This window comes from Thamnophis elegans, chromosome Z (assembly GCF_009769535.1).
Source record: "Thamnophis elegans isolate rThaEle1 chromosome Z, rThaEle1.pri, whole genome shotgun sequence".
Classification (NCBI taxonomy): Eukaryota; Metazoa; Chordata; class Lepidosauria; order Squamata; family Colubridae; genus Thamnophis; species Thamnophis elegans.
The window spans coordinates 136,228,419-136,300,507 of record NC_045558.1 but is presented as its reverse complement, the minus strand read 5'-3'; the positions used below and the strand labels follow the sequence as shown (position 1 = coordinate 136,300,507).

Genomic DNA, 72,089 nt, shown 5'->3' with positions numbered 1-72,089 from the left:
CCTAATATTAATTTCATATATTTTGAACGCCCTTGGATTGTTGGTGAATAATAGTTGCTACTAGATGTGTAGTAGAAAACAAGCCATTCCAGTCCTTGGCCAGGTTTCTGTCTGATCCACCCCATCCATTAGCTGTTAACATTGAATCCTGTGACAGCACAAGTCAGTTTATGGGATTCTCCTGGTTTCTTCAGTGCTGCATCTGACTGGGTCAGGACAATCTGGGAGAGGCCACCTAATGAGAAAAGACAAAGGACAATTGGATGATGGTTAGAAAGTAAGAGCCATAGTAAAGATGTAAAATTCCCTTCAGTGCTAGGAAAAAAGAAACTTAATATGGTCCAAATTACAAACCTCTAGAGAAGGAGGCCAGCATGATGAGAATTATGGAATGGGGTGTCATTGTGTAAAAGGAATGAGATTTGCACCTTGAGTTGAACCTGAAGAAGGAGAAGGAGAGATTAAATAGGAAGTGAAAGTCTGGTTGGCTTTGCATAAAACCTCCGGGGAGCTGTATAAATATGAGATGAAGTCCAGAAGTGTACTGAAATTTAGTTGAGAATAGATGATGATATCGAGTGTCTGGATGCAAGCAGTCCTCAACTTATGCTCTGGAATTTTGGTTGTTAGATTGTGCTGCCATAAGTAGAGGAACCCACATGACTGGACACAAATCTTCAACCATTCTTTTCAGTGATTGTAAGAGAATCTTTGGGTTTTTGAGCAAATCTATTGCTCCAAATGGGGGCACTTTTTTTTTTACTGATACTTTGCCCTCCCTCTCTATCTCCATCTGTTCGGCACTACACTTTGTAAAAACAATGTTCTCTTTTTTTACAGAGGCCAAATACATACTGTCAAAATCACCCCAATTCTAAATTCAGTTACTTTTAGATTGTTCTGTGAGTGATCTTTTTCCAGAAAATCTATATCTCTCCTTCTCTGCTTCAGTCTCTCTGTCTCTGTCTCTCTGTCTTGGTCTATCTCTATCTCTCTTTCTCTCTCTCTCTTTTCCTCTCTCCCTCTGCCTCTGCCTCTTTATCTCCCTCCCTCTCTCTCTCCCTCCCTCCCTCTCTCCCTCCCTCCCTTTCTTTCTCTCTCTCTGCCCTGTCTCTTTGTCTCCCCCTCTCTCTCTTCATCCCCCTCTTTCTCCCTCCCCCCCTCTCTCCCCTCTCTCTGTTTCCACCTGTTTGGCACTACGCTTTGTAAAAAACAATGTCCTCTTTTTTTACAGAGGCCAAATAGATGCTGTCACACTGTGTGCTCTCGGACACAGAAATACACAGATGAATCTGAAGCTGTGGCTGAATTCAGTTGGAGGGAGAACTCATTCCTGGGCTTATCTGCAGAAATGGTGGCACGGCCTTTTAAAGAATCGGCATACACTTTGCCTCCACTGTTGACATTTATGGCTGAGAGCCATTTGAGACCTTTCCCGCAGGGTTGCCTGACCCAATGCCAAGCAAGAGATGAAGAAGTAGCAAAGGAGAAACCTGTGACTTTACAAACTAGGTTGAGTTGACTTCCAGGTCTTGCCACTGCCGGCCCAGATTCTGTGAGCTGAATGACTGAGAAGACCCCTTGGGGAAAAGAAAAAAAGGAAAGGAAAGGATTGCAATCAGTAAACAAGATCTCTGGCCAAATAAAGATGTATTAGTCCCATTAAAAATTATTACATCTTGGCAGAGCCATAAAACAAAATGCAAAGAACCACAATGCCATGATGGCCACCTAGGATGTCCCGGTGAGATCTCTGAACTTCAAAGGAAGTGATGATCTCTGAGTGGAGGGGCTTAGTTTGAAGCAAAGCAGCAGCACTGCGTGTCATAAAATTTGCATGAGCTCCTCCTCTATTGAGTGGTGAAAAATAAATGAACGCCTAAAACCTGAGTCTGTTATAAGATTGGCCCAAGGACCTCTTTGTCTTCCTTTTGATAAGGTGAGGTGGAGAGAAATTGAAATTTCAGGTCTGTATGAAGCATGAAATATTATTTTCAGATACTTCAGCATGAATCAGTGTTATATTTTTGCCTAACTTGGGGGAGAGAAAAAGTAAAAATATACAGTATTTTTCAGAGTGTAAGATGCACCTTTTTCCCTCAAAAAAGACGGTGAAAATCTGGGTGCATCTTATACACTGAATACAGCATTTTTTCTTCCCGAAGCCCCACCCCTTCACCAAAATGGCTGTGCATTCCCTTATGGAGCCCTTCAGAGGGCTCCTGGGGGCTGGGGAGGGCAGAAATGAGCAAAAAAGGGCCACCCTCCCAGCCCCCAGCAGCACTCTATAAGCTTCCATGAGGCTATGGATGCAATATTTTAACAAAAAACAGGGCTGTTTTCACAAAAAATGCTCGTTTTTGCCTTCCCCCATTCTCCCAGGAGCACTCTGCAAGGCCCTCCCTCACAAGACTATTCATGCCCTTTTTGGAAAAAAAATGGGCCAATTTTTGTGAAAAACAGGCTGTTTTGGGGAGGTTTGCAGAGTGCAAAAACTTTTTTTTTCCTTTTGGAAAGCTCTTTAACTGATTGATGAGAATTACATTGATCAAGTGCTGGGCCAGCAGAAACACCTACCTATCAACTGTATTTCTCTTTATCTCTATTTCTGTCTCTCTATCCCTCTACCTACCTACCTACCTACCTACTTACCTACCTACACATCCTCTCTCTCCCTACCTACCTACTGTATTTCTCTATCTCTCTCTATTTCTCTCTCTATCCCTTTATCTACCTACCTACCTGTTGTGACTCAGCAGAAGTTTGCTGTGAGTTGAGTCAGGATGCAAGATTAACAATGCAGCTGGGACTCGTTAGTGGTGTCTTTTGGTGATAAAAGAACGGATGGTGCCATGCCCTGGTTGCAGGAGTCAACGTTCATTCATTCATTCATCATTCATCGGTCATGGTTTGTTTGTGAGAGACACTTGGAGAAGTGATTTGCTTTCTGTAACCCTGATTCAAGAGACACTTGGAGAAGTGAATTGTTTTGTAAGAGTTTTGTTTTGTATTCTATTATCTTCTTGTCAGAGACTTGATTTATGTTTATTTTTGGGCTCACAGCCAGTCTGAGCTGAGAACTGATAAAGTTCTTTCCTTTTAAGTTTATCTGCCTGTCGTCTGTTAACGAGCGGAGAAGGGGGGACAGAACACTACCTATCTATTCTCTGTATCTCCCTACCTACCTACTCTCTCTCTCCCTACCTATCTACTCTCTCTGTCTCTATTTCTCCCTCTCTATCCCTCTACCAACCTACCTACCTACACACTTTCTTTCTCTCTTTCTCTATCCCTTTCTCTACCAATCTACCTAGCTTCTCTCTCTTTCTCCCTACCTACCTACTGTATTTCTCTCTCTTTCTCTCCCCGTCTATCCCTCTATCTACCTACCTACTTTTTTTTAATTTGCCTCTTCAAAACCTTAGTGTGTCTTATACTCCGGTGCGCCTTAGACTCCGAAAAATACAGTCATCGAGAAAAAATGCCAAGTCCCAATACTTTTGGGGCTTAATTTCAGGGGAGATCATAATAAATAACAAATAAGTGAAGTTATGACTGGAAAAACTCGGTATCTCCAATATTTGTGATATCATCCCTAGATGGATCAAATATATTGTGGACCCAAAATTATCCTTCCCACATAAAAAAAATAGTAAAGTTCCACTTATAAAAGATTTGATCATTTCTTGTATGTGTTGGTCCTATCATGTATGCGTCAGGGTTCCAAGTAATACATCCATAGCAAGCAACACTCAGAGGCAGGTGAATTCCTCAAATAACAGTTTTATTGGGTATATCATATTGGCACTCTTCTGGCAAAATCTGACTCTGAAGGTTCCTATGGTTTTCACCTAATTGAAAGTAAAACTTTTCCTTCCTTCCCCAAATAATTAATCACATGGTCCAATCAATGTGCCATCGGGTTGCCTGGTAACATCACTCCTCCTCTCTCTGACCAGGTGTGAGAATGTCCTTGGTTCCCAAGAGAAAGCATTTTGTTTTGGCTACAAAACCCCAGCTACCCCTATTCCCCCACTCCCTATCCCTAAGCTCCAGTGTGGCAATGCATAAGCTTCAAAATGGCTTTGGTCAGGTCAGCTTCAGGATTGACAGGATCCCTAGGTAGATCCCATCTATTGTAGTGCCAAAATTACCCGCTCCATGTGAAAATAAATGAAGATCCCACCTATCAAAGATTTGATCATTTCTTGTATGCATTGGTCCCATCATGTACAGGTCCCATTCTGAAGCAGGCCTGCCTTTCCAGATCTGTCAGGAATTAAGAAACAGTCGGGAACAATGCAGTAAAACAAGTAAACTGATCCTGTGCCAGGTTGGGGTTAGTATAGCTGATAACCAGTGGGAGTCTGTGCAACTCAGGAGAATCAGGAGTTTTATAATGTCCAAAGTGTCCATTCCTTTACATTCTGGACCAATATAGACTAGCAATACACTTTAAGAGCTGTCCCAGGAAGAGTAAATTCCAGTAACTTAACTGCTGAGGGCCAAGGAAATGGCCTGGAAGGGGAGTAGGAAAGGCCACTAACAGAATAATAGTCAGAAAAAAGGAGTATATAGAAATCTAGTAGAGTATACATATGTTTTACAAAGAAGATCGAATGTACTTGAATGCAGACAGTCTTCAACTTATGATCATGATTTTGACCGTAATTTTGGTAGCAAGTCATTGTTTGTTTTAGACCTTTTTTTAAATTTTAATTAAACAAAAACACACACACAAAAGGAATCATCCTTCATTACATCTTGTAGAAAGCGTGTTGGTTGGTTGCAGATAATTTTCTTGCATTTCTTCCACAATCATTACTTATAGTTCATTTTAGACTTTAAGTCAAAGATCTTTGTATATCTTACTATCAATGTATCACAATTCTCATTTGACTACAATTGTTTGAACATTCTTTAAACTCAAATCATTCATACTTAAAGACACAACCACATAATGGCATCCATTAGCTATTTCAAAAAATCCTCCAATAACATTATACCGTTATAGCATCTTTTAAGTAAAAGTCGATTAATAAAGTTTCTAAACCTTTCCCCCCTTTTTTTCCAACTCACTGATAAAAAATTATATCCAAGTTACTTTTGCCAATACCATAGCATGTATATATTGTTAAACAATGACCATTAACATTTCCTTGTTATTATTATAATTGGCTAAAAATAATTTACTATTATGTCCCATCTCCTCTCATCAACCCCCCCCCCCCCGAAAAAGAAAAACCTTATACCTTTATAACAAGATCTAAATATAAATTTGTTAATAAAATTTTCTAGGTCTTTTTCCCATGTCATAATTTGCAATTTATATCCAAATTTCTTACATCTTGGCAGAGCCATAAAACAAAATGCAAAGAACCACAATGCCATGATGGCCACCTAGGATGTCTCAGTGAGATCTCTGAACTTCAAAGGAAGTGATGATCTCTGAGTGGAGGGGCTTATTTTGAAGCAAGGCATCAGCACTCCATATCATAAAATTTGCATGAGCTCCTCCTCTATTGAGTGGTGAAAAATAAATGAAGACACAAAACCTGAGTTTGTTATAAGATTGGCTCAAGGACCTCTTTTGATAAGGTGAGGTGGAGAGAAATTGAAATCTCAGGTCCGTATGAAGCACCAAATATTATTTTCCGACACTTCAGCATGGAGTGCCTAACTTGGGGTAGAGAAAAAGTAAAAATATACAGTATTGTTCAGAGTATTTTTCCCTCAAAAAGACGGTGAAAATCTGGGTACATCTTATACACTGAATACAGCCTTTTTTCTTCCCGAAGCACCACCCCTTCACCAAAATGGCTGTGCATTCCCTTATGGAGCCTTTCAGAGGGCTCCTGGGGGCTGGGGAGGGCAGAAATGAGCAAAAAAAGGGCCATCCCCCACAGACCCCAGCAGCACTCTATAAGCTTCCATAAGCCTATGCATGCAATTTTTTATAACAAGATCTAAATATAAATTTGTTAATAAAATTTTCTAGGTCTTTTTCCCATGTCATAATTTGCAATTTATATCCAAATTTCTTTTGCTAGATTACCATACATGTATATATCATTAAGCTGTATCCATTATTGTTTCCTTATTGTTATTATAGTTAATTAATTGTTAGTGAATAAACATTTGATAATCTAAAACAATCCAAGATTTACAAAATTCCTACTTATTAATCACCAAAATCAACTATTTTTTTTTATTATCAACATTCATTGTCAACCTGTATCTTTCCAATAACAAAACAGTCTTATCTCTCTTGCCAATTGTGGTGTCAGTCTTCTTTTTATCTCCTTTATAAGGTTTTTATAGACTTCTCTCTGCAGTTTGTTGCTTGAAGGGTCTCTCAGATAATCTCATTGCCCACCAGTTGTTACTAAAATTTTCTTGTTTTTGGTTGTCAAACTTGCTAAAATTTCTCTTCTTATTTCTATCATCTTTAGTAGTTTTTTTTTTCCTTCTGTGTCATGGAATCTGCGGTAGAGTTCCAATTCATCAAATTCCCTTTTCCATATTCCCTTCTTTCCACTTTCACCCACATTTGCTCCATTAATAAATTCATCTATTGTCTTATCTTTATCTTCTATATCTTCATTCTCCCCGTTAATTTTTTGGGCCCCAACCCCTTCATCTTTGGCTGTGAGGAAGACTAGTCTTTCCAACTTCTTCTCAATTCTCCCATATCCTTCCAATAGATGTTGAATTCCAGACAAGATATTTTGGAATTTTAAGGTTTCCTCATCTAAGTATTGATCCACGTCTCCAAAACAGAAGAAAGAAAAAAAAAAAAAAAAAAAGAACTAATAGCGACTCTAACCTTCCAGGCCTCTTTTATTTTTTATTTTAAATTGACTTGAACACAAGTTCTTTTATGCTCTTCAAAGGAGAAGGGTTCTTTTTTCCCCTGTTTCTTTCTTTCCCCTGCCAAAATAATTCTCAGAGGCACCTGTGAAAACAATTTGTGTCCTTGATTCTTTATCAGTTTCTGTAAACAAGTTGCAAACCCTTCAGCTACAAAGTTAGTGAAGTCAAATAAGGAAGGAAAAGAGATTCATTGTTTCAAAAACCCCAGCGTCTGACCTCCGAGTGGCAATGTTAATTTTCACCTTCTAATATTTAACTCTGGCTTAAAGGGAACAAAGTTCTTTAGATTTCTTTTAGTGTGGTTTGATAACAAGTAGTAGGAAGAATTGTTAAAATAAGAAGTAAAAAAAAAATAAAGCAACAAAAAGCAGAAGAAAAAAAATCAGTCCGTTCACTTTAAGAGGAGAGATAAAAAAACATTGCGAACACTTCAATCCACAAAAAATAGTTACAAAGAGAAAAAAACTTTCCACAGCGATCCAATTAGGGTTATTTTCGCCGCTCAGTTCTTTTGCGTAAGGATATAATTTGGCTTTAAAGAAACATTTCTTTGGGCAGTCTTTAGCAAAATAGAAAAAATATCTCACCAGATGGACTCACTTTCTCTTTTCACTTCCAGAGCATCCCGATTTCATCAGCCCTGGGACTGCCTATTTACCTCCAGCTTGAAGCACTTCCCTTGGGTCTATCAGGGATTTCGCGATATCCCTGAGACCAGCAAGGCTTTGTCTTCCTGATCACCATCTCTACGGGATGCTTTAGATCTCAATGCACCGTCCAGCGGCAAAAGTGTGAACGGCGGTCTAAGAGTATCAAGACTGCACGTTGTGACATCGCGAGGTGGCTCCTCCTTCTCCCAGTAGCAAATCATGGTTGTCACATGTAGAAGCAGCCACTTCACTGGAAACAACTCAAAGAGCATTTGGTCAGTTAACCAGCATGTTGAAGTGGGGGTCAATGCAACTCAGAGATCAAAAGCTTTATACTGCCCAAAGTGTCCATTCCTTTACATTCTGGAGTGATGCAGATTAGAAATATACTTCAAGGGCTGTCCTGTGCAGGGTACTTTACAGTAATCCAACTGCAGAGGGTCAAGGAAATGATCTTGAGGTACAAGAAGAAGAACCACTACCAGGGGAAGAGTCAGAGGAAATAAACATGAGTGGGGGTCAGAGCTATTATCTGAAGATGTGACAATAAATAGATGCTGATGGAGTCACTTGATCCAGAAATAAGTTCACTTCGCAAAGAAGAAGCAACGAAATTGTCAACTCAAAAGTGACTTTCACAGAACTCCACAAAAAAATGTCACAACAGAAAAGGGAGCTGAAGCTTATTCTAAGGAGGAGAATTGCTCCTCATATGTTAGGAAACAATTGAGACAAATGTCCCCCTAATCTATTGGGCTATAAGAAGGATAGGAAGCACAGTAGAATCTGACTTCCAAGATTTTCCTATTTTAGCCGACTTTTGGTTTTTATATTTCTATTTTTTTTTTACCTTAAAATCTAACACATACTATTGCTCCCCTCCTCCCCCCTAACACCCCACCTCCCTTCGCCCCCCGACTTCCCAGAGCCCATAAAGGGTATAGATTTTTAACAAACACAGTCTACAATATATTAAGACAAAGGAAATAAAAAAAGAAGTTAATAACATCTCTGCATTGAACTCAGCTTCTTCCTGTTGCACTAGCTATGAACAGTTTAGATTATTCCTAATCTTAAGCATAGGCTATTTGTAATTTCTTAGTCCCATATTTGTTTTGTATATAGTCAATCCATTTTTTTCCAGTCTCGTTTATATTTCTCATTTGAATGGTCTTTATGATATGCCAATATTTTTGCCATCTCGGCTAGGTTTGTAACTTTCAATGTCCATTCTTGAGTTGTAGGCAAGTCTTCCTTCTTCCAGTATTGCGCCACCAACAGTCTTGCTGCCGTTATTAGGTGCAGAACCAAATTAGTCTCTAAAGTCCGTACATATAACTACTAAAAATAAGTGGGGAGTAAACTTTATCCTTCTTTTAAAGATATTTTGCATCTCCAACATTTAGGCTGTACATTCAGGTACATAGAAGCCAGCTTTCTAGGATCTAAGTGCCATCTATAAAACATCTTATAAAAATTTTCTCTCAGGTTTTCTGCTTGTGTAAATTTTACATTTCTTACCCATATTCTTTCCCATATGTCCAACATTATTGGTTCTTCAATATTTTGAGCCCACTTTATCATACAATCTTTAACTAATTCTGTTTCCGAATCCATCTGTATTAGTACATTATATATCCTCTTTATATGCATTAAACTTTGATCTCTTATTTGTTTAAACAAATTATCCTCAACTTGGATAAAACCAGTTTTTTGGTCTATTTTCCACCTGGCCTGTAATTGGCCATACTGGAACCATGTTTGAACTACCTTCTCCTCTTTCAATACATCTAAAGATTTTAGTTGTAGAACCCCCCTTTCGGAAGTGAGAAGTTGTCTGTAGGTGGTTCTATCCTGTTTTTGTGTTATATTCATATTTTCAATTGCATGTCTAGGAATTGCCCACATGGGTAACTTGTCATTTAGTTTATATTGATATTTTTTCCAAACCTGCAGTAAAGCATTTCTTAAGATATGACTTTTAAAATTCTTATCCAATTTTTTGTTGAATAACAGGTAAGCATGCCAGCCATATACCAGATCGTGTCCCTCGATATTCAGTATTCTATGGGTCCAATCACTAATTGCGGATAGCGCCACTGCATCATAATATAATTTTAGGTTAGGTAATTTTAAGCCTCCTCTCTCGCGTACATCTTGCATTATTTTCATCTTTACCCTAGGCTTCTTTCCGGCCCATACAAATTTGTTGATACCCTTCTGCCATTCTAAAAGATTCACATCTTTTTTAAGTATAGGTAACATTTGAAAAAGAAATAAAAATTTTGGTAAGATGTTCATTTTCACTGCCGCTATCCTACCCAGCAAGGATAAGTGCAATTTCTCCCATTTTTTCATCTCTATCTGTATACTCTGCCAAAGTGGTTCATAATTGTGCTTATATAATTTCCCATTTGAGGCTAGAATATTAATCCCAAGATATTTGACTTTTTCGACTACCTCACATCCTAGCATCCCTCCTAGTTCTTCCTTTTGTTTAGTATTCATATTTATAGCTAATATTTTTGTTTTTCCTAAATTTATTTTAAAACCAGACACTTGACCATATTGATTAATCGTCTTCATTAAAACCATATTAGATTCCTGCGGTTGTTCCAATATTATGACCAAATCATCCGCAAAAGCGCAGACTCTGTATTCTTGCTGCCTAATCTTGATCCCTTTTAGACCATCCAAGCCCCGTATTTTATTCAACAATACTTCCAAAGTTATAATGAACAGTAGTGGGGACAAAGGACAGCCCTGTCTTGTACCTTTTCCGATTTGAAAAGGGTCTGTTAAACTTCCGTTGACTATGATGTGAGCTGTTTGCTGTTGGTATATTGCTTTAATTGACCGTAAAAAGCTATCTCCTATCTGCATTTTTTGCAATATCTTCAACAGAAATTGCCAGTTAACTCGATCAAAGGCCTTCTCAGCATCCAGAAATATGAACGCAGCAGGAATTTGGTTGTTCTTTCCCAAATATTCTAATGCATTAATAATTAGTCTAACATTACTCTTTATCTGTCTCCCCTGTATAAAACCTGTTTGGTTGGTATGTATCAGTTGTTGAATAACCACCATTAACCTATTTGCTAGTATTTTAGTAAAAATTTTATAATCTACATTAAGTAATGAGATAGGTCTATAATTTTTTGGTTGGGTAATATCTTGATCTTCTTTGGGTATTAAAGATATAAATGCTGTCTTCCAAGATGGGGGCACTTTACCTTCCATTTGAATTTTATTAAATAGTTCTCTAAGAGGTTCTACCATTTCTAACTGTACATTTTTATAGTAAACCGCTGTCAAGCCCTCTGTGCCTGGCGCTTTCCCTAACTTTAGTTGCTTAATTAACTGCAAGATTTCCCCTGAGGTTATTGGTTGGTTCAACTTTTGTCTGTACTCTTTTCTAACTAGGGGTATTTTCTGTTTATCTAAGTATTTGTCTATATCTAAACCCTTAATTTTGTCCCCTTTATACAGTTCTGTAAAAAATTCCCGAAATGCCTTTTGAATCTCCTCCTGTTGAAACACCTCCTTCCCTCTATAAATCAATTTGATTACATTTCGAATTTTTGTTTTTTTTCCTAATCTGATAAGCTAACCATCTGCCCAGTTTATTTGCATTACAAAAAGTATTGTGTTTTGCATATAGTAAACTAGTGGCTACCTGATCAGAGATCAACATATCAAATTGGGATTTTAATATAGTAATTGCTTCCTTAACCTTTGTATCGCCTGGATTCAATATTAACTCCAACTCTTTCCCTTTAATTTCCTCTTCCAATTCTTTTCATTTTAGCCCTTGTTTATGTCTATGTATTTTGTTTATATTCATCAGTACTCCTCTCATATACGCTTTGCTTGCATCCCATACAAATTCCATAGGTGTTCCCTTATTCATATTCAGAACAAATTATTCAGATAACAATTTTTTACAATCATTAATGTACTTCTCATATCTGAATAAGTTTTCATTCAGCCTCCAAGACCTTCTTGTCTGCACTATCCTTCCCAAGTCCATCCAAACTGGGTTATGATCCGAAAGGACCCTCACCACAATCTTTGTCTTCTTCACCCTAGAAAGTAAATCATTAGTGATTAGTATAAAATCAATCCTTGAAAAGGATTTTTATATTTCTAAAAGAGAGCTATATTTCATTCTGCCTGTTGCATAATTTATACTTTGCTTTTTCTAGCAGATCTTCTCACAATGGAGCATGATTTGCAGCGGGGGGGGGGGGGACAGCAGTAGAGGAAATTCCATACCATTCAAAACATTTAATGGAAAATATGGCTTGTCATGGGGGAGAAAATCCCAAGAATCTTTTTGAAATGAATCCCTGAAGAGGAAAGGGGGCACATTTTGTGATGCCATCTCGCCCTGGCATAAGAAGAACCTGCAGGAAACCACAACAAATTAACTGGCAACCAACACATGAATGGCGTTAAAGCAAACTAGAGTAGCAATATATTTTGGGTTATATTTGTTTTGTCTGTTCATTTCCTTCCCTTCTCTGCCTGAGTGATTTTGTTGCAGATGCTTAGACATTTACTTTTATGGTTCTCTGTTGTTCCCCTCAAAACACTTTTCAGGAAAGGTTTTTGCATGAGATCTCTTAAGATCTATTTCACTGTGCCTCTTGCACAGTAATAGACAGCTGTGTCCTCAGCTTTTAGGTTGTTCATTTGCAGATATAAGTTGGAACTGTCCTTGGAGGCGGTAAAACGTCCTTGGATGGTTGGTGAATAAGAGTTGTCACTAGATGAATAATAGTAAACAAGCCATTCCAGTCTTTGTCCAGGTTTCTGTCTGATCCAATACATGTTGTAGCTGTTAACATTAAATCCAGTGACAGCACAAGTCAGTTTATGGGATTCTCCTGGTTTCTTCAGCGCTGCATCTGACTGGGTCAGAGCTACCTGGGAGAGGCCACCTAATGAGAAAAGACAAAGCACAATTGGATGATGGTTAGAAAGTAAGAGCCATAATAAAGATATTAAATTTCCTTGAGTGCTAAAAAATACCCCATAACATGGACCAAATTACAGACCTTTGGAGAAGGCAGCCAACATGATGAGAATTAAGAAGTGGGTTGTCATTGTGAAGAAGTTTGGGGGGATGAGTTTTGCACCTTGAGTTGAACTTGAAGAAGGAGAAGGAGAGTTTAAATAGGAAGTGAAAATCATGTTGGCTTTGCATAAATCCTGCTGAGAATTATATAAACAGGACATGAAGTCCAGGAGTGTATAGAAATCTAGCAGAGTATATTGTTTTACAAAGAAGATGGAGAGTACCTGAATGTAGACAGTCTTCAACTTATGAGTACAATTTCGACCATCATTTTAGTAGCAAGTCATTGTTGTCACAGGTAGAAGCACCCACTTCACTGGAAACAACTCAGAGTGCATTTGGTCTGTTATCCAGGATGTTGAAGTGTGAGTTAGTGCAACTCAGAGACTGAAAGGCTTTATAATGGCCAAAGTCTACATTCTGAGGCATGTCAGCGTTCCAAGTATCATATAGAATTAAATCAGAGTCCAAGGCAAAACGATCCTTAAATTCCAATTTAATAAAGCAGACACCTTGGCACATTGCTGTGGAATCTGAATTCTGGAAATCACATCAGAATCCCACCCAGTTAAAAGTTCATGATCTTGTACCCATACCCACAGTCCATCACATGGTCCAATCTTCTTCTTCCACGCTGGCATCCAACCAGCTGCTTCCGGTGAGGTGTAAAAGTGCGGAGAGAAAAGATGACCTTGGCTTCCAGTAAAGAATGAAAACAATACATTCCACAATCCTACTCCTGTCTATTCCCCTCCCATCAACTATACTAATGAAACAGCATAATGAAATAAGAGAAAGTGTGGCAGGCCAAAATTTCTAAAAGGAATATAATTGGAGGCCTGACAGAGCAATGCAGATTAGAAATACATTTCAAGGGCAGTCCTAGGCAGGGTACTTTACATTAATCAAACTGCAAAGGGTCAAGGAAATGATCTTGAGGTACAAGACGAAGAACCACTACCAGGAGAAGAGTCAGAGAAAATAAAAGTGAATTTAGTTCAGAGCTGTCATTTGAGAAAACATCAAAGTCAATCCACTCCCCTCATTCTGTCGGAGATAAAAGGAGGGCAGGGCAAGTGCATTGAGATTTGAAAGACTCTATTGCTACATCTTTCTAATAAAACCAGTATTGCTCTACATGCTTTGACTTCCTAATCTGGCTTAGTTTTGGTCACTACACTATAGAAAAGTTGTTGAGACTCTAGAACAAGCGCAGAGAAGAGCAACCAGTATAATTAGGGGACTGGAGATTAAAACATATGAACTATGGTTCCAGGAACTGGGCATAGCTAGTCTAGTGAAGAGAAGGACATGGGGAGACATGAGAACAGTCTTCCAATATTTGAGGGACTGCCCCAGAGAGGTGGGTGTCAAGCTATTGTTCAAGGCAACTGAAGGCCAGAAAAGGAATAATGGATGGACACTGATCAAGGAGAGATTCAACCTAGAAATAAGGAGGAATTATATGACAATAAATAGATGCTGATGGAGTCACTTGATCCAGAAATGAGTACAGTTTGCAAAGAAGAAACAATGAAATTGTCAACTCAAATGTGACTTTCACAGAACTCCACCAAAAAATGTCACAACAGAAAGGGAGATGAAGCCTATTCTAAGGAGGAGAATTGCTCCTCATATGTTAGGAAACAATTGAGACAAATACCGCCCTGATCCATTGTGGTAGGATAGGAAGCACAGAAGAATCTGACTTCCAAGATTTTCCTATTTTAGCTGACTTTTGGTTTTTATATTTCTAAAAGAGAGCTATAATTCACTCTGCCTGTTGCTTAGTTTATACTTTGTGTTGTCTAGCAGATCTACTCAAAATGGAGCTTGATTTCCAAGGGGGGCGGACAGCAGGAGAGGAAATTCCATACAATTCAAAACATTTAATGGAAAATATGACTTGTCATGGGGGAAAAAAATCCCAAGAACCTTTTTGAAAAGAATCCCTGAAGAGGAAAGGGGGCACATTTTGTGATGCCATCTGGCCCTGGCATAAGAAGAACCTGCAGGAAACCACAACAAATTAGCTGGCAACCAACACATGAGGGATGTTCAAGCAAACCCCAATTTATTATGGGGTATATTTTTTTCGTCTGCTCATTTCCATCCCTTCTCTGCTTGCGTGATTTTGTTGTAGATGCTTAGACAACTACTATTGTGGTTCTCTGTTGTTCATCTCAAAACACTTTTCAGGAAAGGTTTTTACATGAGATCCCTTAAGATCTATTTCACTGTGTCTCTTGCACAGTAATAGACAGCTGTGTCCTCGGCTTTTAGGTTGTTCATTTGCAGATAGAAGTTGGAACTGTCTGTGGAGGCAGTAAAACGTCCTTCGATTGTTGGAGAATAATAGTGATAGAGAACAAGCCATTCCAGTCCTTGGCCAGGTTTCTGTCTGATCCAACCCATCCAGTAGCTGTTAACATTGAATCCTGTGACAGCACAAGTCAATTTATGGGATTCTCCTGGTTTCCTCAGTGGTGCATCTGACTGGGTCAGGACAACCTGGGAGAGGCCACCTAATGAGAAAAGACAAAGGGCAATTGGATGATGGTTAGAAGGTAAGAGCCATAGTAAAGATGTAAAATTCCCTTCAGTGCTAGAAAAAAAAACTTAATATGGTCCAAATTACAAACCTCTATAGAAGGCAGCCAGTATGATGAGAATTAAGGAGTGGGGTGTCATTGTGAAAAAGGAATGAGATTTGCACCTTGACTTGAACCTGAAGAAGGAGAGTTTAAATAGGAAGTGAAATTCTGGTTAGCTTTGCATAAAACCTACTGGGAGCTGTATAAATATTAGATGAAGACCAATAGTGTACTGAAATTTACTTGAGAATAGATGATGATATAGAGTGTCTGGATGCAAGCAGTCCTCAACATATGCTCTGGAATTTTGGTTGTTAGATAGTGCTGCCATAAGTAGAGGTAACCACATGACTGGACAGAAATGTTCAACCATTCTTTTCAGTGATCGATAAGAGAATCCTTGTATTGTTAATCAAATCCATTGCTCCAAATGGGGTCATTTTTTTCTCACAGATACTATGCTGTGTCTAGCAGGTCTTCTCCAAACAGAACTTGACTTGGGAAAATAGCAGTTGAGCAAATTCCATACAATTCAAAACATTTAATGAAAAATATTATTTCTCATGGAAATTTTCCCAGGAATCTTTCTAAAAGGAATCCCTGAAGAGGAAAGGGAAGACATTTTGAGATATCCTCTGGTCCTGGAAGAAGACGAACCTGCAGGAAACCACAGCAAACTATTTAGAAACCAATAAGTAAATGATGTTGAAACCATGATAATATGGAATAATAATAGGATCAATAAGTTCAGCATATTCATTTCACCCCTACTCTGCCCCATTTTTTTTTTGTTTTTTTTACTGCAGAATATAGAGAAATCTTTTTGTGACTCTGGAGTGATTTCAGTTGCAAAAGGAAAGGTTTTTGCATGGGATCCCTGCACCATTTCAAACCAATGGCTTTCCAATGTCTTCTTTAAAAAATCCAGTTTTGGAGCATTCACAATCAGACCTGCATGATTCTGGTATTTTAGCTGATTTTTGTGGGGGATGTGTAGATTTCAAAAATAGAGGGACACAGTGGTGGAGTGGCTAAGATGCTGAGCTTGCCAATCAGAGGTTGGCAGCTTGGCTGTCCGAATCCCTAGTGCCACATAATGGAGTGAGCTCTTGTTACTTGTCCCTGTTCCTGGAACCTAGCAGTTTGAAAGCATGTAAAAATGCAAATAGAAAAATAGGTACCACCTTTGGTGGGAAGGTAACAGCATGCCATGCACCTTTGGACTTTAGTCATGCAGGCCACATGACCACAGAAACATCTTCAGACAGTTTTGGGTCTTTGGATTTGTAATGGAGGTGAGCACCGCCCCCTAGAGTCAGGAATAACTAACACATATGTGCGAGGGGAATCTTTACCTTTACTTTAGATTTCTAAAAGAGAGTTGGAATTCACAGTGCATGCCTAAAGGTGATTACTTTATTGTAATTAGCAGAGCTTTCTAAATATTAAAAAAAAAACATTTGGGAAAAGCAGCATGATAAGAAATTGAATTTCATGAAACATTTAACAAAACAATTAATGAAATATATGTGGGAATTGAGGTTCACACAGAACTCTGGAAGATTGCAGAAAAAGGACTGGAATGGGAAATGCAAAACTGGGGGCACAATCTTTCTGGAAAGTGTTGGAATGTCTTGCTCATTTTCCATACCTCTTTACTTTCTCTGCCACTTTGGTTGCTTTGTTGTTTTGTGTGGGTGAGTAGTTGTATTTTCTGGCAGATGCCCTCCAGGGACAGAAGCTGAATGGTTCTGCTTTCTGCTCTTGGCTTCTCCTCTCAAGGGATCCCTGGAGTAATTGTACAAGAGGCAAAGCAGATGGAGTCACTGTGTTCCCTTGCACAATAATACAAGGCAGAGTCTTCAGGCTTCAAATTGTTCATCTGGAGATAAGCTGAAGTCTTGGAATTGTCCCTGGAGATGGTGAATCTTCCCTCCACTTTGGAGTTATACCACTGACTAGTTCCTTGTGGTTTGCTAACCTCTGCCACCCACTCCAGTCCTTTTCCTGGAGACTGTCGGATCCAGTTGATGCTGTAGCTGGTAAAGGTGAATCCAGATGCTTTACAGGTTAGGCGAAGGGAACCTTCGGGGATTAAAACACCCCCTCCAGTCTCCACCAACTGAACCTCTGCATGGCATTCTGAAAATCAAACATCAAAATCGAATCAGGACAAAACCTGAACAGGAACATTTAACCTCCTATTTTTTGTTACGAGAGAAGAACTACCTGAAAGATGCATAAGGAACAGGAGGAAAGTCCAAAGAAGCATATCTACACTTATGTTGCCTTTCCTTGAGGCTAACTGGTGATTGGCTCTGCAGATGTAAGTTTTCAACACTGCTTTTAAGGAGATGAAGCGATTGAATTGATTTGCATCATCTCCAAATTATAAGGACGTGGTCCTTTCTTGGGGACTGCAAATGCATGTGAACAGTTTCAGCTTAAGGTCAACACTACTAACTCCTTTTCTTCTAAATGGAACCTTTAGATAAATGTATTGGAGGGAACAGGTATTAAACAATGACTTCCATATGCCTAATATTAAATTCATACATTTTGTCATTTTCATTAAACATTAAGTTTTTAATTTAATTTAAGAAATTAATTTTAACTCATTCCATATGGACAAACCTAGTCCAATTCTTGCAGATAACCTTAACATTTCATTAAAATTCACAACTGTGAACTCTGTCTCAGGCCCTGGGAATCCTAATAATTGTCTCCACCAAATTAAAGGAGTTGTGCACTTTTCAGCCTTTTCAAGATGTAACAATATTAATTGTGAGATCCAAAATCATTTAACTCCTAGTCTAAATCTTGAAATGGATATTAAACAATTAAGCAAAAGACTCATTTAACTCTCAGAACTAAAAGTGTATGGGGACCCTCTGTCTTTCATGTTTATTTCTTAAAATGCCAATGAAGTTGGGCCATTCCGATCTCCCAAGGAGTGTTGTTCCATTAATTTTGGTTTTTGACACAATTTTAAGAATCTGGATACCATCTTGGAGCAAGCACACACTGCCAATACTGATGGGCATTAAGGGACAATGAGAGAGAATGTAGTAATGTAAGTAACCTGATTCTATGCCTTTATAGGTAATAACTGGCACTTTGAAATATTTTTTGGTAAGAAATACAGTAGTATTCAGGAAGTAGATGTCATTGTTTACAAGTTTGGATCTATGGTATATGTTCTATTTCCTTTTGTTTTAAGAACAGTTTCCTGTTACAGTTAAAACAGTTAACCAGTAAAGCACATGTTGGCTGTACACTTTGTTTGCTCTGTGGTTATATAAACAGAATTTCTAACAGAAGCTAATACTACTAATACAATAGAAGTTTTATAAGGGTTAAACTCTGCATCACCCTAAATTCTCAAACAATGCAGATTAGAAATGTTCCTCCTGGCCTTCCTGTCCTCTACTATCCACCAGAGCCCATTTTAGCTCATACCACTTCATTGACTCCATCCAGCCACCTCATTCTCTCAAGTCCCCTTTTTCTTTTGTCTTCAATCGTTCCCAGCATTAGCCTCTTATCCAGTGATTATCTCCTTCTCATTAGTTGGCCAAAGTATTTGAGTTTCATCTTCAGGATCTGGCCTTCTGAAATGTCAGAGTTGATCTCCTGTAGAACTGACTGGTTTGATCGCCTTTTTCCTATTACAGTTAAAACAGTTAAGCAGTAAAGTACATGCTGACTGTACACTTTGTTTGATCTGTGGTTCTATGAACAGAATTTCTAACAGAAGCTAGTGCTACTAACACAACAGAAGTTTTATTAAGGTCAAATTGTGCATCCCCCTAAATTCTCAAACAATGCAGATTAAAATCTTCTTCAAGAGCAGCCCTGTTGAGAAGCCACCAGCAAAGTAAACATCAGAAGAACCTGACTCTGGGGGAGAACAGTCACATGAGAAAACTTCTTACAAGCCGCTTCCTCATTCTCACAAATTTCAAGGATGGAGGGGGAAGCATTCAGAGTTGAAAGACTATTACTGTATCTTTTTAATGTAAATACTTTTGATCTATATGTATTGGTTTTTCTTGTCTGGACTAGCTTGGAGGTTTGACTGGATGCTGAGTAAGGTATGATTGGTTCAGTTTCTATTTAAGAAGCAGAAATGGAAACATCAGTGAACAGGTTGCTTTGACAAACTTAAACAGTCATTGTTACAAAAGTCATTGTTAGAAAGGAAAGGAGAGCTGAAACAGTTTTACAGCTTTGCAATCAGCAGATAATATTTGTAAGCAATTCAAGCAGCTACTGATTCACTTGCGTATAAGAAAGATGGAAAATGCAGCTGAATCAGACTTCCAACATTCTATACTTTCAGCTGTTCTTTTTTTTAACATTCCAAATGAGAGGTGGAATTCATGCTGCTTATCTCTCATTTACACTTCGTTGTATCTAGTAGATCTTCTCAAAATAAAACTTGATTTGGGGAAAAACTGGGGGAAGTAAATTTCATAGAATTCAAAATATTTTAGGAAGAATATGGCTTCTTGTGGAAGAAATCCATGGAATCTTTCTGAAATGAATCCCTGAAGAGAAAAGGGAGGACAGTTTGAGATGTCATTTAGCCCTGGAAGAAGAACATTTGAGAAACCACAGCAAATTAATTAGAAACCAATGAGTGAAACTTGTTCAACCACACAAACTGTGGAGCAATAATTTCTTCAGTGGTATTTTTGTTTTGCATTTTCATTTTCATCTCTTCTCTGCCCGAGTGATTTTGTTCCAGATGGTTACATAACTTATTTTGTAGTTCTCTGCTGTCCCCTACAGAGACATTCAGTAGTGAAAGGAAAGGTTTTTGCATGAGATCCCTTAAGATCTATTTCACTGTTTCTCTTGCACAGTAATAGACAGCTGTGTCTTCAGCTTTTAGGTTGTTCATTTGCAGATAGAAGTTGGAACTGTCCTTGGAGGCAGTAAAACGTCCTTGGATTGTTGGTGAATAATGGTTGTTGCTACTAGATGAGTAATAGTAAACAAGCCATTCCAGTCCTTGGCCAGGTTTCTGTCTGATCCAAACCATCCAGTAGCTGTTAACATTGAATCCTGTGACAGCACAACTCAATTTATGGGATTCTCCTGGTTTCTTCAGTGCTGCATCTGACTGGGTCAGGACAACCTGGGAGAGTCCACCTAATGAGAAAAGACAAAGCACAATTGGATGATGGTTAGAAGGTAAGAGCCATAGTAAAGATGTAAAATTACCTTCAGTGCTAGAAAAAAAAAACTTAATATGGTCCAAATTACAAACCTCTAGAGAAGGAGGCCAGTATGATGAGAATTAACAAGTGGGGTGTCATTGTGAAAAAGAAATGAGATTTGCACCTTGAGTTGAACCTGAAGAAGAAGAGTTTAAATAGGAAGTGAAAGTCTTGTTGGCTTTGCATAAAACCTGCTGGGAGCTGTATAAATATTAGATGAAGTTCAGGAGTCAAAAAGTGTACTGATATTTAGTTGAGAATAGACAATGATAGAGTGCGTCTGGATGTTGGCTTTGCATGAATTCTGCGGGGAGCTGTATAAATATTAGATGAAGTCCAGAAGTGTAGTGAAATTTACTTGAGAATAGATGATGATATAGAGTGTCTGGATGCAAGCAGTCCTCAACTTATGCTCTGGAATTTCGGTTGTTAGATAGTGCTGCCATAAGTAGAGGAGACCACATGACAGGACGCAAATCTTCAACCATTCTTTTTAGTGATTGATATGAGAATCTTTAGGTTTTTAAGCAAATGTTTTGCTCCAAATGGGATTATTTTTTTTCACTGATACTTTGCTGTGTCTAGCAGGTCTTTTCAAAACAGAACTTGACTTGGGAAAATAGGAGGAGAGCAAATTCCATACAATTCAAAAGATCTAATGAAAAATATGATTTCTCATGGAAATAATCCCAGGAATCTTTCTAAAACGAACCCCTGAAGAGGAAAAGGAAGACATTTTGAGATGTCCTCTGGTCCTGAAAGGAGAAGAATTTGCAGGAAACCATAGCAAACTAGTTAGAAACCAATAAGTGAATGATGTTGAAACCATGACAATAGGGAGTAATAATAGGATCTATTGATTTGGCATATTCATTTCATCCCTACTCTGCCCCAATGATTTTTATTCCAGAATAAAGAGAACTCTCATTTTGTGATTCTCTGGAGACATTTCAGTGGCAAAAGGAAAGGTTTTTGCATGGAAACCCTGCAACATTTCAAACCAATGGCTGTCCAATCTCTTCTTAAAAACTTCCCATGTTAGAGCATTGACAATCAGACCTGCAAGATTCTGGAAATTAGCTGATTTTTGGGGGGATGGGAGTTGGGTTGGAAAAATTCCTAAAAGATAGTGTGAATTCATCGTGCCCATTTAAAGATGATTGTTGTTGTTGTTATTAGTTGTGAAGTCATGTCCGACCCATCACGACTCCATGAATAATATTCCTCCTGGCTTTCCTGTCCTCTACCATCCAATGGAGTCCATTTAAAGTCTTGCCTTTGATTCTATCTGAGCAGCTGCTTTTCCAACTGGAGTTGAACTCTGTTTTTTTTATTTCATCTATGTGGTGAGCAGTGAGCAGGGGGGATTGGGAGATCTGTTCGATTGAGACCATTTGGAACGGAGTTCTGTGAGATCGGCGGATTCGGCAGCTGGCTGCGTGTACTGCCGCCGTGGCCGTTCCCCCCACCCCCCAATGCCTTGCTCGCCCTTTCCAGCCTCTCCTCTCACCCCTCTCCTCTCGCCCCTGCGCCCCTGCGCCCCTGTCGGGTTCCGGCGACCCTGAGTGATCGTGCTGCTCGGAGCGGAGAAGGGGGCGCCGTGCTGACATTGTCCATTGCTGAGTCGGTGAGAGGCCTGGACGCCTCCCCCTCCTTCTTTTCCATCGCAGCCTTTTGGATACCACTCCTGTCCCTCTCCATTACCGGTGAGCCTTACCATCTCCCTACCCAGCATTGAGTCTCCTTCGCCTCGGCTGGGGCCATCTGCTCTGGTCATTCTATCTGCCCTCCCTCTGACTGTTTGCTGCCTGCCATAGCTCCAGTTAATTAGGTAGATTTAGTTAGGTTTAGGTTTATAGTTATAGATAGTTTAGGCGTAGATTAGATATAGATTTAGGATATAGTTTAGGCATAGATTAGATATAGATTTAGGTATAAGTACTGGAGACTGTACCATCTGTGGGTGCTCTCGACCTTGGGGCAGGGCTAGTGGAGACCGGGGTTGGGGTCGTGGCTAGGGTTGGGGGTAGAGTTAGTGTGGGGGCTAGGGCTAGGCTACGCTGGGGTTATTAGGATTAGGCTGGTGTAGGGTTAGAATGGGTGAGCTTAGTTTGGGTTGGTGTTAGTTTTTGGTTTAGGCTTAGAATTAGGATTAGCTTTAGGTTAGGATTAGGTTTAGTAGTAGGATAAGGTTGGAATAGGGCTAGGAGTGGTAGATGATGGCAGCCGTAGGGGTCAGGACTTGGCTCTGTAGGAATTGGTGCCCTTTATCCCGTCTTCTGGAATAGCTCGGGCCAGTCCCAGACGTTGGCCCCACAGACTCTCCCCCCCCCCCGGATTCTGGACCCTGTTCAATCTCAGGGGAAGGAGAAGAACTACCTCCTGACATGGGGGCCATAAATTGCTTGTTGGATCCGGAGGACTTAGGACTGGAAAGCTGCTATGTACCAATACCGGACCATTATCCCATGCCCTCTCCGCTTACAGCCACTTTATATGCTACTGACTTTGGACCTGTGGCCTGGGAAGCTCTTCTAGGACTCAGAGGAGGAGAGAAGAGCGGAGCAGCTCGCCCTCCATCTGCACACCATTGTCTTACATTGCACTAGCACAGTGCTCTGCGAATTTTTTAGGAATGTAGTGTGAATGGTATGCTTGGTTGATGTTTGCACCCACTTTTTTTAAATTCATACTGTTGTATTTTCTGTTTTTAACTTATTTCGTGGGGACTGCATGGGTGAGTGGCTGCGTGTGTATGAGAGGGTTGAGAGTATTGCCTGGTGTCTCCTCCACTGAGTGCCACTGCAGAAGTGGTAGGGGCCCAGACTTACTTCCCGTCCTAGAATGAGTGTTAAGGATTGCCTGCTGGATGGTGCGGGAGCTGTGGGAGGAGTTGTGGGGTCTACGGTAGCGGGGGAGGGCCAGAGCATTACAGTCACTATGGGGAGGGGCAGGTATGATGGGAACTTCAGGGCTGGCCATTACCGGGGAAGGAGGGTTTGCTAAATCACAGAGATCCCTCCTTCCGGCCCTGTTAGTTCCACTCCAGGGCCAGGTGGCGAGAATTGTCAGGGCCCTGGTCTCAGGCTGTTGTTGCTAAATGCCAGGTGGTTCACAAAGCTCCCCTTGTGCGGGACCTAATTTTAGATGAGGGGGCAGACCTGGCATGTATTACTGAGACCTGGCTGGGCCCAGAGGGAGGAGTCCCCCTCACTGAAATGTGCCCAGAAGGTTTTCAGGTGCTTCATCAGCCGCGACCCCAGGGAAGGGGTGGAGGAGTGGCTGTCATCGTCCGAGGGTCTTTAGTTCCTCGTAGGATCCCTGCTCCGGAGTTTGTCGGGTGTGAGTCCCTGTTGATGAAGCTGGACCTTGGTGGTCAAGTGGGTCTGTTGCTAACGTACCTACCTCCCAACAGCATTGCAACAGCCCTCCCCTCGCTCCTCGAGTGAGTAGCCAAGTTGGCGGTGGAGTTCCCCAGGCTTATGGTTCTGGGGGATTTCAACCTGCCTACACTTGGTGAACGCTCTGATGGGGCGCAGGAGTTCATGGCTTCCATGACAGCCATGGACTTGACCCAAGTAATTCGAGGTTCGACTCATTCAGCGGGTCACACACTTGACCTTGTATTTCTGTCGGAGCAGTGGAGATGTGATCTAGAGTTGAAGGGCATTAAAACCTTGCCCTTGTCATGGTCTGATCACTTCCTGCTGAGGCTTGACATTCGGAGGCCAATCCCCCACTGTAGGGAGGAGGAACCGATTAGGTGGTTCCCCCCCAGGCGCCTGATGGACCCAATGGGGTTTCAGACGGCACTTGGAGAAATACCTGACACTATCGTCCACAATCCGGTGGAGTCCTTAGTCGCTGCTTGGAATACAGCGGTGGTGGGGGCTTTAAACCGGATTGCACCTTTGCGACCTCTCCAAGGCAGCGGATCCAGGAGGGCTCCTTGGTTCACCGAGGAACTCCGGGAGATGAAACGCCAAAAGAGACGCCTAGAGCGCCGCTGGAGGGCCAGTAAATCTGAGTCAGACCGAGCACTGATGAGAGCCTTTATTAGAGCCTATCTCGTGGCAATACAGGCGGCGAAATGTTCGCATTTTGCCGCCCTTATTGCATCCGCCGAATCGCGCCCAGCCGCCTTGTTTAGAATAACCCGCTCCCTCCTGAAAGGGAGGGATGCGGGTGACCCTCTACAGGGTAGAGCTGAGGAATTTGTTCAGTATTTGACGGATAAAGTCGCTTGGATTCGGACAGAGCTGGACTCCAATTGCACGATACCAGCCGAGGTACCGGGGAGGGTCTTGAGCATGCTTTATGGATTGAGTTTCAACAGGCTTCTCCTGATGAAGTGGACAAGGCCATGGGAGCGGTGAGTGCCTCCACTTGTATACTGGACCCGTGTCCCTCCTGGCTGGTCTCGACCAGCAGGGAGGTGACACGCGGCTGGATCCAGACGATTGTGAACACCTCTCTCCAGGAGGGAATCTTCCCACCCCTCCTAAAGGATGCGGTGGTGAGACCCCTCCTGAAGAAATCGTCTTTGGACCCAGCCATTTTGAGCAACTATCGTCCAGTGGTGGCCTCGCAACTCCGACGGTCCTTGGACGAAGCTGATTATCTAGACTCTTTTCAGTCGGGTTTCAGGCCTGGTTGCAGCACGGAAACTGCTTTGGTCGCGCTGATCGATGATCTCTGGCGGGCCAGGGATAGGGGTCACCCCTCTATCCTTGTGCTTCTTGACCTCTCAGCGGCCTTCGATACCATTGACCATGGTATCCTTCTGCAACGGTTGCGAGAGGTGGGGGTGGGAGGCACCGTTTTGCGGTGGTTCTCCTCCTACCTCTCGGACAGGTCTCAGTCAGTGTTGGTCGGAGGGCAGAGATCGACCCCAAGGCCTCTCAAGTATGGGGTGCCACAGGGTTCGGTCCTGTCCCCCCTCCTGTTTAACATCTACATGAAGCCGCTGGGTGAGATCATACGCCAGCATGGGATTAAGTATCACCAATATGCAGACGATACGCAGCTGTATCTGTCTGCCCCGTGCCAACTCAGCGAAGCAGTAGAAGTGATGTGCCAGTGCCTGGAGGCTGTTAGAGTCTGGATGGGAGCAAACAAGTTGGCACTCAATCCAGACAAGACCGAGTGGCTTCTGATGTTCCCTCCCAAAGATTGTCCAACTGTTCCATCTCTCAGGCTGGGGGGCAAAATTATACGCCCCTCAGAGAGGGTTCGCAATTTGGGAGTCCTCCTGGACACACAGCTGACTCTAGAACACCATCTGTCAGCTGTGACCAGGGGAACCTTTGCCCAGGTTCGCCTGGTGCACCAATTGTGACCCTACCTGGATCGGGAGGCCCTTCAGACAGTCACTCACGCCCTTGTGACCTCAAGACTGGATTATTGTAATGCGCTCTACATGGGGCTGCCCTTGAAGAGTGTTCGAAGACTCCAATTAGTCCAGAATGCAGCCGCGCGAGCGATTGTGGGTGCACCAAGGTACACCCACGTTACACCTATCCTCCGCGAGCTGCACTGGCTACCTATTAGTCTCTGAATCCGCTTCAAGGTGCTGGTTGCTACCTATAAAGCCCTACATGGCATCAGACCTGGGTACCTGAGAGACCGCCTCCTGCCGATTACCTCTCTCAGACCAATTAGATCGCACAGGTTGGATCCCCTCCGGATTCCATCTGCCAGCCAATGTCGGCTGGCGACTCCCCGGGGGAGAGCCTTCTCTGTTGCAGCCCCAACCATTCTTTTTAGTGATCGATATGAGAATCTTTAGGTTTTTAAGCAAATCCATATTCATTTCATCCCTACTCTGCCCCAATGATTTTTATTCCAGAATATAGAGAACTCTCATTTTGTGATTCTGTGGAGAGATTTCAGTGGCAAAAGGAAAGGTTTTTGCATTGGATCTCTGCACCATTTCAGACCAATGGCTTTCCAATCTCTTCTTTAAAAAATCCAGTGATGGAGCATTCACAATCAGACCTGCAAGATTCTGGTATATTAACTGACTTTTTTGGGGGATGTGTAGATTTCTAAAATAGAGGGAACCAGTGGCGGAGAGGCTAAGACCCTGAGACTGTCAATCAGAGAGGTTGGCAGCTCAGCTGTTCGAATCCCTAGTGCCACATAAGGGAGTGAGCTCCCGTTACTTGTCCCAGCTTCTGCAAAGCTAGCAGTTTGAAAGCATATAAAAATGCAAGTAGAAAAATAGGGACCACATTTGGTGGGAAGGTAACAGCATTCCATGCGCCTTTAGTGTTTAGACATGCCAGCCACATGAACACAGAAACATCTTCAGACAGTCTGGCTCTTTGGATTTGAAACGGAGGTGAGCACCGCGCCCTATAGTCAGGAACAACTAGCACATATGTGCGAGGGGAATCTTTACCTTTACTTTAGACTTCTAAAAGAGAGCTAGAATTCACAGTGCATGCCTAAAGGTGATTACTTTATTGTAATTAGCAGAGCTTTCTAAAAATTAAAAAAAATATATATTTGGGAAAAGCAGCATGATAAGAAATTCCATTTCATGAAACATTTAACAAAACAATTAATGACAAATATGTGGGAATTGAGGTTCACACAGAACTCTGGAAGATTGCAGAAAAAGGACTGGATTGGGAAATGCAAAACTGGGGGCACAATCTTTCTGGAAAGTGTTGGAATGTCTTGCTCATTTTCCATTCCTCTTTACTTTCTCTGCCACTTTGGTTGCTTTGTTGTTTTGTGTGGGTGAGTAGTTGTATTTTCTGGCAGATGCCCTCCAGGGACAGAGGCTGAATGGTTCTGCTTTCTGCTCTTGGCTTCTCCTCTCAAGGGACCCCTGGAGTAATTGTACAAGAGGCAAAGCAGATGGAGCCACTTTGTCCCCTTGAACAATAATACAAGGCAGAGTCTTCAGGCTTCAAATTGTTCATCTGGAGATAAACTGAAGTCTTGGAATTGTCCCTGGAGATGGTGAATCTTCCCTCCACTTTGGAGTTATACCACTGACTAGTTCCTTGTGGTTTGCTAACCTCTGCCACCCACTCCAGTCCTTTTCCTGGAGACTGTCGGATCCAGTTGATGCTGTAGCTGGTAAAGGTGAATCCAGATGCTTTAAAGGTTAGGCGAAGGGAACCTTCGGGGATTACAACACCCCCTCCAGTCTCCACCAACTGAACCTCTGCGTGGCATCCTGGAAATAAAACATCAACATCGAATCAGGACAAAACCTGAACAGGAACCTTTAACCTCCTACTTTTTGTTATGAGAGAAGATCTACCTGAGAGATGAATAAGGAACAGGAGGAAAGTCCAAAGAAGCATATCTCCACTTATGTTGCCTTTCCTTGAGGCTAACTGGTGATTGGCTCTGAAGACGTAAGTTTTCAACAACTGCTTTTAAGGAGATGAAGTGATTGAATTGATTTGCATCACCTTCAAATTATAAGGACGTGGTCCTTTCTTGGGGACTGCAAAAGCATGTGAACAGTTTCAGCTTAAGGTCAACACAACTAAGTCCTTTTCTTGTAAATGGCATAAATATACTGGAGGGAACAGGTATTAAAGAATGACTTACATATGCCTAATATTAAATTCATATATTTTGTCATTTTCATTAAAACACCATGAAGTTTTTAATTTAATTTAAGAAATTAATTTTAACTCATTCCATATGGACAAACCTTGTCCAATTCTTGCAGACAACCTGAATGTTTCATTAAAATTCACAACTGTGAACTCTGTCTCGAGCCCTGGGAATCCTAATAATTGTCTCAACCAAATTTAAAGAGTTGTGCACTTTTCAGCCTTTTCAAGATGAAACAATATTAATTGTGAGATCCAAAATCATTCAACTCCTAGTCTAAATCTTGAAATGGATATTAAACAATTAAGAAATAGAGTTATTTTACTCTCATAACCAAACGTGTGTGGAGACGTTCTGGCTTTCATGTTTTTTTATTAAAATGCCAATAAATTTAGTGCCCTTCAGATCCCCTGGGGAGCGTTGTTCCTTTAAGTTGGGTTTTTGACACAAATTTTAGAATCTGGATACCATCCTGAAGAAAGCCTACATTGCCAGTTCTGGTGGCCATTAAGGGACAATGAGAGAGAATGAAGTAATATAAGTAACCTGATCCTATGGCTTTATAGGTAGTAACTGGTACTTGAAGTATTTTTTTGTAACAAATACAGTAATATTCAGGCAGTATATGGGAGTGTTTACAAGTTTGGATCTATGGTATATATTCTATTTTCTTTCGTTTTAAGGACAGTTTCCTGTTACAGTTAAAACAGTTAAGCAGTAAAGCACATGGTGACCAGTCACATGCAGTCAGGTGAGGCAAGTGAGGCACAGCCTCACCTCTCATCACGAAAAGAAAAAAAATGTAAAAGGAAAAAAAATAAATTAAATGTTTGTATTTATCTACTGATCTGTACCATAAATTTATTTTCCATTTAACTTCACCAGTTTTACGTTATTTGGTATTAAAATTGCAGAATTTTGACATTTACCAATCAACTAGTCAGGAGAGAGCTGAGGTGAGGCTGAGCTAGCTGCTGCCTCACCGTTGATGACTCTGCTTAACTGCTTTACATGATCTGTAATGAGACCGTATTGCTGTCACTCTGTATGTCACTTTTAATAGTTTAGCTGATGTATATAATACAAAATGGAGTGTTTTTTGTCAACAACTGTGTGTGGAACGTGTTTTTTGTGCTGAGCGATCATAAAATGCCTAAAAAGTCAGACTAGGTGAGGCACGCAGTTCTCTTGTCTCATAGTAGAGGGCGCTCATTCTTCCTGTGACTCAGCAGAGTAGGTGACAGCCACAGAGCACGATGACATCAAGGACGACTTTCTTCCCTGGCCGTGATCATCATAGAGACAGAGAAACTTTTAAAACTAAAAGAAGATAATTAAAAATTCTACCAAGTTACAGATGCTTTTGTTCAGAAGGAGCGGCGGATGGACTTCATTCATAAGTAAAGATAAGACCCATAATAACTTCAATTTTTTTTTCAATTAAATGTTTTCTTTGTGCTACAGTATGTGTAAGAAGTGCTGATATGAGACTTTAAACATAACCCGTTAACTGCTGCCAATCAAATATTGGATAAGATAATTTGTAAGATTTTTATGTTTGTAAATCTGATTCTAATGATGTTAGTGCCTCACCAGCCATAAACCTAACCGCACGTCATTGATGTTGACTGTACACTTTGTTTGATTTGTGGTCCTATGAACAGAATTTCTAACAGAAGCTAATGCTACTAATACAACAGAAGTTTTATAAGGGTTAAACTGTGCATCCCCCTAAATTCTCAAACAATGCAGATTAGAAATGTTCCTCCAGGCCTTCCAGTCCTCTACCATCCACCAGAGTCCATTTTAGCTCATACCACTTCATTGACTCCTACCAGCCACCTCATTCATTGACTCCATCCACCCACCTCATTCTCTCTTGTCCCCTTTTTCCTTTACCTCCATAATTTCCCTGCATTAGGCTCTTCTCCAGTTATTTCTTCCTTCTCATTAGTTGGCCAAAGTATTTGAGTTTCATCTTCAGGATCTGGCCTTCTGAAATGTCAGAGTTGATCTCTTGTAGAACTGATTGGTTTGATCGCCTTTTTCCTATTACAGTTAAAACAGTTAAGCAGTAAAGCACATGTTGACTGTATACTTTGTTTGATCTGTGGTTCTATGAACAGAATTTCTAACAGAAGCTAGTGCTACTAACGCAACTGAAGTTTTATTAGGGTCAAATTGTGCATCCCCCTAAATTCTCAAACAATGCAAATTAAAATCTTCTTCAAGAGCAACCCTGTTGAAAAGCCACCAGCAAAGTAAACATCAGAAGAACCTGTCTCTGGGGGAGAACAGTCACATGAGAAAACTTCCTCATTCTCACAAATTTCAAGGAGGGAGAGGGAAGCATTGAGAGTTGAAAGACTATTACTGTATCTTTTTAATGTAAATACTTTTGATCTATATGTATTGGTTTTCCTTGTCTGGACTAGCTTGAAGTTTTGACTCGATGCTGAGTAAGGTATGATTGGTTCAGTTTCTATCGAAGAAGCAGCAATGGAAACATGAGTGCACAGCTTGCTTTGACAAAATTAAACAGTCATTTTACAAAAGAAAAAAGAGCTGAAGCAGTTTTACAGCTTTGCAATCAGCAGATAATATTTGTAAGCAATTCAAGCAGCTACTGATTCACTGGAGTACAAGAAAGATGGAAAATGCAGCTGAATCAGACTTCCAACATTCTATACTTTCAGCTGCTCTTTTTTTAACATTTAAAATGAGAGGTGGAATTCATGCTGTTTACCTCTCATTTACAGTTAGTTGTATCTAGCAGATCTTCTCAAAATTACTCTTGATTTGGGGAAAAACAGGGGGGAAGGAAATTTCATAGAATTCAAAATATTTTATGAAGAATATGGCTTCTTGTGGAAGAAATCCATGGAATCTTATTGAAATGAATCCCTGAAGAGAAAAGGGAGGACATTTTGAGATGTCTTTTAGCCCTGGAAGAGGAACATTTGAGAAACCACACCAAAATAATTAGAATCCAATGAGTGAAACTTGTTCAACCCCACAAACTGTGGAGCAATAATATGTTCAGTGGTATTTTTGTTTTGCGTTTTCATTTTCATCTCTTCTCTGCCCGAGTGAATTTATTCCAGATGGTTACATAACTTATTTTGTGGTTCTCTGCTGTCCCCTACAGAGACATTCAGTAGGGAAAGGAAAGGTTTTTGCATGAGATCCCTTAAGATCTATTTCACTGTGCTTCTTGCACAGTAATAGACAGCTGTGTCTTCAGCTTTTAGGTTGTTCATTTGCAGATAGAAGTTGGAACTCTCCTTGGAGGCAGTAAACCGTCCTTGGATTGTTGGGGAATAATAGTTGTCACTAGATGAGTAGTAGTGAACAAGCCATTCCAGTCCTTGGCCAGGTTTCTGTCTGATCCAAAAGATATAGTAGCTGTTAACATTGAATCCTGTGACAGCACAAGTCAGTTTATGGGATTCTCCTGGTTTCTTCAGTGCTGCATCTGACTGGGTCAGGACAACCTGGGAGAGGCCACCTAATGAGAAAAGACAAAACATAATTGGATGATGGTTAGAAGGTAAGAGCCATAGTAAAGATGTAAAATTCCCTTCAGTGCTAGGAAAAAAAACTGAATATGGTCCAAATTACAAACCTCTAGAGAAGGAAGCCAGTATGATGAGAATTAACAAGTGGGGTGTCATTGTGAAAAAGGAATGAGATTGGCACCTTGAGTTGAACCTGAAGAAGGAGAGTTTAAATAGGAAGTGAAAGTCTTGTTGGCTTTGCATAAAACCTGCTGGGAGCTGTATAAATATTAGATGAGGTCCAGAAGTGTACTGAAATTTAGTTGAGAATAGATGATGATATAGAGTGAGATGCATATAGATGGAAGCAGTCCTCAACTTATGTTCTGGCATTTTGGTTGTTAGATAGTGCTGCCATAAGTAAAGGAAACCACATGACTGGACACAAATCTTCAACCATTTTTCTTTAGTGATTGATATGAGAATCTTTAAGTTTTTAAGCAAATGTATTGCTCCAAATGGGGGGATTTTTTTTCATTGATATTTTGCTGTGTCTAGCAGATATTCTCAAAACAGAATTTGACTTGGGAAAATAGCAGGAGAGCAAATTCCATACAATTCAAAACATCTAATGAAAAATATGTCTCCTCATGGAAATAATCACAGGAATCTTTCTCAAATGAATCCCTGAAGAGGAAAGGGAAGACATTTTGAGATGTCCTCTGGCCCTGAAAGAAGACAAATCTGCAGAAACCATAGCAAACTAGTTAGAAACTAATAAGTGAATGATGTTGAAACCATGACAATAGGGAGTAATAATAGGATCTATTAATTTGGCATATTCATTTCATCCCTATTCTGATTCAGTGATTTTTCCCAGAATATGGAGAACTCATTTTGTGATTCCCTGGAGACATTGCAGTAGCAGAAGGAAAGGTTTTTGCATGGGATCCTGTACCATTTCAAACCAATGGCTGTCTAATCTCTTCTTAGAAATATCCAGGGTTAGAGCATTCACATTCAGACCTGCAAGATTCTTGTATATTACACTTTCTCTACCACTCTGGTTGCTTTCCTGATTGTGTGGATGAGAATTTGTCTTTTCTGGATGGTGCCCTCCAGGGACAGAGGATGAATGGTTGTGCTTTCTGCTCTTGGTTTCTCCTCTCAAGTAATGGAGTAATTGTATGTTGAGGAAAGCAGATGGATTCACTGTGTGCCTTGCACAACAATACAAGGCAGAGTCTTCAGGCTTCCAATTGCTCATCTTGAGAAAAGCTGAAGTCTGGTAATTGTCCCTGGAGATGGTCAATCTTCCCTCCACTTTAGAGTTTAAGAGCAGAGGTGGCGCAGTGGTTAGGCTGCAGTACTGCAGGCCACTTCACCTGACTGTTATCTGCAGTTCAGCGGTTCTAATCTCACCGGCTCAAGGTTGACTCTCCTTCCATCCTTCCGAGGTGGGTGAAATGAGGACCCAGACTGTGGGGGCGATATGCTGACTCTGTAAACTGCTTAGAGAGGGCAGAAAGCCCTATGAAGCGGTATATAAGTCTAACTGCTATTGCTATAACTGCTAGTTATACTACTGACTAGTTCCTTGTGCTTGGCTAAAAGCTGCCACCCACTCCAGTCCTTTTCCTGAAGTCTGTCGGATTCAGTGGATTTCAGAATTAGTAAAGTTGAATTCAGATGCTTTACAGGTTAGACGAAGGGAACCTCCAGGGATTACAACACCCCCTACACCAATTTCACATCTGCATGGCAGTCTGAAAATCAAACATCAACAGAGAATGAGGAGAAAACCTGGACAAGAACGGTAATTACCTCCTACTTTTGTTTATGAGAGAAGATCTACCTCTAAAGATGGATAAGGAATAGGAGGAAAATCCCAAGTAGCATATTCCCAGTTATGTTGCCTTCCCTTGAGGCTAATTGGTGATTGGCTCCGCAGATGTACGTTTGCAAGAACTGTTTTTTAAGGATATGAAGCACTTGAATTAATTTGCATCATCTCCATATTATAAGGACATCTCCCTTTCTTGGGATCTGCAAAATAATGTGAACATTTTCATCTTAAGGTCAACACAACTAACTTTTTTACTTATAAACTGGCACTTTTGGATAAGTGCCCTGAAGAAAACAGGGTTTGAACAAATGATGCCTAATATTAAATTCATATGTGCAGAGGAATTTTTGCAAGATCTGCTTTTAAAGAGAGAAAGCCGTTGAATTCATTTGCATCATCTCCATATTATAAGGACGATGTCCTTTCTTGGGGACTGCAAAATCATGTGAACATTTTCAGCTTAAAGTCAACACAACTAACTCCTTATCCTGTAACTTGGCATTTTTAGACAAATGTACTAGCCAGAATTGGTTTTGAACAAATGACTTGAATATGCCTAATAATTTCCTTTCCCAAAATTAAACAGTTCTAAGCTTCTCAGCTGTTTCAATATCAAACATTTCTATTCATGAGGTTCCAAAATCATTTTACTCCCAGTCTAAATCTTGAAGTGGATATTAAGTAATTAAGCACCAGACTCATTTAACTCTCAGAACTAAAATGTGTGGGGACATTCTAGCTTTCATGTTCATTTCTTAAAATGCCAATAAATTTAGGGGCATTCAGATCTGGAGGCTGTTGTTTCATTAAGTTGGAATGTTGACATAAATTTTAGAATCGGTTCCCATCCTGCAATAAGCTTGCACTGCCAGTACTGGTGGGCATTAAGGGACCATCAAAGGGAATGATCTAAGACAAGTAACCTGATCCTATGGCTTTATAGGTAATAATTGGCACTTTGAAGTATTTTTTGTGTAACAACTACAGTAGTATTCAATTAGTAGACGGCAGTGTTTTCAAGTTTGGATCTATGGTATATACTCTATGTTCTTTTGTTCTAAGCAAAGTTACAGTTAAAGCAGTTAAGCAGTAAAGCACATGGTAACTGTGCACTTTGTTTGATCTGTGATACTCTAAACAGAATTTATAACTGAAGCTAGTGAAATTAACACATTAGATGTTTTATTATGGCCAATTGCATATCCCTCTAAATTCTCAAACAATTCAGATTAGAAATCGCCTTCAAGTGTAGCCCCTGTGATGACTCACTACCAGAACATCATTCAGAAGAATCTGGGTCTAGGGGAGAACAGTCATATGATAAAACCTCTTACAAGAACCTTCCTTGTCTTCTCAAAATAGAACTTTATTTGGAGAAAATAGCAGGAGAGGAGATTCCATCCAATTCAAAAAATTTAATGAAGAATATGGCTTCTCGTGGAAGAAATCCCAGGAATCTTTCTGAAATGAATCCCTGAAGAGAGAGAATTGCATGTTTTGAGATGTCATTTGGTCCTGGAAGAAGAACCTGCAGGAAACCACAGAAAAATAGTTAGAAACCAATGAGTGAAAGATGGTCAACCACACTAAGTGTGGAGTAATAATATCTTCCGTGGTATTTTTGTTTTGCCTTTTCATTTCTGCCTCTTCTTTGCCTCAGTGATTCTGTTCCAGATGATTACACAACTCATTTTGTAATTCTCTGCTGTCCCCTACAGAGAGATTTCAGTAGGGAAAGGAAAGGTTTTTCCATGAGATCCCTTAAGATCTATTTCACTGTGTCTCTTGCACAGTAATAGACAGCTGTGTCTTCAGCTTTTAGGATGTTCATTTGCAGATAGTAGTTGGAACTGTCTTTGGAGGCTGTAAACCGTCCTTGGATTGTTGATGAATAATAGTTGTAACTAGATGTGTAGTAGAAAACAAGCCATTCCAGTCCTTGGCCAGGCTTCTGTCTGATCCAATTCATCCAGTAGCTGTTAACATTGAATCCTGTGACAGCACAAGTCAATTTATGGGATTCTCCTGGTTTCTTCAGTGCTGCATCTGACTGGGTCAGGACAACCTGGGAGAGGCCACCTAATGAGAAACGACAAAGCACAATTGGATGATGGTTAGAAGGTAAGAGCCATAGTAAAGATGTAAAATTCCCTTCAGTGCTAGGAAAAAAAAACTTAACATGGTCCAAATTACAAACCTCTAGAGAAGGAGGCCAGCATGATGAGAATTAAGGAGTGGGGTGTCATTGTGAAAAAGGAATGAGATTGGCACCTTGAGTTGAACCTGAAGAAAGAGAAGGAGAGTTTAAATAAGAAGTGAAAGTCTGGTTGGCTTTGCATAAAACCTGCTGGGAGCTGTATAAATATGAGATGAAGTCCAGAAGTGTACTGAAATTTACTTGAGAATAGATGATGATATTGAGTGTCTGGATGCAAGCAGTCCTCAACTTATGATCTGGAATTTTGGTTGTTATATGGTGCTGCCATAAGTAGAGGAAACCACATGACTGGACACAAATCTTCAACCGTTCTTTTCAGTGATTGTAAGAGAATCTTTGGGTTTTTGAGCAAATCTATTGCTCCAAATGGGGGCACTTTTTTTTTTTACTGATACTTTGCCCTCCCTCTCTATCACCATCTGTTTGGCACTACAGTTTGTAAAAAAAACAATGTTCTCTTTTTTTACAGAGGCCAAATAGATACTGTCAAACTCACCCCATTTCTAAATTCAGTTACTTTTAGATTGTTTTGTGATTGATCTTTTTTCCAGAAAATCTATATCTCTCCTTCTCTGCTTCCGTCTCTCTGTCTCTGTCTCTGCCTCTCTGTCTTGGTCTATCTCTATCTCTCTTTCTCTCTCTCTCTTTTCCTCTCTCCCTCTGCCTCTGCCTCTTTATCTCCCTCCCTCCCTCCCTCTCTCCCTCCCTCCTTCTCTCTCTCTCTCTCTGCCCTGTCTCTTTGTCTCCCCCTCTCTCTCTTCATCCCCCTCTTTCTCCCTCCCCGCTCTCTCTCCCCTCTCTCTGTTTCCATCTGTTTGGCACTACACTTTGTAAAAAACAATGTCCTCTGTTTTTACAGAGACCAAATAAATACTGTCACACTGTGTGCTCTCGGACACAGAAATACACAGATGAATCTGAAGCTGTGGCTGAATTCAGTTGGAGGGGGAACTCATTCTTGGGCTTATCTGCAGAAATGGTGGCTTGGCCTTTTAAAGAATTGGCATACACTTTGCCTCCACTGTCGACATTTATGGCTGAGAGCCATTCGAGACCTTTCCCGCGGGATTGCCTGACCCAATGCCAAGCGAGAGATGAAGAAGTAGCAAAGGAGAAACCTGTGACTTTACAAACTAGGTTGAGTTGACTTCCAGGTCTCGCCACTGCTGGCCCAGATTCTGTGAGCTGAATGTCTGAGAAGACCCCTTGGGGAAAAGAAAAAAAGGAAAGGAAAGGATTGCAATCAGTAAACAAGATCTCTGGACAAATAAAGATGTTTTAATCCCATTAAAAATTCTTACATCTTGGCAGGGCCATAAAACAAAATGCAAAGAACCACAATGCCATGATGGCCACCTAGGATGTCTCAGTGAGATCTCTGAACTTCAAAGGAAGTGATGATCTCTGAGTGGAGGGGCTTATTTTGAAGCAAGGCATAAGCACTGCATATCATAAAATTTGAATGAGCTCCTCCTCTATTGAGTGGTGAAAAATAAATGAAGACACAAAACCTGAATTTGTTATAAGATTGGCTCAAGCACCTCTTTTGATAAGGTGAGGTGGAGAGAAATTGAAATCTCAGGTCCGTATGAAGCACCAAATATTTTTTTCTGACACTTCAGCATGAAGTGCCTAACTTGGGAGAGAGAAAAAGTAAAAATATACAGTATTGTTCAGAGTATAAGACGCACCTTTTTCCCTCAAAAAAGATGGTGAAAATCTGGGTACATCTTATACACTGAATACAGCATTTTTTCTTCCCGAAGCCCCACCCCTTCACCAAACTGGCTGTGCGTTCCCTTATGGATCCTTTCAGAGGGCTCCTGGGGGCTGGGGAGGGCAGAAATGAGCAAAAAAGGGCCATCCCCCACAGACCCCAGCAGCACTCTATAAGCTTCCATAAGGCTATGCATGCAATTTTTTATAACAAGATCTAAATATAAATTTGTTAATAAAATTTTCTAGGTCTTTTTCCCATTTCATAATTTGCAATTTATATCAAAATTTCTTTTGCTAGATTTCCATACATGTATATATCATTAAGCTGTATCCATTATTGTTTCCTTATTGTTATTATAGTTAATTAATTGTTAGCGAATAAACATTTGATAATCTAAAACAATCCAAGAATTACAAAATTCCAACTTATTAGTCACCAAAATCAACTATTTTTTTTTATTATCAACATTCATTGTCAACCTGTATCTTTCCAATAACAAAACAGTCTTATCTCTCTTGCCAATTGTGGTGTCAGTCTTCTTTTTATCTCCTTTATAAGGTTTTTATAGACTTCTCTCTGCACTTTGTTGCTTGAAGGGTCTCTCAGATAATCTCGTTGCCCACCAGTTGTTACTAAAATTGACTTGTTTTTGGTTGTCAAACTTGCTAAAATTTCTCTTCTTATTTCTATCATCATTAGTAGTTTTTTCCCCCCCCTTCTGTGTCATGGAATCTGCGGTAGAGTTCCAATTCATCAAATTCCCTTTTCCATATTCCCTTCTTTCCACTTTCACCCACATTTGCTCCATTAATAAATTCATCTATTTTCTTATCTTTATCTTCTATATCTTCATTCTCCCCTTTAATTTATGGGGCCCCAACCCCTTCATCTTTGGCTGTGAGGAAGACTAGTCTTTCCAACTTCTTCTCAATTCTCCCATATCCTTCCAATAGATGTTGAATTCCAGACAAGATATTTTGGAATTTTAAGGTTTCCTCATCTAAGTATTGATCCATGTCTCCAAAACAGAAGAAAGAAAGAAAAAGGAGAAAAAAAAAAGAACTAATAGCGACTCTAACCTTCCAAGCCTCTTTTATTTTTTATTTTAAATTGACTTGAACACAAGTTCTTTTATGCTCTTCAAAGGAGAAGGGTTCTTTTTTTCCCTGTTTCTTTCTTTCCCCTGCCAAAATAATTCTCAGAGGCACCTGTGAAAACAATTTGTGTCCTTGATTCTTTATCAGTTTCTGTAAACAAGTTGCAAACCCTTCAGCTACAAAGTTAGTGAAGTCAAATAAGGAAGGAAAAAAGATACATTGTTTCAAAAACCCCAGCGTCTGACCTCCGAGTGGCAGTGTTAATTTTCACCTTCTAATATTTAACTCTGGCTTAAAGGGAACAAAGTTCTTTAGATTTATTTTAGTGTGGTTTGATAACAAGTAGTAGGAAGAATTGTTAAAATAAGAAGTCAAAAAAACTAAAGCAACAAAAAGCAGAAGAAAAATCAGTCCGTTCACTTTAAGAGGAGAGATGAAAAAAATGTTGCGAGCACTTCAATCCACAAAAAATAGTTACAAAAAGAAAAAAAAAACTTTCCACAGCGATCCATTTAGGGTTATTTTTGCCGCTCAGTTCTTTTGCTTAAGGATCTTATTTGGCTTTAAAGAAACATTTCTTTGGGCACTCTTTAGCAAAATAGAAAAAGTACCTCACCAGATGGATTCACTTTCTCTTTTATTTATTTGTCTTGTATTATTTATTTATTTGTCTTGTATGCCGCCCACTCCCGGAGGACTCCAGGCGGCTCACAAAAGACAAGGGAAAGGGGGGGAACGAGACAAAGACAACATATTAACAACATTACCAACATTCACAATTTCCGTGGAGGTAGATGCTTCTCAGCTCCCCCCACCCTGCTGGAACAGCCAGGACTTGATGGCTTTGCGGAAGGCCGGGAGGGTAGTAAGGGTCCAGATCTCAACAGGGAGCTCGTTCCAGAGGGCCAGAGCTGACACAGAGAAGGCCCTCCCACGGGGAGTCACCAGCCGACATTGGCTGGCAGATGGAATCCGGAGGAGACCCAACCTGTGCGATCTAATTGGTCTGAGAGAGGTAATCGGCAGGAGGCTGTCTCTCACTTCCTTCCTTCTGGAGCATCCTGATTTCATCAGCCCTGGGGCTGCCTATTCACCGCTGGCTTGAAGCACTTCCCTTGGGTCCATCAGGGATTTTGTGATATCCCTGAGACCAGCAAGGCTTTGTCTTCCTGATCATCATCTCTACGGGAAAGTTTAAGTCTCAATGGACCATCCAGTGGCAAAAGTGTCAATGGCGGTCTCAGAGTATTGAGACTGCACGTTGTGACATCGCGAGGTGGCTCCTCCTTCTCCCAGTAGCAAGTCATGGTTGTCACATGTAGAAGCAGCCACTTCACTGGAAACAAGTCAAAGAGCATTTGGTCAGTTAACCAGCATGTTGATGTGGGGGGTCAGTGCAACTTGGAGATCAAAAGCTTTTTTTACTGCCCAAAGTGTCCATTCCTTTACATTCTGGAGCGATGCAGATTAGAAATATACTTCAAGGGCTGTCCTGGGCAGGGTACTTTACAGTAATCCAACTGCAGAGGGTCAAGGAAATGATCTTGAGGTACAAGAGGAAGAACCACAACCAGGGGAAGAGTCAGAGAAAATAAACATGAGTGTGGGTCAGAGCTGCAATCTGAAGATCTGACAATAAATAGATGCTGATGGAGTCACTTGATCCATAAATGAGTACAGTTCGCAAAGAAGAAGCAATGAAATTGTCAACTCAAAAGTGACTTTCACAGAACTCCACAAAAAATGTCACAACAGGAAAGGGAGCTGAAGCCTATTCTAAGGAGGAGAATTGCTCCTCATATGTTTGGAAACAATTGAGACAAATGACCACCACCACCACCACCACCACCACCACCCCGAATACATTGGGCTGTAAGAAGGATAGGAAGCACAGGAGAATCTGACTTCCAAGATTTTCCTATTTTAGCCGACTTTTGGTTTTTATATTTCTAAAAGAGAGCTATATTTCATTCTGCCTGTTGCATAATTTATACTTTGCTTTTTCTAGCAGATCTTCTCACAATGGAGCTTGATTTGCAGGGAAGGGACAGCAGTAGAGGAAATTCCATACAATTCAAAACATTTAATGGAAAATATGGCTTGTCATGGGGGAGAAAATCCCAAGAATCTTTTTGAAATGAATCCCTGAAGAGGAAAGGGGGCACATTTTGTGATGCCATCTGGCCCTGGCATAAGAAGAACCTGCAGGAAACCACAACAAACTAGCTGGCAACCAACACATCAATGGTGTTCAAGCAAACTAGAGTAACAATATATTTTGGGGTATATTTGTTTCGTCTGTTCCTTTCCATCCCTTCTCTGCCTGAGTGATTTTGTTGCAGATGCTTAGACAACTACTATTGTGGTTCTCTGTTGTTCCCCTCAAAACACTTTTCAGGAAAGGTTTTTGCATGAGCTCCCTTAAGATCTATTTCACTGTGTCTCTTGCACAGTAATAGACAGCTGTGTCCTCAGCTTTTAGGCTGTTCATTTGCAGATAGAAGTTGGAACTGTCCTTGGAGGCGGTAAACCGTCCTTGGATTGTTGGTGAATAAGATTTGTCACTAGATGAATAATAGTAAACAAGCCATTCCAGTCCTTGGCCAGGTTTCTGTCTGATCCAATACATGTTGTAGCTATTAACATTGAATCCAGTGACAGCACATGTCAGTTTATGGGATTCTCCTGGTTTCTTCAGCGCTGCATCTGACTGGGTCAAAGCTACCTGGGAGAGGCCACCTAATGAGAAAAGACAAAGCACAATTGGATAATGGTTAGAAACTAACAGCCATAGTAAAGATATTAAATTTCCTTGAGTGCTAGAAAAAACACAACATGGACCAAATTACAGACCTTTGAAGAAGGCAGCCAACATGATGAGAATTAAGAAGTGGGTTGTCATTGTGAAGAAGTTTGGAGGGATGAGTTTTGCACCTTGAGTTGAACCTGAAGAAGGAGAGTTTAAATAGGAAGTGAAAGTCTTATTGGCTTTGCATAAAACCTGCTGGGAGCTGTATAAATATTAGATGAAGTCCAGAAGTGTACTGAAATTTAGTTGAGAATAGATGATGATATAGAGTATCTGGATGCAAGCAGTCCTCGACTTATACTCTGGAATTTTGGTTGTTAGATAGTGCTGCCATAAGTCGAGGAAACCACATGACTGGACAGAAATGTTTAACCATTCTTTTCAGTGATTGATATGAGAAACTTTAGATTTTTAAGGAAATGTATTGCTCCAAATGGGGGGATTTTTTTTCATTTATACTTTGATGTGTCTAGCAGATCTTCTCAAAACAGAACTTGACTTGGGAAAATAGCAGGAGAGCAAATTCCATACAATTCAAAACCTCTAATGAAAAATATGTCTCCTCTTGGAAATAATCACAGGAATCTTTCTAAAGGAATCCCTGAGGAGGAAAAGGAAGAAATTTTGCAATGTCCTCTGGCCCTGAAAGAAGACGAATCTGCAGGAAACCATAGCAAACTAGTTAGAAACCAATGAGTGAATGATGTTGAAGCCATTACAATAGGGAGTAATAATAGGATCTATTGATTTGGCATATTCCTACTCTGCCTCTGTGATTTTTACTCCAGAATATAGAGAATTCTCATTTTATGATTCTCTGGAGACATTTCAGTGGCAAAATGAAAGGATTTTGCATGGGATCCTGTACCATTTCACACCAATGGCTGTCCAATCTCTTCTTAAAAACTTCCGATGTTAGAGCATTGACAATCAGACCTGCAAGATTCTGGAAATTAGCTGATTTTTTTTTTTGGGGGGGGGGCGAGGGGTGATGGAGAAATTCCTAAAATATAGTGAGAATTAATCTTTCCCGTTTAAAGATGATTGTTGTTGTTGTTATTAGTTGTGAAGTCATGCCTGACCCATCACGACTCCATGAATAATCTTCCTCCCGGCCTTCCTGTCCTCTACCATCCAAAGGAGTCCATTTAACCTCATGCCTACTTCTTCAATGACTCCATCCAGCCACCTCATTCTCTGTCTTCCCCTTCTTCTTCTTCCTCAGTAATTCTCAGCATTAGGCTCTTCTCCTGTGAGTCCTTCCTTCTCATTAGGTGGCGAAAGTATTTGAGTTTCATCTTCAGGATTTGACCTTCTAAAGAACAGTCATGGTTGAGCTCCTCTAGGACTGACCGGTTGGATGGCCTTGCAGTCCAAGGGACTAGCAGGAGTCTTCTCCAGCACCGTAGTTCAAAGGCCTCAATTCTTTGGTGCTCAGTGTTTCTTATCGTCCCACTTTCACAGCCAGACATTGCAACTGAGAAAACCATAGCCTTGAATAGAGGTGCATTTGTTGGCACGGAGATGTCTCTCCTTTTTAGCATGCTTGTCTAGATTTGCTGTCTAGATTTGCCATCAAAAGGTGATACTTTAATGTAATTAGCAGATCTTCCCAAACTAAAAATTTGTTTGGGAAAAGCAGCAGGAGATTTTCATTTCATTAAACATTTAACAAAACACTTAATGAAAAATATGTGGGAAATGAAGTTCAAACAGGATTCTGGGAGATTGCAAAAATGAGTCTCAAATGGGGCATGCAAATCTGGGGGCATAATCATCCTGGAAAGCGTTGGAATGTCTTGCTCATTTTCCATTCCTCTTTACTTTCTCTACCACTATGGTTGCTTTGTTGTTTTGTGTGGGTGAGAATTGGCCTTTTCTGGAAGATGCCCTCAAGGGACAGAGGCTGAATGGTTCTGCTTTCTACTCTTGGCTTCTCCTCTCAAGGGACCCCTGGAGTAATTGTACAAGAGGCAAAGCAGATGGAGTCACTGTGTCCCCTTGCACAATAATACAAGGCAGAGTCTTCAGGCTTCAAATTGTTCATCTGGAGATAAGCTGAAGTCTTGGAATTGTCCCTCGAGATGGTGAATCTTCCCTCCACTTTGGAGTTATACCACTGTTTAGTTCCTTGTGGTTTGCTAACCTCTGCCACCCACTCCAGTCCTTTTCCTGGAGACTGTCGGATCCAGTCCATTGAATAATTTGGAAAGTTGAATCCAGATGCTTTACAGGTTAGACGAAGGGAACCTCCAGGGATTACAACACCCCCTCCAGTCTCCACCAACTGAACCTCTGCATGGCAGCCTGAAAATCAAACATCAACATCGAATCATGACAAAACATGAACAGGAACATTTAACCTCCTACTTTTTGTTATGAGAGAAGATCTACCTGAAAGATGGATAAGGAATAGAAGTAAAGTCCAAAGAAGCATATCTACGCTTATGTTGCCTTTCCTTGAGGCTAACTGGTGATTGGCTCTGGAGATGTCAGTTTTCAACACTGCTTTTAAGGAGATGAAGCGATTGAATTGATTTGCATCATCTCCAAATTATAAGGACGTGGTCCTTTCTTGGGGACTGCAAAAGCATGTGAACAGTTTCAGCTTAAGGTCAACACAACTAACTCCTTTTCTTGTAAATGGCATAAATATACTGGAGGGAACAGGTATTAGAGAATGACTTCCATATGCCTAATATTAAATTCATATATTTTGTCATTTTCATTAAAACTCCATGAAGTTTTTAATTTAATTTAAAGCAATTAATTTTAACTCATTCCATATGGACAAACCTTGTCCAATTCATGCAGAAAACCTGAACATTTCATTAAAATTCACAACTGTGAAATCTGTCTCAGGCCCTGGGAATGCTAATAATTGACTCCACCAAATTTTAAGAGTTGTGCGCTTTTCAGCCTTTTCAAGATGGAACAATATTAATTATGAGATCCAAAATCATTTAACTCCTAGTCTAAATCTTGAAATGGATATTAAACAATTAAGCAAAAGACTCATTTAACGAACAGAACTAAAAGTGTATGGGAAAACTCTGTCTTTCATGTTTATTTCTTAAAATGCCAATGAAGTTGGCCCATTCCGATCTCCTGCGGAGTGTTGTTCCATTAAGTTGGGTTTTTGACACAAATTTTAGAATCCGGATATCATCCCGGAGCAAGCCAACACAGCCAACACTGATGAGCATTATGGGACAATGAGAGAGACTGGCACTTTGAAGTATTTTTTGGTAACAAATACAGTAGTATTCAGGCAGTAAATGGCAGTGTTTACAAGTTTGCATCTATGGTATATATTCTATTTTCCTTTGTTTTAAGAACAGTATCCTCTTACAGTTAAAACAGTTAATCAGTAAAGCACATGTTGGCTGTACACTTTGTTTGATCTGTGGTTATATAAACAGAATTTCTAACAGAAGCTAATACTACTAATACAATAGAAGTTTTATAAGGGTTAAACTCTGCATCCTCCAAAATTCTCAAACAATGCAGATTAGAAATATTCCTCCAGGCCTTCCAGTCCGCTACTATCCACCAGAGCCCATTTTAGCTCACGCCACTTCATTGACTACATCAAGCCACCTCATTCTCTCTGGTCCCCTTTTTCTTTTGTCTTCAATCGTTCCCAGCATTAGCCTCTTCTCCAGTGATTATCTCCTTCTCATTAGTCGGCCAAAGTATTTGAGTTTCATCTTCAGGATCTGGCCTTCTGAAATTTCAGAGTTGATCTCCTGTAGAACTGACTGGTTTGATCGCCTTTTTCCTATTACAGTTAAAACAGATAAGCAGTAAAGCACATGCTGACTGTAATCTTTGTTTGATCTGTGGTTTTATGAACAGAATTTCTAACAGAAGCTGGTGCTACTAATGCAACAGAAGTTTTCTTATGGTCAAATTGTGCATCCCCCTAAATTCTCAAACAATTCAGATTAAATCTTCTTCAAGACCAGCCCTGTTGAAAAGCCACCAGCAAAGTAAACCTCAGAAGAACCTGACTCTGGGGGAGAACAGTCACATGAGAAAACTTCCTCATTCTCACAAATTTCAAGGAGGGAGGGGGAAGCATTCAGAGTTGAAAGACTATTACTGTATCTTTTTCATGAAAATACTTTTGACGTATATGTATTGGGTTTCCTTATCTGGACTAACTTTAAGGTTTGACTGGATGCTGAGTAAGGTAAGATTGATTCAGTTTCTATTGAAGAAGAAGCAATGGAAACATCAGTGAACAGGTTGCTTTAACAAAATTAAACAGTCATTGTTAAAAAAGAAAAGAGAGCTGAAGCAGTTTTACAGCTTTGCAATCAGCAGATAATATTTGTAAGCAATTCAAGCAGCTTCTGATTCACTGGAGTATAAGAATGAAGGGAAATGCAGCTGAATCAGACTTCCAACATTCTATATTTTCAGCTGCTCTTTTTTTAACATTCAAAATGAGAGGTGGAATTTACGCTCATTACATTTGATTTACAGTTGTTGTATTTGGCAGATCTTTTCAAAAGAAAACTTGATTTGGGGAAAAACAGGGGGGGGGGAATTTTGTAGAATTCAAAATATTTTATGAACAATATGGCTTCTTGTGGAAGAAATCACTGGAATCTTTCTGAAATGAATCCCTGAAGAGAAAAGGGAGGACATTTTGAGATGGCATTTAGCTCTGGAAGAACATTTGAGAAACCACAGGAAAATAATTAGAAACCAATGAGTGAAACTTTTTCAGCCACATTAACTCTGGAGCAATAGTTTCTTTAGTGGTATTTTTGTTTTGTGTTTTCATTTTCATCTCTTCCTTGCCAGAGTGGTTTTGTTCCAGATGGTTACACAGCTTATTTTGTTGATCTTGGATGTCCTCTATTGAGACATTTTAGTAGCGAAAGGAAAGGTTTTTGCATGAGATCCCTTAAGATTTATTTCACTGTGTCTCTTGCACAGTAATAGACAGCTGTGTCTTCCGTTTTTAGGTTGTTCATTTGCAGATAGAAGTTGGAACTGTCCTTGGAAGCAGTAAAACGTCCTTGGATTGTTGGGGAATAATAGTTGCTACCAGAATTATAATACCAAACAAGCCATTCCAGTCCTTGGCCAGGTTTCTGTCTGATCCAACCCATCCAGTAGCTGTTAACATTGAATCCTGTGACAGCACAAGTCAATTTATGGGATTCTCCTGGTTTCTTCAGTGCTGCATCTGACTGGGTCAAAGCTACCTGGGAGAGGCCACCTAATGAGAAAAGACAAAGCACAATTGGATGATTGTTAGAAAGTAAGAGCCATAGTAAAGATGTAAAATTCCCTTCAGTGCTAGGAAAAAAAACTTAGTATGATCCAAATTACAAACCTCTAGAGAAGGAGGCCAGTATGATGAGAATTAATAAGTGGGGTGTCATTGTGAAAAAGGAATAAGATTTGCACCTTGAGTTGAACCTGAAGAAGGAGAGTTTAAATAGGAAGTGAAAGTCTTGTTGGCTTTGCATAAAACCTGCTGGTAGCTGTATAAATGTTAGATGAAGTCCAGAAGTGTAGTGAAATTTACTTGAGAGTAGATGATGATATAGAGTGTCTCTATGCAAGCAGTCCTCAACTTATGCTCTGGAATTTCGGTTGTTAGATAGTGCTGCCATAAGTAGAGGAAACCACATGACTGGACACAAATCTTCAACCATTCTTTTTAGTGATTGATATGAGAATCTTTAGATTTTTAAGCAAATGTATTGGTCCATATGGGGGATTTTTTTCCCCCCTGATACTTTGCTGTGGTCTTTTCACAACAGAACTTGACTTGGGAAAATAGGAGGAGAGCAAATTCCATACAATTCAAAACCTCTAATGAAAAGTATGTATCCTCATGGAGATAATCACACAAATCTTTCTGCAATGAATCCCTGAAGAGGAAAAGGAAGACATTTTGATATGTCCTCTGGCCCTGAAAGAAGACGAATCTGCAGGAAACCACAGCAAACTAGTTAGAAACCAATAAGTGAATGATGTTGAAACCATGACAATAGGGAGTAATAATATGATCTATTGATTTGGCATATTCATTCCATCCCTACTTTGCCCCAGTAATTTTTATTCCAGAATATAGAGAACTCTCATTTTGTCATTGTCTGGAGACATTTCAGTGGCAAAAGGAAAGGTTTTTGCATGGGATCCTGTACCATTTCAAACCAATGGCTGTCCAATCTCTTCTTAGAAATATCCCTGGTTAGAGCATTTACATTCAGACCTACAACGTTTCTTGTATGTTATACTAAGTATTTTGGTGTAACAAATATAGTAGTATTCAGTTAGTAGACGGCAGTGTTTTCAAGTTTGGATCTATGGCATATACTCTATGTTCTTTTGATCTAAGTTACAGTTAAAGCAGTTAAGGAGTAAAGCACATGGTAACTGTGCACTTTGTTTGATCTGTGATACTATAAACAGAATTTATAACAGAAGCTAGTGAAATTAACACATTAGATGTTTTATTATGGCCAATTGCATATCCCTCTAAATTCTCAAACAATTCAGATTAGAAATCGCCTTCAAGAGTAGCCCCTGTGATGACTCACTACCAGAACATCAATCAGAAGAATCTGAGTCTAGGGGAGAACAGTCACATGATAAAACCTCTTACAAGAACCTTCTTTGTCTTCTCAAAACAGAACTTTATTTGGGGAAAATAGCAGGAGAGGAGATTCCAACCAATTCAAAAATTTTAATGAAGCATATGGCTTCTCGTGGAAGAAATCCCAGGAATCTTTCTGAAATGAATCTCTGAAGAGGGAAAGTTGCATGTTTTGAGATGTCATTTGGTCCTGGAAGAAGAACCTGCGGGAAACCACAGAAAAATGGTTAGAAGCCAATGAGTGAAAGATGGTCAACCACACTAAGTGTGGAGTAATAATATCTTTCGTCGTATTTTTCTTTTGCCTTTTCATTTCTGCCTCTTCTCTGCCTCAGTGATTCTGTTCCAAATGATTACACAACTCATTCTGTAATTCTCTGCTGTCCCCTACAGAGACATTTCAGCAGTGAAAGGAAAGGTTTTTGCATGAGATCCCTTAAGATCTATTTCACTGTGTGTCTTGCACAGTTATAGACAGCTGTGTCTTCGGCTTTTAGGTTGTTCATTTGCAGATAGAAGTTGGAACTGTCCTTGGAGGCAGTAAAACGTCCTTGGATTGTTGGGGAATAATACTTGCTAACAGAATCATAATAGTGAACAAGCCATTGCAGTCCTTGGCCAGGTTTCTGTCTGATCCAACCCATCCAGTAGCTGTTAATGTTGAATCCTGTGACAGCACAATTCAATTTATGGGATTCTCCTGGTTTCTTCAGTGCTGCATCTGACTGGGTCAGAGCTAACTGGGAGAGGCTACCTAATGAGAAAAGACAAAGCACAATTGGATGATGGTTAGAAAGTAAGAGCCATAGTAAAGATGTAAAATTCCCTTCAGTGCTAGAAAAAAAAAAACTTAATATGGTCCAAATTACAAACCTCTAGAGAAGGAAGCCAGTATGATGAGAATTAAGAAGTGGGGTCTCATTGTGAAAAAGGAATGAGATTTTCACCTTGAGTTGAACCTGAAGAAGAAGAGTTTAAATAGGAAGTGAAAGTCTTTTTGGCTTTGCATAAAACCTGCTGAGAGCTGTATAAATATTAGATGAAGTTCAGAAGTGTACTGAAATTTAGTTGAGAATAGATGATGATATAGAGTGAGATGCATATAGATGCAAGCAGTCCTCAACTTATGTTCTGTAATTTTGGTTGTTAGATAGTGCTGCCATAAGTAGAGGCAACCACATGACTGGACAGAATTTTTCAACCATTCTATTCAGTTATCAATAAGAGAATCCTAGTATTGTTAATCAAATCCATTGCTCCAAATGGGGTCATTTTTTCTCACAGATACTATGCTGTGTCTAGCAGGTCTCCTCCAAACAGAACTTAACTTGGGAAAATAGCAGTTGAGCAAATTCCATACAATTTAAAACATTTAATGAAAAATTAGATTTCTCATGGAAATAATCCCAGGAATCTTTCTAAAAGGAATCCCTGAAGAGGAAAGGGAAGATATTTTGAGATGTCCTCTGGTCCTGGAAGAAGACGAACCTGCAGGAAACCACATCAAAGTATTTACAAACCAATAAGTGAATGATGTTGAAACCATGATAATATGGAATAATAACAGGATCAATAGGTTCGGCATATTCATTTCACCCCTACTCTGCCCCAGTTTTTTTTTTTTTTACTCCAAAATATAGAGAACTCTTTTTGTGATTCTCTGGAGAGATTTCAGTTGCAAAAGGAAAGGTTTTTGCATGGGATCCCTGCACCATTTCAAACCAATGGCTTTCCAATCTCTTCTTTAAAAAATCCAGTTTTGGAGCATTCACAGACGTGCATGATTCTGGTATTTTAGCTGATTTTTTGGGGGTATGTGTAGATTTCAAAAATAGAGGGACACAGTAGTTGAGTGGCTAAGATGCTGAGCTTGCCAATCAGAGGTTGGCAGCTTGGCTGTCCGAATTCCTAGTGCCACATAATGGAGTGAGCTCCCGTTACTTGTTCCTGTTCCTGGAACCTAGCAGTTTGAAAGCATGTAAAAATGCAAATAGAAAAATAGGAACCACCTTTGGTGGGAAGGTAACAGCATTCTATGCACCTTTGGACTTTGTTCATGCCGGCCACATGACCACAGAAACATCTTCAGACAGTTTTGGCTCTTTGGATTTGAAACAGAGGTGAGCACCACCCCCTAGAGTCAGGAACAACTAGTACGTATGTGCAAGGGGAATCTATACCTTTACTTTAGATTTCTAAAAGAGAGCTAGAATTCACAGTGCATGCCTAAAGGTGATTACTTTATTGTTATTAGCAGAGCTTTCTAAAAATTAATAGATAGATAGATAGATAGATAGATAGATAGATAGATAGATAGATAGATAGGAAAAGCAGCATGATAAGAAATCCCATTTCATGAAACATTTAACAAAACAATTAATGAAAAATATGTGGGAATTGAGGTTCACACAGAACTCTGGAAGATTGCAGAAAAAGGACTGGAATGGGAAATGCAAAACTGGGGCACAATCTTTCTGGAAAGTGTTGGAATGTCTTGCTCATTTTCCATTCCTCTTTAATTTCTCTGCCACTTTGGTTGCTTTGTTGTTTTGTGTGGGTGAGTAGTTGTATTTTCTGGCAGATGCCCTCCAGGGACAGAAGCTGAATGGTTCTGCTTTCAGCTATTGGCTTCTCCTCTCAAGGGACCCGTGGAGTATTTGTACAAGGAGGAAAGCAGATGGAGCCACTTTGTCCCCTTGAACAATAATACAAGCCAGAGTCTTCAGGCTTCAAATTGTTCATCTGGAGATAAGCTGAAGTCTTGGAATTGTCCCTGGAGATTTTGAATCTTCCCTCCACTTTGGAGTTATACCATTGACTAGTTCCTTGTGGTTGGCTAACTGTTGCCACCCACTCCAGTCCTTTTCCTGGAGACTGTCGGATCCAGTCGATTTGATAATTAGCAAAGTTGAATCCGGATGCTTTACAGGTTTGGCGAAGGGAACCTCCAGGGATTACAACACCTCCTCCAGTCTCCATCAACTGAACCTCTGCATGGCAGCCTGAAAATCAAACATCAACTTCGAATCAGGACAATTATAATTATAATTTATTAGCATTTGTATGCCGCCCATTCTCTAGGGACTCTGGGTGTCTGAGGACAAAACCTGAACAGGAACATTTAACCTCCTACTTTTTGTTATGAGAGAAGATCTACCTGAAAGATGGATAAGGAACAGGAGGAAAGTCCAAACAAGCATCTCTACACTTATGTTGCGTTTCCTTGAGGCTAACTGGTGATTGGCTCTGCGGATGTAAGTTTTCAACAACTGCTTTTAAGGAGATGAAACGATTGAATTGATTTGCATCATCTCCAAATTATAAGGACCTGGTCCTTTCATGGGTACTGCAAATGCATGTGAACAGTTTCAGCTTAAGATCAACACAACTAACTCCTTTTCTTATAAATGGCATAAATATACTGGAGGGAACAGGTATTAAAGAATGACTTACATATGCCTAATATTAAATTCATATATTTTGTCATTTTCATTAAAACTCCATGAAGTTTTTAATTTAATAAATTAATTTTAACTCATTCCATATGGACCAACCTTGTCCAATTCTTGCAGATAATCTTAACATTTCATTAAAATTCACAAATGTGAACTCTGTCTCAGGCCCTGGGAATCCTAATAATTGTCTCAATCAAATTTAAAGAGTTGTGCACTTTTCAGCCTTTTCAAGATGGAACAATATTAATTGTGAGATCCAAAATCATTCAACTCCTAGTCTAAATCTTGAAATTGATATTAAACAATTAAGCAACAGATTCATTTAACTTCAGAACCAAACATGTGATGGGACATTCTGGCTTTCATGTTTATTTCTTAAAGTGCCAATACATTTAGGGCCATTCCGATCTCCTGGGGAGTGTTGTTCCTTTAAGTTGGGTTTTTGACACAAATTTTAGAATCCGGATACCATTCTGAAGAAAGCCTACACTGCCAGTTCTGGTGGGCATTAAGGGACAATGAGAGAGAATAAAGTAATGTAAGTAACGTGATCCTATGGCTTTATAGGTAATAAACGGCACTTTGAAGTATTTTTTGTAACAAATACAGTAATATTCATGCAGTAGATGTCAGAGTTTACAAGTCTGGATCTATGGTATATATTCTATTTTCTTTTGTTTTAAGGACAGTTTCCTGTTACAGTTAAAACAGTTAAGCAGTAAAGCACATGGTGACCAGTGACATGCAGTCAGGTGTGGCAAGTGAGGCACAGTTTCACCTCTCATCATGAAAAGAAAAAAAATGTAAAAGGAAAACATTAAATTAAATGTTTGTATTTATCTACTGATCTGTACCATAAAGTTTTTCTCCATTTAACTTTGCCAGTTTTACATTATTTGTTATTAAAATTGCAGAATTTTCACATTTACCATTCAACTAATGATTGGATTGGATTGGATTTATTGGATTTCTATGCTGCCCTATTCCCAGAGGGACTCAGGGCGGCTCACAAACCAAAGTAAGGGGGGGGGGATACAAACAGGAGGAAACATCAGACAAACAACTACAACAATTTAAAAAAATCAACAACCACACAAATTCGAGTGGGGGACGAGAACTCGTTAGCCCCAGGCCTGTCGGAATAGGCAGGTTTTAAGGGCTTTGCGGAAAGCCTGAAGGGTGGTGAGGGTCCGAATCTCCATGGGGAGCTCCTTCCAGAGGGCCAGAGCAGCCACATAGAAGGCCCTCCTCCGGGTGGTAGCCAATCGGCATTGGCCGGTAGATGGAATTCGGAGGAGGCCTAATCTGTGGGATCGAATAGGTCTGTTGGAAGTAATTGGCAACAGGCGGTCTCTCAAGTACCCAGGTCCAATCCCATGAAGGGCTTTAGTGAGGAGAGAGCTGAGGTGAGGCTGAGCTAGCTGCTGCCTCACCGAGGATGACTCTGCTTAACTGCTTTACATGATCTGTAATGAGACCGTATTGCTGTCTCTCTGTATGTCCCTTTTAATAGTTTAGCTGATGTATATAATAAAAAATGGAGTGTTTTTTGTCAACAACTGTGTGTGGAATGTGTTTTTTGTGCTGAGCGATCATAAAACGCCTAAAAAGTCAGACTAGGTGAGGCACGCAGTTCTCTTGTCTCATAGTAGAGGGCTCTCATTCTTCCTGTGACTCAGCAGAGTAAGTGACAGCCACAGAGCATGATGACATCAAGGATGACTTTCTTCCCTGGCCGTGAACGCTATTGAGACAGAGAAACTTTTAAAACTAAAAGAAGACAATGAAAAATTCTACCAACAAGTTAGAGATGATTTTGTTCAGAAGGAGCAGCGGATGCACTTCATTCATAAGTAAAGATAAGACCCATAATAACTTCAATTTTTTTTCAATTAATTGTGGTTTTTTTTTGTGCTACACTATGTGTAAGAAGTGCTGATATGAGACTTTAAACATGACCCGTTAACTGCTGCCAATCTAATATTGGATAAGATAATTTGTAAGATTTTTATGTTTGTAAATCTGATTGTAATGATGTTAGTGCCTCACCAGCCATAAACCTCACCGCACGTCATTGATGTTGACTGTACACGTTGCTTGATTTGTGGTCCTATGAACAGAAGCTAATGCTACTAATACAACAGAAGTTTTATAAGGGTTTAACTGTGCATCCCCCTAAATTCTCAAACAATGCAGATTAGATATGTTCCTCCAGGCCTTCCAGTCCTCTACCATCCACCAGAGTCCATTTTAGCTCATACCACTTCATTGACTCCAACCAGCCACCTCATTCATTGACTCCATCCACCCACCTCATTCTCTCTTGTCCCCTTTTTCCTTTGCCCTCCATTGTTTCCCAGCATTGGGCTCTTCTCCAGTTATTTCTTCCTTCTCATTAGTTGGCCAAAGTATTTGAGTTTCATCTTCAGGATCTGGCTTTCTGAAATGGAGTTAGAGTTGATCTCTGTAGGACTGACTGGTTTGATCGCCTTTTTCCTGTTACAATTAAAACAGTTAAGCAGTAAAGCACATGTTGACTGTACACTTTGCTTGATCTGTGGTTTTATGAACAGAATTTCTAACAGAAGCTAGTGCTACTAACGGAACAGAAGTTTTATTAGGGTCAAATTGTGCATCCCCCTAAATTCTCAAACAATGCAGATTAAAATCTTCTTCAAGAGCAGCCCTGTTGAGAAGCCAATAGCAAAGTAAACATCAGAAGAACCTGACTCTGGGGGAGAAAAGTCACATGAGAAAACTTTTTACAACACCCTCCCCCATTCTGACAATTTTCAAGGAGAGAGGTGGAAGTATTCAGAGTTGAAATACTATTACTGTATCTTTTTCATGAAAATACTTTTGATGTATATGTATTGGGTTTCCTTGTCTGGACTAACTTGAAGGTTTGACTGGATGCTGAGTAAGGTAAGATTGATTCAGTTTCTATTGAAGAAGAAGCAATGGAAACATCAGTGAACAGGTTGCTTTGACAAAATTAAAAAGTCATTGTTACAAAAGAAAAGAAAGCTGAAGCAGTTTTACATCTTTGCAATCAGCAGATAATATTTGTAAGCAACTCAAGCAGCTACTGATTCACTGGAGTATAAGAAAGAAGAGAAATGCAGCTGAATCAGACTTCCAACATTCTATAATTTCAGCTGCTCTTTTTTTAACATTTAAAATGAGAGGTGGAAATCATGCTCCTTACCTCTCATTTACAATTAGTTCTATCTAGCAGATCTTCTCAAAATAAACTTGATTTGGAGAAAAACAGGGGGGAAGGAAATTTCATAGAATTCAAAACATTTTATGAAGAATATGGCTTCTTGTGGAAGAAATCCCTGAGATATTTCTGAAATGAAACCCTGAAGAGAAAAGGGAGGACATTTTGAGATGTCATTTAGCCCTGGAAGAAGAACATTTGAGAAACCACAGCGAAATAATTAGAAACCAATGAGTGAAAATTGTTCAACCACACTAACTGTGGAGCAATAGTTTCTTCAGTGGTATTTTTGTTCTGCATTTTCATTTTCATCTCTTCTCTGCCCCAGTGATTTTATTCCAGATGGTTACATAACTTATTTTGTGGTTCTCCCTATAGAGACATTCAGTAGTGAAAGGAAAGGTTTTTGCATGAGATCCCTTAAGATTTATTTCACTGTGTTCCCTGCACAGTAATAGACAGCTGTGTCCTCGGCTTTTAGTTTGTTCATTTGCAGATAGAAGTTGGAACTGTCTTTGGAGGCAGTAAAACGTCCTTGGATTGTTGGGGAATAATACTTGGTACCAGAATGATAATAGAGAACAAGCCATTGCAGTCCGTGGCCAGGTTTTTGTATGATCCAATACATGTTGTAGCTGTTAACGTTGAATCCAGTGGCAGCACAAGTCAGTTTATGGGATTATCCTGGTTTCTTCAGCGCTGCATCTGACTGGGTCATAGCTACCTGGGAGAGGCCACCTAATGAGAAAAGACAACGCACAATTGGATGATGGTTAATAAGTAAGAGCCATAATAAAGATATTAAATTTCCTTGAGTACTAAAAATTAAACCCATAACATGGACAAATTAAAGACCTTTGGAGAAAGCAGCCAGCATGATGAAATTAAGAAGTGGTTTGTCATTGTGAAGAAGTTTGGAGGGATGAGTTTTGCACCTTGAGTTGAACCTGAAGAAGGAGAAGGAGAGTTTTAATAGGAAGTGAAAGTCTTGTTGTCTTTGCATAAATCCTGCTGAGAATTGTATAAATAGGACATGAAGTCCAGGAGCGTATAGAAATCTAGTACAGTATATTGTTTTACATAGAAGATGGAGTGTACCTGAATGTAGACAGTCTTCAACTTATGAGTACAATTTCGACCATCATTTTAGTAGCAAGTCATTGTTGTCTCAGGTAGAAGCACCCACTTCACTGGAAACAACTCAGAGTGCATTTGGTCTGTTATCCAGGATGTTGAAGTGGGAGTCAGTGCAACTCAGAGACTGAAAGGATTTATAAGGGCCAAAGTGTCAATTCCTTTACACTCGAGAGCATGTCAGCATTCCAAGTATCATGTAGAATTAAATCAGAGTCCAAGGCAAAACGATCCTTAAATTCCAATTTAATAAAGCAGACACCTTAGCACATTGCTGTGGAATCCCAATTCTGGAAATCACATCAGAATCCCACCCATTTAAAAGTTCATGATCTTGTCCCCACACTCACAGTCCATCACATGGTCCAATCTTCTTTTTCCACGCTGGCATCCACCCAGCTGCTCCTGGTCAGGTGTAAAAGTGCGGAGAGAAAAGTTGACTTTGGCTTCTAGAAAAGAATGAAAACAATACATTCCACAATCCTACTCCTGTCTATTCCCCCTCCCATCAACTATACTAATGAAACAGCATAATGAAATAAGAGAGTGGTGGCAGGCCGAAATTTCTAAAAGGAATATAATTGCAGGCCTGACAGAGCAATACAGATTAGAAATACATTTCAATTGCTGTCCTAGGCAGGGTACTTTACAGTAATCCAACTGCAAAGGGTCAAGGAAATGGTCTTGAGGTACAAGATGAAGAACCACTACCAGGAAAAGAGTCAGAGAAAATAAAAGTGAGTCTAGGTCAGAGCTGTCACCTGAGAAATTATCAAAGTAAACCCACTCCCCTCATTCTCTCGAAGATAAAAGGAGGGCAGGGCAAGTCCATTGAGATTTGAAAGACTCTATTGCTATATCTTTCAAATAAAATCAGTATTGCTCTACATGCGTTGACTTCCTAATCTGGCCTTTCCTTTTCAGGAAAGGTTTTTGCATGAGATCTCTTAAGATCTATTTCACTGTGTCTCTTGCACAGTAATAGACAGCTGTGTCCTCAGCTTTTAGGTTGTTCATTTGCAGATAGAAGTTGGAACTGTCCTTGGAGGCGGTAAACCATCCTTGGATTGTTGGTGAATAATTGTTGTTACTAGATGAGTAATAGTAAACAATCCATTCCAGTCCTTGACCAGGTTTCTGTCTGATCCAATACATCCTGTTGCGGTTAACATTGAATCCAGTGACAGCACAAGTCAGTTTATGGGATTCTCCTGGTTTCTTCAGCACTGCATCTGACTGGGTCAGAGCTACCTGAGAGAGGCTACCTAATGAGAAAAGACAAAGCACAATTGGATAATGGTTAGAAAGTAGTAGGCGTTGTAAAGATATTAAATTTCCTTGAGGGCGCAAAAAAACCCATAACATGGACCAAATCTGTAATTTGGAGAAGGCAGCCAACATGATGAGAATTAAGAAGTGGGTTGTCATTGTGAAAAAGTTTGGAGGGATGAGTTTTGCACCTTGAGTTGAACCTGACAAAGGAGAAGGAGAGTTTAAATAGGAAGTGAAAGTCTTGTTGGCTTTGCATAAATCCTGCTGAGAATTGTATAAATAGGACATGAAGTCCATGAGCGTATACAAATCTAGTACAGTATATTGTTTTACATAGAAGATGGAGTGTAGCTGAATGTAGACAGTCTTCAACTTATGACTACAATTTCGACCATCATTTTAGTAGCAAGTCATTGTTGTCACAGGTAGAAGTACCCACTTCACTGGAAACAACACAGAGTGCATTTGGTCTGTTATCCAGCATGTTGAAGTGGGAGTCAGTGCAACTCAGAGACTGTAAGGCTTTATAATGGTCATAGAGTCAATTCCTTTACATTCTGGAGCATGTCAACATTCCAAGTATCATGTAGAATTAAATCAGAGTGCAAGGCAAAACGATCCTTAAAGTTGCAATTTAATAAAGCAGACATCTTAGCACATTGCTGTGGAATCCCAATTCTGGAAATGACATCAGAATCCCACCCAGTTAAAGGTTCATGATCCATCTGGGCTATGTAATCAAGTAGACGAAATTGAAATAGAACCAAATGAGTGGGCAGACCAATTTAATAACTCAAACGGAATTAGCCCAGAAAATTCAAGTAGTCAGACTGAATTACTTGGAATAAGCCATCAAATCAGGACGATGGCTTTCATATAGACTGTAGAAAGAAAGAGAAAAAAGGAAATGATACGAAACTATATATGGGTTTGTGGAAATACCATCCCCCAAAAAACATAAACTGAGATTTGAAAAAGACACCTATAACAGTAGAAAAAGAAAAGGAGGGAAGAAAGAAGGAGAGGAGAGGAGGAAGGAAGTAGAGAAGGGAGGGAAGAAGGAAGGGAAAGGAGAGGAGGGTGGAAGGGAGAGAAAGAGAAGGAGAGATAGTAGGAAAAGAAGAGGAAGAGTGGAGGAGAGCTATGGGAAGAAGAAAGAGGTAAGGAGAGGAGGGTGGAAGGGAGAGAAAAAGAAGGAAAGAGGGCAGGAAGGGGAAGAGAGAGGGTAGGAAAGGGGAGAGGTAAGGGAAGAAAGAAGGGGAAGGAGAGGAGGAAGGAAGGAAGTAGAGAAGGAAGAGAGGGAGAAAAGAAAGGGAAAATAAGGTGGTGTTACAACAGGCGCTGGGGATGGTAAACAAAGCAACTCAAACTTTATATTATAACCTTTTAAATGGAATAACAAAAGTATAAGAATGGCAAAGAAAAAGAATAAGTATGTGAATGTATACCTATAATTGTACTGTATGTAAGAGAATAAATGACAGTAAGAATATAAAGCACAATATAGGTAAACAATATTTTATTATAAATAGCTAAGTATAAATAAATATAGAATTGTACATAAAAATGGATAACGAATAAGGAGACCATGAATGCAAGATAGAAATGTATAGAAGGGAAAACACTAAGTGTAAAGAAACCGATACAGAACTGGTGTATGATGTATGATGGAACTTCTTGTTCCTATGTTGTTTTAAGTTATGTGTTTGTTTCTGTTGATATGTTTATGTGTTTAAAATATTTTTTTTAAAAAAATAAAAAAAGTTCATGATCTTGTCCCCACACCCACAGTCCATCACATGGTCCAATCTTCTTCCAAGCTGGCATCCACCCAGCTGCTCCCGGTCAGGTGTAAAAGTGCGGAGACAAAAGATGACCTTGGCTTCTAGAAAAGAATGAAAACAATACATTCCACAATCCTACTCCTGTCTATTCCCCTTCCCATCAACTATAATAATGAAACAGCATAATGAAATAGGAGAAAGTACAGGGGCATAACCTTTTCCTAGGGGGTCACAGCAACACTTGTAATAACAACACAAATAATTCATACACCATTCGAAAGCCCATCAAAAACTGAGTTTATTGACACGATTTAATAGTCAGTATGACCACCATTAGCCCTTCGAACAGCATTCAAACGAGGTGGATAAGAACACAACAAATCTTCAAACAGTTCCGTTCGATTTTCCAGATTTTTCAACACAGTTTCCAAATTCATTCTCAAAGTTTCAACCGAATATCGATTTTGACCTTGCTCCTGAATCATCAGAGCTTCCACTTCATCCTTAATTATGGCCCCAATGTTCTCTGCCGGATTGAGATCTGGCGAATTGAGATCTGGCTCCAGCATCGCGAGCCTCTCGAAAGGCAATGCATTTTATTCTGTCAATGATCCTTTGTTCTTCCGAATCGAATTTTCCAGCCATTCTTAAAGCAAATTTAACATTTAATAGCTCATTCAATTCAGTTTTTTATGGGCTTTAAAATGAGGTGTCGCGGAAGTTGTAAACTGCTGTCGATCTTGCTGTGACCCCCTAGGAAAAGGTTATGCCCCGCCCTGTATGGCAGGCCAAAATTTATAAAAGGAATATAATTGCAGGCCTGACAGAGCAATGCAAATTAGAAATAGCAATAGCAATAGCAATAGCAATGGCAGTTAGACTTATATACTGCTTCATAGGGCTTTCAGCCCTCTCTAAGCGGTTTACAGAGTCAGCATATTGCCCCCAACAATCCGGGTCCTCATTTTACCCATCTCAGAAGGATGGAAGGCTGAGTCAACCCTGAGCCTGTGAGATTTGAACAGCCGAACTACAGAACTACAGTCAGCTGAAGTAGCCTGCACTGCTGCACTCTAACCACTGCGCCACGTCGACTCTAAATACATTTCAAGGGTGGTCCTAGGCAGGGTACTTTACAGTAATCTAACTGCAAAGGGTCAAGGAAATGATCTTGAGGTACAAGACGAAGAACCACTACCAGGAGAAGAGTCAGAGGAAATGAATATGGGTTTAGGTTAGAGCTGTCACCTGAGAAAACATCAAAGTCAACCGACTCCCCTCATTCTCTTGAAGATAAAAGGAGGGCGGGGAAAGTGCATTGAGATTTGAAAGACTCTATTTCTGTATCTTTCAAATAAAACCAGTATTGCTCTACATGGCTTTGACTTCCTAATCTGGCCTAGTTTTGGTCACTACACTATAGAAAAGTTGTTGAGACTCTAGAACAAGTGCAGAGAAGAGCAACCAGTATAATTAGGGGACTGGAGATTAAAACATATGAACTACGGTTACAGGAACTGGGCATAGCTAGTCTAGTGAAGAGAAGAACATGGGAAGACATGAGAGTAGTCTTCCAATATTTGAGGGACTGCCACAGAGAGGTGGGGGTCAAGCTATTGTCCAAGGCAAGGAAAAGGAATAATGGATGGACACTGATCAAGGAGGGATTCAACCTAGAAATAAGGAGAAATTATGTGACAATAAATAGATGCTGATGGAGTCACTTGATCCAGAAATGAGTACAGTTCGCAAAGAAGAAACAATGAAATTGTCAACTCAAAAGTGACTTTCACAGAACTCCACAAAAAATGTTACAACAGGAAAGGGAGCTGAAGCTTATTCTAAGGAGGAGAAATGCTCCTCATATGTTAGGAAACAATTGAGACAAATATCCCCCTGAGACATTGGGCTATAAGAAGGATAGGAAGCACAGCAGAATCTGACTTCCAAGATTTTCCTATTTTAGCCGACTTTGGGGTTTTATATTTCTAAAAGAGAGCTATATTTCACTCTGGCTGTTGCTTAATTTATACTTTGCTTTTTCTAGCAGATCTTCTCACAATGGAGCTTGATTTGCGGGAGGGGGGGGCAGCAGTAGAGGAAATTTCATACAATTCAAAACATTTAATGGAAAATATGGCTTGTCATGGGGGAGAAAATCCCAAGAATCTTTTTGAAATGAATCCCTGAAGAGGAAAGGGGGCACATTTTGTGATGCCATCTGGCCCTGGCATAAGATGAACCTGGCAACCAACACATGAATGGCGTTCAAGCAAACTAGGGTAACAATTTATTTTGGGGTATATTTGTTTTGCCTGTTCACTTCCATTCCTTCTCTGCCTGAGTGATTTTGTTGCAGATGCTTAGACAACTACTATTGTGGTTCTCTGTTGTTCATCTCAAAACACTTTTCAGGAAAGGTTTTTGCATGAGATCCCTTAAGATCTATTTCACTGTGTTCCCTGCACAGTAATAGACAGCTGTGTCCTCAGATTTTTGGCTGTTCATTTGCAGATAGAAATTGGAACTGTCCTTGGAGGCAGTAAAACGACCTTGTATTGTTGGGGAATAATAATAATAATAATAATAATAATAATAATAATAATAATAATAATAATAAAATGAATAAATGAAATTAGGCTACCAAACAGCCAAAAAAGCTGAAAAAATTTCGCATTTACTATATATGGATGATTTGAAACTCTATGGAAAGTCAGAAATAGAAATCCAATCATTGACAAATACAGTCCGAGTATTCAGCACCGATATTTCAATGCAGTTTGGCATGGAAAAATGCGCCACTGTATCCATAAAAAGGGGCAAAATCACTGCATCTGAGGGAATTGAAATGCCCAATGGCCAACTAATTAAATGCAAAGAAAATGAAGCCTACAAATACTTAGGCATTCTGCAGTTGGATAACATCAAGCATGGAGAAGTAAAAACTATTGTCAGACGAGAGTACACCAACAGAGTTAGGAAAATTTTGAAATCTAAATTGAATGGTGGAAATACAATCAAGGCCATAAATACCTGGGCAATACCAGTTATAAGATACACAGCTGGCATAGTTAACTGGACACAAACTGATTTGGACCTTTTGGACCGAAAAAACCAGGAAACTAATGACAATGCACTACAGTTTACATCCACGTGGTGATACTGATAGACTATATCTGCCCCGAAAATCAGGTGGCAGAGGATTATTACAAGTGAAGCAAACAGTTGAAGAAGAAAAACATGCACTGGCTGATTATTTAAAAGAAAGTCAAGAACATCTATTAATCGAAGTAAAGAGCAAAAATCTACTGAAGGCCCAACAGACAAAACAAGAATACAGAAAAGATGTGATAAAATCAAGAATGGAGAGTTGGCAGAACAAAGCACTGCATGGTCAATTTCTGGAAAAAATAAAAGATAAAGTGGACAGGGAACAAACTTGGTTATGGTTAAAAACAGGTACATTAAAGAAAGAAACAGAGTCACTAATCCTGGCTGCGCAAGAACAAGCTATCCGCACAAATGCCATTAAGGCCAAAATCGAAAAATCCTCTGATGATGCCAAATGCAGACTTTGCAAAGAAGCTGACGAAACTGTTGATCACATTCTCAGCTGCTGTAAAAAAATCGCGCAGACTGATTATAAATTGCGGCACAATTCAGTAGCACAAATGATCCATTGGAATTTGTGCAAAAATTATAATATTAAAACAGCAACAAACTGGTGGGAACATCAGCCTGAAAAAGTCACAGAAAATCAGATGGTCAAGATCTTGTGGGATTTCCGTATACAAACCGACAAAATACTGGCGCATAATACACCAGACATCACACTGGTTGAGAAAAATAAGGTCACAATCATAGACATCGCAATACCAGGTGATAGCAGGGTCGCCGAGAAGGAACATGAAAAAATCGCAAGATACCAGGACTTAAAAATCGAAATTCAACGACTATGGCACAAACCAGCAGTGGTAATTCCAGTGGTAATTGGCACACTGGGTGCTATTCCAAAAGCACTGGAATTACATTTAAAACAGTTAAAAATTGACAAAATCACCATCAGTCAAATGCAAAAAGCCGCACTGCTTGGATCTGCACGCATATTACGAAAATATGTTACGACGTCCTAGGCCCCTGGGTGGGGCCCGACTAGTAACCAATGCCAAATCTGGCGAAACAACTGGCCGCTGTGATACAATTGTATAATAATAATAATAATAATCTTCGTCCCAAAAACCTTCTTTTATTTATATGGCTGTAAATTATGGTCATTCACAAACAGTTGGTGAAGATTCCGACAGATGTCTGCTTGAGTTGCCACTGTCTTTCGTGGGAATGTTGTATTGTATTGTATTGTATTTTATTATTTGTATGCTGCCCTTCTCCAGGACTCAGGGCGGCGAACAATTCAAGGGGGAAAAAAAGGGGGGAACATAAAAGACAAAATACAAATAATAAAAGTAGACAACAGTTGCACAACCATACATGTCGAGAGGGGAGGGAACTCATCACCCCCAGGCCTGCCGGCAAAGCCAGGTTTTGACGGCTTTTCGGAAGGCCTGGAGAGAGGTGAGGGTCCGAATCCCTGCGGGGAGTTCATTCTAGAGGGCCGGAGCTGCCACAGAGAAGGCCTTCCCCCGGGTAATAGCCAGGTGGCATTGGCTGGTAGATAGCACCTGGAGGAGGCCAACCCTGTGAGATCTAATGGGTCTGTTGGAGGTAATTGGCAGCAGGCGGTCTCTCAAGTACCCAGATCCAATACCATGAAGGGCTTATGTTTATGTTGATAAACACCCACCTTATCTCCCTGGGAACGCTGCCAGAGACCTAATTGCCAAATGCATAGCAGGGCCAAACTTAGCACAGAGTCAAACAGAACTTTTCAAAGCTTGAAATGACCAGATGAACTGATTGCTTCCTGCAAAAGCTCATGTCCGGTTTGCTCCTCTTTTTTCTTCTTATGAGAGGGGCCAATCATCTCTAAGTTTTACTCCCTATTTGACCCTTTTTTTCTTAATCGTTCTTGCCTTCTGGCAAGAACTGCACATGTGCACACTGGGAACAGGCTCCTGCTGTTATTCTGCCTCGCTGATGTCAGACTCCGGACGCAGCAAATAACCAGATGGTCTTGGTCACCTATCTGCCTCCAATGCAGAGCCCTCGTCCAAGCCTTCCCCAGACTCTAGGATTGGCCCATGTTCCTCCTCAACCTCCTCACTGTCCGAATCTGCTGCCAGCTCTGCTGGCCACTGGCATGCCACAATATCAGGTGGGCGGGGCCACCCATGATTTTCGCTATCGGTTTGAGTGGACCGTTCCAAAACGGTAGAATATCACCTCTGGTCCTCTCTTTGTAGATGTGGATTTTGGATTGTGTGTCTTCAAAAGAGTTGCCTTTGTCTTTTAAATGCAGATGGATTGTTAGTCCTGATGGGTCCTATGTTATGCCTTGCATTTATGAAGTGGTTGTTTTGTTTCCCCAATGTACAGATCTGCACAGGGCTCACTGCATTGCACTGCATACAATGTTGCTCGAAGATCTGATATTTGTGCAACATATGGAATGACAATGTTGCTTCATTTATTGTTCTCTTCATTGTGTCAGCATCTCAAATACCATGCAGAATTAAATCAGGGTCCAAGGCAGAGCTATCCTTAAAGTTCCAATTTAATAAGACAAACATGTTGGCATCGTGCTGTGGAATCCCAATTCTGGATGTTACATCAGATTCCCACCCAGTTGAAAGTTCATGATCTTGTCCCCACACCCACAAATCCATCACATGGTCCAATCTTCTTCTTCCACACTGGCATCTCCACCCAGCTGCTTCCGGTCAGGTGCAGAGATGTGGAGGCAAAAGATGACCTTGGCTTCTAGAAAAGAATGACAACAAAACATTCCACAATTCTACTTCTTTCTATTTCCCCCTCCCAACTACTACACTAATGAAACAGCATAATGAAATAAGAGAGAGTGTGACAGGCCAAAGATCCTAAAGGGGATATAACTGCAGGCCTGACACATTGTCTGTTATAGAGGAGTTCCTTTAGGTTGTGTGTGGTTTAAGCTTTTTCAAAATCTTAATATGAATTAATGATTATTTATACCCAAAATTAAATGGCAAATATAAAACAAATGTTGACTTCTCATATATCCATCTTCCCCTCTTTCCCTCATATATCCATCTCCCCCTCTCATTCACTCCATCTCTCCCCTTCCCTCCCTCTCCCCCTCCCTCCCCCTCCTTCCCCCTCTCCCTCCCTCCCTCCGTCTTCCTCCCTCTACTTGGCATTGCACTTTATGAATACAAATTCCTCTTTTTTTACACAGTCCATATAGATCCTGTCTCAGGGTGTAGTATCTGGCACAGAAATACACAGAGGAGTCTGCAGCTGTGACAGAATTCAACCAGAGGGATATTTCATTCCTGGGCTGATCTGCAGAGATGGTGGCACGGCTTTTTACAGAATTGCTATACCATTTCCCGCCACTGCTGGGATGTATTGCTGAGACCCATTCAAGACCTTTCCCAGGTGGTTCCCTGACCCAATGCCAAGCAGCTGATGAAGTAGCAATGGAGGAACCTGTGACTTTACAAACCAGATGGATTTGATTTCCAGGCCTCACCATTCCTGGCCCAGATTCTACAAGCTGAATGTCTGAGAAGATCCCTTGGGGGGAAAAAAGAAAGAAAGGATTGCAATCAATAAACAACCTCAATGACCGAATAATGGTCTAATAATTTTCCATTAAACACTCTTACATCTTGGAAGCAGTACAAAACAAAATGCAAAGAACCACAATGCCATCTAGGATATCCAGTGAGGTCCCTGAATTTCAAAGGAAGTGAAAATCTCATAGTGGATGGGTTTATTTTGAAGTAAAGAATCAGTATTGCATCTCATAAAGTTTTGCATGTGCTCCTCCTCTAATGCATAATGAATAATAAATTCAATCTTAAAACCTGAGTTTGTTACAAGGTTGACTCGTGGACCAGTTTCTGTTCTTTTGATAAACTGAGATGGAGAGAACCTGAAATGTTAGGTATGTATGAAGTTCCTGATGTACGTATGTATGTATGTGTGTATGTGTGTATCTATCTATATTAATAGATAGAAAGATAGAAAGAAAGATAGAAAGAAAGATAGAAAGAAAGATAGAAAGAAAGATAGAAAAAAAGATAAAAAGAAAGATAGAAAAAAAGATAAAAAGAAAGATAGAAAGATAGAAAGATAGAAAGATAGAAAGATAGAAAGATAGAAAGATAGAAAGATAGAAAGATAGAAAGATAGAAAGATAGAAAGATAGAAAGATAGAAAGATAGAAAGATAGAAAGATAGAAAGATAGAAAGATAGAAAGATAGAAAAAAAGATAGAAAGATAGAAAGATAGAAAGATAGATATAGAAAGATAGAAAGGTAGAAAGGTAGAAAGATAGAAAGAAAGATAGGTAGGTAAGTAGGTAGGTAGGTAGGTAGGTAGGTAGGTAGGTAGGTAGGTAGGTAGGTAGGTAGAGACACAATGGCTCAATACCTAAGACACTGAGCTTGTCAATCAGAAAGGTCAGCAGTTTGGCAGTTTGAATCCCCAGTGCCGCATAACGGAGTAAGCTCCTTTTACTTGTCACAGCTTCTGCCAATCTAGCAGTTTGAAAACATGTAAAAATGCAAGTAGAAAAATAGGAACTACCTTTGGTGGGAAGGTAACAGCATTCCATGCATTTTCGACATTTAGTCATGCTGCCACATGACCATGGAGATGTCTTTGGACAGTGCTGTCTCTTTGGCTTTGAAATGGAGATGAGCACCGCCCCCTAGAGTCAGGAAGGACTAATGCATGTCATTCTTTTAGCAAGTCGTTAAGGTCACCTGGAGGTTTTTCTGTGTCATCAGGGTCATGTGAGTTGTGCAAATGGGTATGGAGCCTTCTTGGAACTGTTGAAAGGAGTGTATTGTGGATTGGCATATCCCTCCACCTCTGTTGAGAGAGGGCTGTTCAATTTTGACATAGATGGCCTCATTGATCTCTCTTTCAAACCAGAAATCCTCTCTGTTCAAAATGTGGTTTTGCTGGCTTCAATCCTTCCATTCCCCACCATCCAATCAGAGCTGAATAAGGTTTTGGGATGAGAAGCTAAACATCTTTAAAAAAACCCAAACAAACAGAAAGCCCATTGCCTCTTCAAAAATCACTTTTGGGGAACCATCACCTGGAGGCCTGAGAATCTCTACAGACACTAAGTAAATGACCCATCCTTCAAATATTTGAACATTTCTTGTACATATTGGACCCAGCCTGTTAGATCTAGTGGGTATTAAGGGGCAATCAGGGGAAATGAAGTCTTCCAAGCAACATCCCAACGAAAGAAGACTCCAAGCCTTGAGTTTCCTCAAAGTTCCATTTTATTAGAGATGCCATATTGGTACATCTGGGAAAACCCGAATCTGAAAGTTTGGAGGTTTCCCCCACCCAAACGAAAGTTCAAGTCTCTGCCCAGCACCCACATGTCCATGTCACATGATCCAATCATTAGAATCCCTTCTGCCACCAGGCGTGAAATGTTGGGCTTAGTTAACCTAGAACTATGCTGCCTACGGTCTAACCTAAGCATAGTACACAAAATTGTCTGCTACAACGTCCTACCTGTCAATGACTACTTCAGCTTCAACTGCAATAATACACAGGCAAACAATAGAAAGTAAACTGCTCCAAACTTGATTGCAGAAAATATGACTTCAGCAACAGAGTGGTCAATGCTTAGAATCAGTGGTGGGATTCAAATAATTGAACAACTGGCTCTCTGCCCTAATGAACAGCTGGGAGGGTGTGGCTCGGTGGTCATGTGACTGGGCGGGCATGGCCAGCTCAACACTCAGATTGATGGGCTCTGCACCTTAGCTGTTACAATGTAATAAGTGTTAACGGGAGAGGCAGTTTCTGTAAGCAGGGCAATAAAGATTAGGCTAGAAACAACACCAGAATGTTTCCTTCCTTCCTGCCTTCCTTACAGGATTAGCCCTGTAAAGTGGAAAGAAACAAAAGGAGATTTCTTCCAACCAGAGGTTCTCCCAACTGCTTAGAAAGTTAACAAGCAGTTCTCCTGGATAGGTGCAAACTGGCTGAATCCCACCACTGCCAAGAGTGCACTACCCCACTATTGTTACATCCTCAAACCCCCAAAACTTTAACCTTAAACTGTCTACTGTGGACCTCACCCCATTCCTAAGAGGGGGCATGCATAAGAGCACCAGCGTGCCTACCGTCCCTGTCCTACTGTCCCCATCTATTTGTACTCATTTCTTATGTATATATTTATACCGCTTATACTTATATGTTATATTCATACTTATACCTGTTTTCTCATACATGCTTGGCAAACTAAATAAATAAATAAATAAACAAATAAATAAATAAATATAAATAAATAAATCAGATACCATCCAAAAGAGGAGATGCCTCCCAGTCATCTCATCACAGCTGCAGGGCGAGTTGACCTTGATTTCCTGAAAAAGAATGTTATTATGGCTACATATCACCTACAGACTATTAAAAAAAACTCCCATTTTCCCACAGTAGAAAATGTGGCAGGACTGAAGGTCCAAAAGTTAAAAAGTGGCTTCCAGGTCTGACATGAAGTTAAGCAAGTAAACTGATCATGTCTGTTTATTAACAGAATAATAGAGTTTGAAGGGACCTTGGAAGTCTTCTAGTGAAACCCTTTGCTCAAGCAGGAAACCCTGCATCCGGGATGGCAAATCTATGGCACAGATGGCACACAGAGCCGTTTGTCAGGACACGTGAGGCGTTGCCCTCTCAGCTGAGTTCAGCCTTTTTTAAAGCCATTTTTCACCCTCCCCAGGCTCCAGAGGCTTTATAGGAGCCTGGGGAGAGCAAAAAGAGATTCCCCTCCCCTGGAGGCCCTCCGGAGGCTTCAGGAGCTTCCCTGAAGCATCTGGAGGGCAAAAAACCTGGTCCTATGGACAAACCAGAAGTTCGGGAACAGACTTCCTGTTTGCTCGTAGGGTTGGTTTAATCCCTCTGGAGGCTTCAGGGACCTTCAGGATGCTTCCCTGAAACCTCCGGAGGACTAAAAATGACCCTACAAACAAACCAGAAGTCCGTTCCCAAACTTCCGGTTTGCCCATAGGACCGTTTTTGTGCACTCCAGAGGCTTCAGAGAAGCCCCCTGAAGGTCCCTGAAGCCTCTGGAGGGCTTAAACCAACCCTACGACCAAACCGGAAGTCTGTTCCCGAACTTCTGGTTTGTCCATAGGACCAGGTTTTTTGCATTCCAGAACCTTCAGAGAAGCTCCTGAGGCCTCCGGAGGGCCTCCTGGGGGGGGGCTGTTTTCGCCCTCCCCAGGCTCCTATAAAACCTTTGGAGCCTGGGGAGGGCACAAAAAACATGCAAAAAATGGGGGGTTGCATCTCTCATGTGCTCATGCGCACTGGGCCAGTTGAGCGGTGCATTATGGGTGTGACATGCCCACATACGACCCCCTGTGCTCCCCCATATGGCACGTGAGCCAAAAAAGTTTCGCCATTGCTGCCCTACATCATTCTAGATAAGTGGCTGTCCAGTTACTTCTTTAAAACCTTACCACATTTTTGATGTCTCTTTATTAAACCTCTGTCAAAATTTATCTAATAAAGCTAATCACATTTCTTAAAATTACTTGTCATTGTTCCATCAGCCATCTCTCTGACACACTCTTTCTTCCTCCCTCTTACTCCCTCTCCCTCTCTCCCAGGCTCCCTCATCCCTCTCCCTCCCTCCCTCCTTCTTCTTCCGTCTGCTCAGCATTGCATTTCGTGAAACAATTTCCTCTTTTTTTACAGTGGCCAAATAGATACTGTCACACTGTGAGCTCTCAGGCACAGAAATACACAGAGGAGTCTGCAGCTGTGAGAGAATTCAGTTGGAGGGAGAACTCATTCCTGGACCGATCCGCCGAAGTGGTGATACGGCTTTTCACAGAATTGGCATACCATTTGCTTTCACTGTTGGCATTGATGGCTGAGAGCCATTCAAGACCTTTCCCGCGTGGCTGCCTGACCCAATGCCATTCATATAATGAATGACCGATGGAGAAGCCTGTGACTTTGCAAACTAGGTTTAGTTGACTTCCAGGTTTCGCCGTTCCTGGCCCAGATTCTGCAAGCTGAGTTTCTGTGAAGACCCCTTGGGGAAAAAAATAAATAACAACCACACATGATTGCAATTAGTGAAGCAACATCACCGACTATCCCAAAGGTGCTTTTTCAGGAGTCAAGTTGTTTTTCTTCGAAGACGTTTCACTTCTCATCCAAGAAGTTTCTTCAGCTCTGTCTGGATGACGAGAAATGGAAGGATTTATATTCATTGCATTCATTTCTTTTAGAGAGTCATCGATTCCAAACTTGATTGCAGAAAATACGACTTCAGCAACAGAATTGTCAGTGCCTGGAATGCACTACCTGACAGTGTGGTTTCTTCCCCAAACCCCAAAAATTTAACCTTAGACTGTCTACTGTTGACCTTACCCCATTCCTAAGAGGTCTCTAAGGGGTGTGCATAAGTGTACGCCCCTGTCCTAATATTCCCTTGTATTCTTACTGATTTCATGTATTCATAATCATGTTTATACTTATATCTGTTATCTAATTCATGCTTGATGAAATAAAATAAATACATAATTGCATAAACATTTGGAGGTCTTCGGGGGTCACCTGAGTAGTGCAAATTGGTGTGTAGCCTTCTTGGATGAGAAGCAAGATGTTTTCCAAAGAAAGAAAAGAACAAGGAAGTCCAGTTGCCTCCTGAAAAAAGCACCTTTGGGACAACCAGGACCTGGATGACTGAGAATCTCCCTAAACATCACTGACTAAATAAGGACCTCTCGATTTCCCATGAAATATTCTTACATTTTGGGAGGGCTGTAAAACAAACTGCAAGGAACCATAACGCCATCCTGGCCCTCTAGTGAGGTCTTTGAACTTCAAAGGAAATGAGGCTCTCATCCTGGATGGGCTTATTTTGAAGTGAGCCATGAGCATTGCAAGTATTTGCATGAACTCCTCCTCTATTGCAGGGTGGGAAAATGAGTTCTTAAAACCTGACTTTATCAGAACGTTGGCTAATGGGCTTCCTTCTGCTTCTTTGGAGAAATTGAGGTGGAGGGAAATTAAAATCTCAATCTGTGTGAAATTTTATCGGCAGATTCTTCAGTCATATCAGCATGAATTGGGGTTATGTTTTTGCAACATTTGAGGAAGGTGAAGAAAGCAAAAATATAATGGAGACATAAAATTAACACTTCTTAAAGTTTTTTGGACTCGCTTTCGGGGAGGTCATAAGAAACAATTCCAAAGTTATGAAAATCTCCTTATTTCAAATATTTGTGATGCACTCCAAAGCAGATGATATCTATACCAAACTTTTCCCTTTCATCATGAAAAGCAATAGTGTCAGAGTTTGTTGCAGAAAAATCAAATCCAGAAAACACACACAGACAACTGATTCAGCTGGATTCATTAACTTCTTTATATACATAAGAATAGATGAATAAATCTACAATACCAACAAGTGGTTATCCCAAATAAACACAAGGCAGGAGAGTTACAGGCAAACACAAGCACTTAGTTTCATATCAGCAGACAAGCCCAGACAAGACCACTAGTTTACTTCTCAGAGCCCCAGACTGCTTAAGTTTCTGTTTCAATTGTCTGCACAGAATCATATCTGTTTAATCTCCCATTGGCTTACTTAGTGGCTATGCCTCTTTATTGGCTGACTTTGTTCCCATGTCTCTCCCAGTCATGAATATTTTAACAAATAGCAATAGCACTTAGACTTATATACCACTTCACAGTGCTTTACAGCCCTCTCTAAGCAGTTTTACAGAGTCAGTCTATTGCCCCCAACAATCTGAATCCTCATTCTACTAACCTTGGAAGGATGGAAGACTGAGTCAACCTTGAGCCTGGGGAGATGCAATCTTCCAAATTGCAGGGAGCTGGCAGTCAGCAGAAAGTAGCCTGCAATGCTGCACTCTAACCACTGTGCCACCGAGGCTCTTAATTCTCTGAATCCTCTTCTCACAGATTATTGGAATACATTGGTATGCATGGTTAAATGTTTGAGCGTGTTTGTATGTGTGTGTATAAAGATGTTTGCTTTGCAAAATTAAATTATAAGAAATTATAAGAAAATTACAAAAAAGAATATGGCAGAAAATAGGAAAGGGAGATCGACGAAGAAAAATGTATTTAAACAAATGAAAACATACTGAAAGAAATATCTTTTGATCTTCTGCCCAGCAATTATAAACATGCTTGATGCATTTCTTACCTTCAGAATTAAATTATATAAACTCTTTCCCCCATGATACAACCTTTTTAATTGGTGAATCCAGAAATC

At 40.3% G+C, this 72,089-nt stretch overlaps 4 gene segments (V, D, J or C); all 4 read right to left on the bottom strand.

The window, feature by feature from the left end:
• Positions 1 to 20,040: 20,040 nt before the first annotated feature.
• On the bottom strand, positions 20,041 to 20,521 carry LOC116521977. The segment is given in 2 exon segments: positions 20,041 to 20,354; positions 20,473 to 20,521. Coding segments are annotated over 2 exon segments (363 nt in total).
• Positions 20,522 to 31,203: 10,682 nt separating this feature from the next.
• LOC116521976 lies at positions 31,204 to 31,693 on the bottom strand. The segment is given in 2 exon segments: positions 31,204 to 31,514; positions 31,632 to 31,693. Coding segments are annotated over 2 exon segments (360 nt in total).
• Positions 31,694 to 34,715: 3,022 nt separating this feature from the next.
• LOC116521975 lies at positions 34,716 to 35,604 on the bottom strand. The segment is given in 3 exon segments: positions 34,716 to 34,833; positions 35,134 to 35,428; positions 35,547 to 35,604. Coding segments are annotated over 3 exon segments (462 nt in total).
• Positions 35,605 to 40,812: 5,208 nt separating this feature from the next.
• Positions 40,813 to 42,279, bottom strand: LOC116521974. The segment is given in 3 exon segments: positions 40,813 to 41,123; positions 41,238 to 41,330; positions 42,276 to 42,279. Coding segments are annotated over 3 exon segments (408 nt in total).
• Between the last annotated feature and the right edge of the window lie 29,810 nt (positions 42,280 to 72,089).